General features: G+C 38.8%; 2 protein-coding genes and 1 pseudogene across 5 annotated transcripts; all 3 read left to right on the top strand.

The window, feature by feature from the left end:
* Window positions 1–15,570: 15,570 nt before the first annotated feature.
* Window positions 15,571–15,753, top strand: LOC137766059 (translation machinery-associated protein 7-like). The gene has a single exon (XM_068545764.1). The coding sequence runs from the start codon at window positions 15,571–15,573 to the stop codon at window positions 15,751–15,753; it is 183 nt and encodes a 60-aa protein (XP_068401865.1).
* Window positions 15,754–24,265: 8,512 nt separating this feature from the next.
* KLHL24 (kelch like family member 24) lies at window positions 24,266–60,434 on the top strand. Of its 4 annotated transcripts, none has more exons than XM_068546314.1 (9): window positions 24,268–24,334; window positions 29,828–29,958; window positions 32,317–32,358; window positions 36,358–37,338; window positions 48,005–48,189; window positions 49,491–49,609; window positions 52,959–53,147; window positions 54,239–54,427; window positions 59,840–60,434. In XM_068546314.1, the coding sequence occupies exons 4-9, from the start codon at window positions 36,419–36,421 to the stop codon at window positions 60,038–60,040; spliced, it is 1,803 nt and encodes a 600-aa protein (XP_068402415.1). In that variant the 5' UTR covers window positions 24,268–24,334; window positions 29,828–29,958; window positions 32,317–32,358; window positions 36,358–36,418; the 3' UTR covers window positions 60,041–60,434. The 4 variants fall into 4 exon arrangements, with proteins under 4 accessions (XP_068402416.1, XP_068402415.1, XP_068402418.1 ...); XM_068546316.1 differs by lacking the exon at window positions 24,268–24,334 and adding an exon at window positions 24,377–24,395; XM_068546315.1 differs by lacking the exon at window positions 29,828–29,958 and having other exon boundaries at window positions 24,266–24,334.
* On the top strand, window positions 30,441–31,074 carry LOC137765649 (2-iminobutanoate/2-iminopropanoate deaminase pseudogene; annotated as a pseudogene).
* Window positions 60,435–65,089: the final 4,655 nt, after the last annotated feature.

Here is a 65,089-nt window from a genome sequence, read left to right on the forward strand (position 1 = left end):
TTTAAGACTTCAGTGGAGGAAATAACTGCAGTGGTGGAAATAGCAAGAGAACTAGAATTAGAATTGGAGCCTAAAGATGTAAGTAACTGAATTGCTGCAATCTCATGATAAAACTTTTCAGTATTTTTTTCTCTCTGTGCCTCATTTTGAATTTGAATTTGAATTGCTATGGCTTCAGGTTCACTGATTTTTTTTTCTTCTGTCGTATCTTATCTGCTGTTAATCTCATCTACTACTTTTTCATTTTACATATTGTATTCTTCATCTTTAGAAGTTCCATTTGGATCCATTTTGCATCTTCCATTTCTATCTCAGGTGTTCCTTTACCTTCTTAACCATATAGAATGTATTTATAAAAGCTGATTTAACATTTTTGTTTTCTCATTCCATCATCTCTGTCATTTCTGGGTCTGTTACTATTGGTTGACTTTTCTCTTGCTTGTGGATCATATTTTCCCACTTCTTTGCATACCTGGTAATTTTTTTATTGGATGCCCGACACTGTGAATTTTATACTTGGGTGCTGGGTTTTTTTTAATATCCTCAATTAGTGTTGGATTTTGTTCTGGTGTACAGTTAAGTTACCTAGAATCAAGTTTGTTCTTTTCAAAGCTTTCTTTGAAGCCAGAGTAGCCTTTAGTCTAGGGTGAATTTAGTCTCACTACTAAGGAAATACCCTTCTGGCATCTCTAGTTGATGCCTTAGAAATTATGAGATCTTTCTACTCTGGCTGCTGGAACACAAATTATGCCCAGCTCTGTGTGAATTCCAGGAATTGTTCAATTTACTGCTTTGTGGTGATCCTTTCCATAACCTCAGTAGTTTCCTCTCACACATGTGCAGGTCACTCAGCCAAAGGCTTAAGGGAATCCCTCTGAAAATATCCAGAGCTCTTTCTTTGTGCATTTCCCTCCTCTCCAGTACTCTGCCCCCATGAGTTCTAGCTACATGAACCTCTCTGAACTCCAGTTTACATTTTTAGCTCAGAGAGTTCCTTCTCCCTGCACTGAGTCCATCCAGGCAGTACACTGAGTCAACTGTAAAACTCACCTCATTTGTTTTCCTTCTCTCAGGGGCCACAGATCTGTTCTATCTGCTGACCAAATTCCAAAAACTGTTGTTATATACTTTGTCCAGTGTTCTAGCTGTTAAAGGCTAGAAGGTAAATCCAATCCCTATTATTCAATCATGTCTGGAAGCAAAGTCAGCTCACGGAAATCAGACAGGAATCACCCCTTTTATTTAAAATACCACTAATAATTATGGCAAATACTATTAGTCAGGACAAAAAAAAAGAAAAAAGAAAAAAAATCAAGGTAACACTACTATGTATTTAGCAAATACAAACATACTACCTATATTGTGCCAAGACTATTTCTGGTCATGCGAGTCTTAATGCAGTTCTTTGAGGGTTGTAATCAAGAAGAGTAAAATGTTCCAGTCCTCAACACACAGGAGACCTTGGGGAACCTATGTACAGAAACCAGTGAGAGGATGGTCCACACTTCTCTGCCTATTTTAATCAACACTTAATCATGAAGTTACAATCATGCTGCCCTCTTATTCTTCATTTTATTACCACTAAAGATCCTATATATCATATTTTTCTTATTTTTAAGTGTATACTGTTCCTGCATGTTCACTACAGAAAAAAATCAGAACATACAGATAAACTAAAATGGGAGGAACATTCACCCAAAGTTTAGATAGAGATTACAGGAGATAACAATTAAAATACCATAAGACATTTTAAAAAACTAAAACTCCTTGGTGAAATTTAATAAACCAAAGCTACCAAAAATATGAATGACCATTTAAATAAACGTAACCATAATGATGAAATCTGTTTGATATGGAGCTAAAATTAGGAAAAAATGACAAATGAAATTGAATCAAGAGCCAAGAACCCAGAAATAGATTCAAAACACCAGACCTGAAGCACCTACTAAACAAAATAAGTAACACATATGAAACATTAAATAAATATTGGCAAATGAATTAATATTGTCTTTAACACACACTGTTCACTATTTTAAGCTGAAGGTGTATTAAAGAACTAAATATTTTAATAAAATTTTTATTTTAGTGTATCATAGATAAGTTTAAGATTATTAAAGAAAAATAAAATGCATTTCTATTATAAGAGATATATTTTATACATAGATATATATCAAAACCTCAGTGCAATGAAATGGAATAGGACCCAACCACAAATATGCAGACTGGGGAAAAGTATACAAGGCAAATGTGACTGAAAAAGCTCATAAAAATTCTGAGAATTTGAACCTTATATAAAAGAGCAGGTCTCAGCAGCCACCACAAATGTAAACATTTTTAAAGTATCATTATCGCCCAGACTTTGGAAATAAATACACCTAGGTGTCACATTTGCATTTCAAATTGGTCCAATTTTTCTTAGCACCAATTGGCAGGCTACAAAGCTGTTTATGCATTTGACCTAATTATTTCACTTCTAGGAATACAGCACCAAAGAAGTTTGCATTCTGGGCAAAAGCTTTTATGCTAGTACTGTTTTGAATAGTTTAGACAAACAAACCTTAGAAAACTGAGAAACTTCAAAAATACAGCTATAGTAAGTATTTAATCAAACTAAGACACTTTAGTTTGATGGAATACTATACAAAACCATATTAACAATTTTAACCACCTATTGAGCACTTGCTATGTGCCAAGTACTGTGCTGGGTGTTTTAAATATCCTATTTTGTATTTTCATTTAATTGCTTAATAGTCTGTATCTTAGGTACATATTCACAGATGGAGAAATTAAGGCTCAGAGAGGTTATGTAATGGGCTCTGCAATTAATAATAGCAGACAGACAAATCAGGTCTGTCTGACTCCAATACCTTTCAAAAATTCTTTCCACTTTATCATGGAGTTGCAGGATCCAAATAGGGCAAACCCCAAAATTTGTAGAAAAAGTCAGAAGACATAAACCTTTGGGACCAAAAGGATGTGGTATTCAAAATAAAATTCTCTATTACTGGCCGCCTATAGAGATCTTCTCAGGAAGATTTGTAATTTTTTTCCCCTAAATTTATCTATTTTATTTTTGGCTGTGTTGGGTCTTCTTTGCTGTGCGCAGGCTTTCTCTAGTTGAGGTGAGCGGAGGCTACTCTTCATTGCGCTGTGTGGGCTTCATTGTGGTGGCTTCTCTTGTTGTGGAGCACCGACTCTAGGCTCGTGGGCTTCAGTAGTTGTGGCACGTGGGCTCAGTAGTTGTGGCACACGGGCTTAGCTGCTCCGTGCTATGTGGGATCTTCCCGGACCAGGGATCGAACCTGTGTCCCCTGCATTGGCAGGCGGCTTCTTAACCACTGTGCCACCAGGGAAGCCCCAAGATTTGTAATTGTGATTGCTATACAAATTTTCAACACTGTACTCTTTTTTAATCACCCAAATACCAGTGTTTTTGTTGATGTAATACCATTTTTAATCAAAAGCTTCATGCACCCTATTTGGCCCTCTCTCCAAACCCTTTCTCTGTACTTTCTCTGCCTCTTTGACACGCTTGTCACAAATCCTCCCTCTTATTCAATCAATTCCTGCCAGTCGCCCCCCTCCCTGCCTCTTCCCATCACATCTACCCATCCCCCATGCCTCCCCACCAAAGCAGCAGATCTCTCTGCTGCGGAAGGGACCAAGCACATCTTTCAAGAGTTGGGGAAGAGAATTCAAAACTGCTGCGACAAGTGGTCCTGAAAGCTCACTTCTGAGAGCTGAGCAGGGCAGAAAGACACTGAAGCCGGTGGATCCGGCAACTCCAGGAGACCACTATGACCACAGCTCCCTTCTCCAGACGAGGGAACTGAAGTCCAAGGGAACAGCCACACCAGGAGCGACCAGTGGAATGTTTAAAATTTTTTTCTATGTGAAATATAATAAATATATAGTTTCAATGGTTTTATTTTATTTCACAAATTCTGAGATAAATACAGAAAGACCAATATTGCTATTATGCAATCATAACCTGTACATGCGTTGTTGATGAATGTAATTGCTTCATCAATTCCTGTGAAGGGACCCAGAATGCCTCTGATATGTCGAAGGCATGAATTTAAAATGTAACTGGTTGGGGAGGAACTGTAGATATTTAAATGATCTGAGAATCATCAGGAAAACCTTCAGATACAGATTGATAATGAAAGAAGAGAGAAAGAACCTACTCGCATTTACCTAGGACTGTCCACAGGAGAGAGACAGGACTTAATGAATTCTAATCCCTCCAAAAGTGCACCTTATAGTGGAGGAGAAATTCTCCATGCTCTGTCATAGCCAAGCTAATGCAATGTGTGCATGTGCGTGTGGGTTCACACACACACACACACACACACACACACACACACACACACACTGGGCTGAACTCAAGAGGTACAAACAGGAAATGGCTTTATTTTTCTCCTAACACTGTCCTTTAACATGCCTCACCGGATCTCTTTTTTTAGCCCCTGGACAGAATCTCGGGAAGATCTTAACGTTTTTCAGGCTCTTGTGGTTATAGGAATAGCCTCTACTGGGGACCTTAAAAAAGTCCAGTCCATAGTAAGTTAAAAAACTCACATCCAATTCAATACTTCTCTCCACCTCCCCCCCAAGGCTTGACCAGTGGCTTGGGAAGCAACACTGGGTAAAAACACATGAGTGGTCTGCAATGTCAACTCTTGTTTCACCTCATCCACCACATCTTCTGGCTCTTTCAGGATCGGGTTAGGGGAAAGGGAAGGGGAAGGGAAGGGAAAGGTCTTTTAACTCAGGCTGGTGCAGTTTGTGGTCTCTCTTGACTAACTTAGTTGGCTGAGGTTCACATACTAGGTCTTTAGAGGGGAAACAATTGTGGGTTCTTCAGAGGCCACCATGGTATCTTTGTAGTGCATGGCTCCCTGATGTGGGTGATGTCCTGTACTCTCTGGTTAATCTACTACAATCCACCCCTGCATCTCCTGACCTCTGGAGATAACCACCACTTCCTCATACTGCTGGAGTCCTGACAGATAGCCCTCTGGGACAGGACCCCAGCAAGGCAACTGAAAGCCCACTGCCCACTTCAGCTTCCATTTGGCCAGGGAACTCACCATCCTTACCCCACCAAACTGTTGCCCTCTCTCTAACTACACCATCATAGTCTTCTCCAGCCTGCCTCCTACTTTCAGAATTCTTCAGGCTAGAAGAAAACACTGGTCCCTAACCTCACTCCCAAGGTCTGTATGTCAGGCTTCCCTCAAACTCTCTTAGCCCTAAGCTCTGGTTCTCTGGTTCATGGAAGCATAGGGGCTGTAATCCCTTGTCAGTCCATCACTTAACCACATCACTCCTTCCTAGACAGACTCTCAAATGACCCCCCTTTGAAATCCTAGTCTCCTATGAGGCTGGAGGTGGGTGACAGAGGCTGATAGTCACAGGACCATCTCTGCCATCTTTTAGGAGGCCCTAAAGGTATGTCTAACAACATTGTTTAGAAGGGGGAGAGGTGTTTATCACTGGCTTTGAGAATTTAGCCAAAATTTTGAGACATCAGAAAAATCCCATTTCATACCCTTTTATAACAGCAATTCAGTTCTATTCTTGACATGGTTATTGGTTACTCAAGTGTGTTTACACTGAGAAAAATTCATTGAACTGTGTGTTTATGCTTTGTGTATTTGTCTTTTTGTAGGTTATACTTGCGTAAAAGTTTACTTACAGGAAATGATTCTGAACCCATTGTGTGCTGGATTCTGTGTCAGGCATTTTACATATCTTATCTCATTTAATCAGGCTGACTACCATTCATTAAGCACCTACCATATGTCAATACAATGTTATATTCTTTCTTTTAATTTTTATTGTGATATATAACATATACACAGAACATGTTCAGTTTAACAAATAAAGTGAACATACATGTAACCACCACCCAGATAAAAAAATACATTGCCAGCACCCCAGAAGCCTCTCATGTATCCTTTCTTGGTAACAACCCCCTGCAATATTCTTCATATGAATAATTTGACTCAATCCTTACAACAATCCTGGGAAATTATCAGTGGTTGCAAGCTGGAAGATTCCCAGAGCTCACCTAGATCTAGGATACATTTGAGTTCTGATCAGGCAGAGTGCAGAAACCCCATTGAGCACCTGGGTCATTCAGTAAAGACCCCAGAAGGGGTTTAGATCTTTCTCTGTCTGACTTATTTCATTTAACATAATGCCCTTGAGGTTCATCCATGGATCAAGCATCTTAATCAGAAATTGAGTCTTAAGTCCCTGTTCAGTTTCTATGATACTGAGTTCTGCCCTGCTCTCCATACCCAGAGGGTGGGCCAAGCTCTTGAGGTCCAGTCCCTGGACCTATAGCTCCTGCAATGTTCAGCTTATCTCCTTAGCACTGAATTTCTAGATGTGCCTGGACACTGGCCACTAGAACTTACTCCTTTACCTGCCCCACCCTCACGAGTCCCTAGGCTCTGGTTCCAATCACCCAGGGTCTGGCTCACTCATTCATTCAACAAGCATTTATTGAGCACCTACTATGTACCAGGCACTAAGCAAGGTCCTGGAGACACAGCCATGGACAGGACAGACAGAGTCACTTTCCCAAATAAGTTGTAGTCTACTGGGGGATACAGACAAGTCATAAGACAATTACAGAACATTGTCATAAGTCCTATGAGCAAGCAGCTCCAGGGAGCTTTGAAAATATAGAGGGTGGATGCTTAATTTGGACTTCAGGTTTAAGAAAGACCTTTTAGAGGTAATAAAATCAAAGCTGAAACTTGAAGGATGAGTCGGAGTCAGCCAGAAGGAGAAGAAGAGTAGTAAAATGTTCTAGGCCAGAGGTTCTCAAAATGTGTTTCCAGACCAGCATCATCATCATCAACTGAGAACTTGTTAGAAATGCAAGTTCCCAGACCTTCCCCCAGACTTACAGAATCAGAAATTCTACGTTTTGGGCCCATCAATATTTGTGATTCTAATGCATAGTATAATTTAAGAATCACTGATCTAAATTGGGGAACAAAACGTACAAAAGCTTGGAGGGAATGTGGCTTCCTTACCCTACAAATCATACCCCAGTTATGAGAACGATGATTCCAGTGCCTCATCTGAGATGGCAACTCCAGGCCATCCCTGGATAACAGAAGAACAGAATAGGAAAGGACTACCATTTGTTAAATACACCTATGCTTCACATCGTTTCTTTTATCTACTTCTCACTACATGCCTATTATCATGCCCTTTTCACAGATTTGGAAACTGAGGTTCAGAGACAGTAAGGAACTTTGCCTAACCTCGCTCAGCCAGTAAGGCCCAGAACTGGGATTTGAACCCAAAGATTTTTCTACACCAGCCTACTGCTTCCAGGGAAAAGAGCTCAAGATTGAGAGATGAGGACAAGATCAGAACATGAGTTCAGCTCTTGGGTGAACTGTACCAGATAGGGTGGGGAAAGGAAATCCAAGTCTCTCCCTGTGTTCCCTCCTCTCAAATTCCCACTCCCCAGAGAGGACATGACCAACAGGCAAGAGCAAGGAGGCCAAGCTCTTCCACTCAGGACTGAAATGGAAGTGAAGAAACCAAGCCCAGGTTTTCTCAGTTGAAAAATCCTTGTTAAAGCTTAATCAAAATCTATGTTTGAGACCGAAAGCTTTTTGGAAATAAATGGTATAATTATCTGGAAAGCAACTTGATAATATGTAGTAAGAGCCTTAAGCTTTCAGATGCTAACATAATTGTATCTGTAAACAAAACATAACCATGAGAAGAGTCGTGATATATTATTAAGAAAAAAGGTGGAATAAAATTATGTATTCAGTATGATTCCAATCATGTTTAAAATGCCAAATAAAAAGACTAGAAGTGAACACACCAAAATGTTAAGATAGTTTTCCTCCCATCTAATACTCACAAAAGAGTTTAAATTTAAGAGAATGATTTATGTACCAAGATGCTCTTTATAGTATTTTAACAGCAAACTAGAAGCAACCTAAATAGTCCACGTAATGAAAAGGGATAAATAAATTACATTTTGATTATGTGATAGAATATAAAGCAATTATCAAAAGTGACAGTTGAAAAAAGTATTTTTGTCAAGTCCTTGGCTCCTGCCTGCACTCCCCTGCCCTGGAGGCAGGGTCCAGATACCCTCCAAAATGATGGTGAGAGGCAGGGCCACAGAGGGCAAGATCAGCCACCTCTTCCGGGGCTTCCAGGAAATTTTCAGTTATGAGATAAGGTCCTCGCTTTCCTCTCTCAGAGAACTCATGCCACTGTGTTAGGTATTAAATATGGACCCAGGGAACCCCAGACTAAATGGGGCTTAAACAGATTTAAACAGAATGCAATCTGTTTAAATCTCATCTCTTGCTGGCTTAACCCCCAGCACCCTACACATCTTAGATGGCGAGTTTCCTGTAAGTAGAAACGTGACCAGTTGACCTCTGAGTCCCTGAGGAGGAGAGCATCATCATTTCCATTGTCATTCGTGGTTTTATCAGGGGCTGCCCCTTGTTCTGCACCGGGGCAGGCCAGGCATTGGACTCTCTACACCCAGAGTCATCCAGCTGCCGCCCACGACTAAATCCGACCCATCATCTGCTCTGTAGGTAGTTCTATTGGAACATACACACACAGACACACACACAGTATATTTCTGACTATGAGAATAGCCATGATATTTATTAAGGAACAAATGTGGGGAAAAAAATTATATATACAGTGTGATTCCAATTTTAAAATGCTTAATGAAAAGAATAGGAGGAAACACACCAAAATGTTAAAGTAGCTTCTCCCTCATCTAATATGACAATCCATTATAGTAATTATGCCCACTCCACAGGTGCAGAAGCAGGGTGATTGCCTCTGAAGAGTGGAATTGTGGGCGGCTTATTCCATTTCTTTACGCTGCTTTCTATATTTTCTATAATTCCACCACTTGTTCTTATCCCAAAAGGTGGGAGGCCAAGTCCTGAAGGAAAAATCCAAAGGTGATCCTTGATCCTCAAAGGAATCCCCTCTGCCCAAAGGTACAGCCTGCCATCTGCCATGGGCCTCTGGGGAAGTGAGGATGCAGGTGGGCATTGGGCTTCCCTGAGAGGTCTGGTCCCTGCAGGCCTAGAAAGACCATCCTGTGCGTGCAGCTGTTGTAAATTTTAATTAATTTTAAAATTAAATTTAAATTTAAAAACCTGAACCATCCCTGATTAATTAAACTTAATCCAATTTCTTTTTTTAGAAACCTGATCCAAGGAGGGCTGTGCCCTCCTCTCAGGGAAATTTGGAAATTTCCTGGTGCTGTCTCCAGCCCTCCAGCCTCCATTTCTGCCTCATCCACTCCTCTGGTTCAGAATCTGTTTGTAAACCAAAGAACCCAGCTTCCCTCTGATGGTTTACTGATCTGATACCTCTTTATGCCCACAGCTCCCCCGGATCCTGTCTGAGCCCATTGGTGACCCAGCCCCTGGCTTCTGCCAAGCCCCTGACTCCCTGCTCTGCCCCTGCTGGCTACCCACCCAGCCAGCACCCTCACACCAGCTCTTGATCTCGTCCTCAGCACACAGATAGACACAACATTTTGTTAGTGAAGGTAGAGATGCAGAGGAGTCAGATTTTATTTCTGATGGTGACATCAGCAGGAGTTTGTGTAGCTCCTGGCTATAGCACAGGAACTAGCTCAGACAATTCGAGTGCTCTCCATTTTTGCTCTTTCTCTTTGTCTGCACTTTCCGCTGGCTCTCTTTTCCCACCAAGCTTTGCTGTTACCGTTAGATGTTGTCTCAAAGAGAAGTTCTCTGATTCTGAATGGAGTCAGACCCATCAGCTGGACCTTGAGTCCTCCAGCTCCCAGTGGTTCTTTAATAAAGGTTAAGAACTTGTGAAATAAACAGAGGGAAAGATCTCTAGCAGCACTGGCCAGCTCCCTGCTCTGTAGGGCTTTATACATCACCTCCCTCTAGGCTGCAAATTCACTTTACACTCTAGGGCAGATTTCATTCCTGGGAAGTTTGAGGTACCTGGACCAATAATTCAGGCCTCTGTATCCTCATCTTGTGGCCAGTTCCACTTTGAACCCACTAATGGAATGGGAATGGTTTATAACCAAGCCCCTGTCTTGAAACCTCAGATGACCTTGATCCCCTTCTTGGGTTCCCAAGTCCAAGCCAGCTTGGCATCCCAGGGATATGAAGGCAGTTACCCTACAGAAGAGCTATGTCCTTCTTAAGTACTGTCTCAGGTGCCTTGACAGGTGCTGTTGTAAAGTGTTGTGAGCAGAGGTAAGAGGACCCAACCTGGGGTCTTGGCTTACCTCTGGCCTAAGGTAAATGGGATGGACCTTGGGTGGTAACCAAGGGGTGTCAGCCAGACCTCAATGGGACAGGAGCCTTAGAAACTGATCCCAAGACCACCAGCTGCTGGGGTTCTGCCCTGCCTCCTATTGGGCTCTGAGAGGGCTCCTAAATTAGGTTGGGTTTAGCCAGCAGAGGATATCTATGACCACAGTTAGGAGGGATGGGGTAAGGCAAAGTCAGAGTCCTTTCCCCTCCGTAATAGTCTGGGTTCCCCAGAGAAACAGAAGCAATGGGATTTATTATAAGGAACTGGCTCACACAATTATGGAGGCTGAGAAGCCCCAAGATCTGCAGTTGGTAAGCTGGAGAGCAAGGAGCACCAATGAATGGTATAGTTCCAGCCCAAGTGACCCAACAGCAGGAGAAGACCGATGTCCCAGCTCAAAGACATCAGGCAGAAAGAGAATTCTCTCTTACTCCACCTTTTGTTCTTTTCTGGTCTTCAACCAATTGGGTGAAGCCCACGCACATTGAGAAGGGCAATCTGCTTTATTCAGTCTACAGATTCAAACGTTAATCTCATCCAGAAACATCTTAACAGACGCACCCAGAAATAATGTTTCACCAAATGTCTGGGCACCCCATGGCCCAATCAAGTTGACACTTAAAATTAACCATCACACCCTCACTGGGCCTCAGTTTCCTCAAGTACATTGAGGAGATTGGATCTGGTGTTATTCAATCTTATTTCTGGTTCTATGAATGGGCCTAGGCCATTCTGTAATCAGACAGGATAATAATGTTATCTAAAAGGTATGTGTTGTGAGAAGCAAATTAGATAATACATAGGAAAGTGCTCTATAAAATAGTGAGATTATTATTCCTTATTGATACTATTAAAGTGCAAAGTTTATGTGATTATTATTGCTATTAATTATAATTATCATGCCCTCTCCCTGGCTTTTAACCATATACCCTGTTAGTTAATGCCACTGCTACTGTCAGTTACAACTTGCAGCCCTACTGTTCCCTTACATTGTCACAATGTTTCACCCACCATCATCTCAGTCATTGTTAACTTTAGTACCTGTTTTAAGATGTAGGTTTCATTATTATTCAAGTATAGTGAGGCCAGCACAGGAGGAGGTGACTGCCATTGAAAAGATAACTCGTTATTCAGAGTTCCCAAAAGGCGGGGGCACATCACGCCACACAGGGCCACAAGGGGAAGCACTAGTGTGGATCACGGGGCAGAGGAATCAAGGGGAAAATGTGGGCAAGACCCTTTATTACGGTTTTCACAGGAAGGAATAGGTGAGGCAGGGTAAGTAGGTTTAGGATTGTCTAGTTTGAATAATTTCAGCAGACTCTGGGGCGTTGGGGCCGTCTCTAGTTGCCAGGTACCTAACCCTGGGGCGATTAGGACAGGGGAACAGTGGCCCAAAGGTGAGAGTCCTGGGAGCACCCAATAAACCAGGTGGTTGGGGTATGATCTTGAGTTGGTTGGTTTGCGCTCCCAGGGGAATTGTGTGCTTATCTGTAGGAATTTGCTAACCCTGGGAAGACAGAACCTTCCAGTGTCAGCTAAGCTCCAAAAAGTGTCAAAAATAAAAAGACTTAACCCATCCCGATTCTTAATACACACCCTGACTAGGTATTAATCCTGACTATCACAGTTAATTCAATTGAAACTGAGAGTTCACAGTTAAGAGAGGTCTTTCTTTCTCTAACCTTCATTTCTTCACTCAACAAGCATATACTAAGCACTTACTATGTAATGAGCACTATGTTAAGCCCTGGGATACAGAGAAGAAAAACAGACAGTCCTTTTCTTGGGGGTAACAAAATAAAATAAGTTTAAATGTCTTTAATAAACATTACAATAACAGGAAGTCCGGTGTTCCATAGTAGGAGAGGCCCCAAACACAGCCTGAAAGGGACGAGATTCCATAATGCCCCAGTATCCCTACCTCCACACCTCCTCCGACTCCATAGTGTGGGGTTCAGGAACAGAGCCTGTGGCTAAAAAACTGAATAAATTTTCCTGTCTTCTCCCAACAGCTCCTCCAATAAGCTCCCTTTGAATAAAATTATTTTCTCTTTCCATTTCTGAGAACTAACCATAAGGAAATCATGCAGTAGAAGCAGAAATCTATATGCAGAAACTGATTCATTGCAGAGTTATTGAAATTGGGGGAAAAAATTTGATGCAACATAAGTATCCAAAACCAATGGAGTAGTTTAACAAAGTATAGCATATCTACCAAGGCACATTATTAAGCAAAAAGAACTGTATCATGATTCAGAAGGAGCACAGACCCCAGAGTCAGATTTTCTACGCTCCAGCCTTTGGGCAAACTAGTTAATGTTCCTGAATCTCATTTTTCCTGTTTATAAGAGCGGGGGCTGGGCTTCCCTGGTGGCGCAGTGGTTGAGAATCTGCCTGCCAATGCAGGGGACACGGGTTCAAGCCCTGGTCTGGGAAGATCCCACATGCCGCGGAGCAACTAGGCCCGTGAGCCACAATTACTGAGCCTGCGCGTCTGGAGCCTGTGCTCCGCAACAAGAGAGGCCGCGATAGTGAGAGGCCCGCGCACCGCGATGAAGAGTGGCCCGCACTTGCCGCAACTAGAGAAAGCCCTCACACAGAAACGAAGACCCAACACAGCCATAAATAAATAAGTAAATAAATAAAATTTAAAAAAAAAAAATGAGTCAAGAAAGGGGGGTTATATGAAATTGAGAAATTCTAAAAAAAAAAAAAAAAAAAAAAGAGCGGGGGCTAGCTAATAATAGTTGCCACCTCACAGTGTTGTTGTGGAGATTAAATAAGAAAATGCAGGTAAAGCACTTAATAAACACCTAGAATAGTGCTCAATAAATGTTGGCCATTACTGTTCTCATTATTAATATAAAGTCAATGAAAACAGTTAATTGGGTGGAGTTAATACACCACAGAAGATATTCCTCATAGAGTCTTAAGTTAAAATATATATATATATTTATATATAGTATGTAATCAAATTCTGAGCCTATGTGAAATGTATATGAAATGTTTAAATAGTTGTATTGGTAGCATAATGGCATTATGAGTAATATTTTAATGAAAGATTTACTTTAATCTTATTGCAAATTTCTGTTTAATAAAAAAAGAAAAGGGGGATATAAAAATAAAATTAAAAATAAAAAGCAAGGGAACACTGAAAGAAATTGTATGCTAAGAAATTCAAAAAACATCAATAAATTTGTCCTGGGATTCATCTCCGCAGAGTTGATGAACCTAAATCATCTTCACTCTGGGGACAGATATCTTTTTTTTAGCATATAAAACTCTAACTCTTCTAATATTTAGTAATAACATGCTGATGTAAGCTAGTTCCAAGCTGCAGGTCAGTGTCATTGGGACTGCCAAGAGGTGAAAGATCAAGACAGATCAGAGAGAAGGAAACAGAAAGCCACCTATTAAATGGTGATATATGAGTTTATTTTGCATGTAAGTATTAACTCAAATATGCAAAAATATGTATAAATAGCTATAGACACACTATAAATATAGATACAAAGAAATAAAAGATTGGAAATATATTGCTAACAGTAGCTCTCTTAGGGTTGGAAGATCATAGATGATATCCAATTTCTTCCTTATCCCTTCTAAAGTTTTCTACAGTTGGCATGTAATACTTTTAAATTTGGAGGAAGGGAACTTTAAAAACTATTAATTTCTTCTTTTTAAAGCAAGGGATTATTAGTGAGGAGGTAAGAGGGAGAGTGTGAGCCAGTAATGTCATAAATTCCCTAGCGCATGTGACTGTTTACTCCCAAAAGTCCCTGAGTTGGAAGTTAAAAATGGAAAGAGCTGAGGGCTGAATTTGAGGGGGTAATGAGTCCCACAAGAAGGGCTGTGAGCAGGGCAAACTGAGGTGAAGTACAGGAGTGGGGTGACTTGGAGGGAAAGGTGGTTGACTGGGGTCCTCCCCATAGGCAGGGGGTGCTGGTCCAGGGATCCAGCTTGGAAAGGCTTTGTGGAGGGTATTGCTTCAGGAGTGGGGAGAGTTGTTTTAAAGGTTCAGTAGGGAAGCCAAGTTCAGTCTGATCCCAAAGGAAGCAGCCGTGTCCTCCCCAAATCCCATTAGCCTATCAAGCAGCCTTTTCACTCCCAGAGCTGGAACCTGATTTCTGGTCATTCGTAGCCTCTTACAGCCACCCAACTCCTTCCCAAAGAATTCTATGTGCTCCCAGGAATGTCTTGATTTGGGTGCTTGCTGAACCAAAAGAACTTTTCCACTGAAGTCCTTTCAATCAAAAAAATACAAAAACTTCCTGTACCTCTAAAACTAGACAGGCCTTTAGAAATAGTTTACCCAAACACCTTCATCGTGGAAGGCACAGTGCTCCTTTTAGAGATGAGGAAACTGGGACTCAAGGAGATTAGGTGATTGGTCCAGGGTGATTGAGTAAGTTATGGCAGGGCTCCCCAAGATCCCTCTCTTTTCTATGTATTTTTTCCATTACCCCATGTTGTTCTTTGTTAAACAGGAAGAATCTTCCTTTGCTAGGATCTGTCAATGCACCATTATGTCCTGTCATAATAGTAATTATCATTGTATTTTGACAAAATAATACTTAACCATTATGTCCTGGCTGAATAATACTTAACCATTAATTGAGGTCTATGTGCTCTTTTCATAAGCAGTCATTTAATTCTCATAATAAGAAGGTATTATTAGATTTCACACAAAGAAGCTGAGCTTCAGAGCAATTAAATAAACCATCCACTGTCACCCTGACAGTGGTAGCAGAGTCAGGATCTGAGCCCAATCCATCTGAATCCAAAGCTACCTTCCTGATTCTCCATAAAGAAACACTGTTGGCTATATATACACAATGGAATATTATTCAGCCTTAAAAAAGAAGGACATCTTGCTATTTGCAACAACATGTATGAATGTGAAGGACATTATGCTAAGTGAAATAAGCCAAACACAGAATGACAAATACTGCATGATATCACTTGTGTGTGGAATCTAAAAAATGTTGACGCTGTAGAAGCAGAGAACAGAATGGTGCTAATAGGGGCTGGGGGCAGAGGGACGGAAAGATGTGGGTCAAAGGATGTAAAGTTCCAGTTATGCACGATGAATAAGTTCTAGAGATCTAATGTAGAACAACATGATTACAGTTGACAATATTCTGTTGTATACTTGAAATTTGCTAAAAGGGTAGATGTTAAGTGTTCTCACTGCATAAGAAAGGAAAAGAAGCTGGGGAAGGAGTGGCAGGCACCATGTCCAGCTGCAAAGGGGGTAAGAAGAAGCCCAAGAAGCAGGCCAAGGAGACGGATGAGGAAGATAAGGCATTCAAGCAGAAACAGAAAGAGGAGCAGAAGAAACTCGGGGAGTTAAAAGCGAAGGCCTCAGGGAAGGGTCCCCAGGTCACAGGTGGAATTAAGAAATCTGGCAAAAAGTAAGCTGTTCCTTGTGCTTGAGGCAACGATGGTCCTTAATTCCATTCCTGTTTAAACATTTGGATCCCCTGCCATAACATCTATTGCCACCTATAGCTAGAATGAAGTGTAGTCTTATTCTTTTTTTAAAAAATTAATTAATTTATTTATTTCTGGCTGCGTTGGGTCTTCATTGCTGTGTGCGTGCTTCTCGTTGCGGTGGCTTCTCTTGTTGCAGAGCACGGGCTCCAGGCGCATGGGATTCAGTAGTTGCGGCACGCAGGCTCAGTACTTGTGGCTCGCGCAGTCTCAGTAGTTGTGGCGCACGGGCTTAGTTGCTCTGGCATGTGGGATCTTCCCGGACCAGGGCTCGAATCCGTGTCCCCTGCATCAGCAGGCGGATTCTTAACCACTGCGCGACCAAGGAAGTCCCTGAAGTGTAGTCTTAGAACCTATTCTACATTTAAGAATAAACTTATGTTAAAAAAAAAAAAAGGAAAAAAGAAATCGGTAACTATCTGAGATGATAGGTATGTTAATTAGCTTGATTGTGGTAACCATTTCACAATGTATACGTATATCAAACCATCAAACTGTACAAACTGTACTGTCAAATACACCCCAGTAAATTTTTTAAAGTACAAAATAAAAATATCTTGACTGTACACATACCAAAAAATCCTCTGTTGAGGCTGATCTTTCAAGGAGCTGATTCTCCATTAAATTCAGCATTCCTTAAAATTCTCTCATTAGTGAAATTGTCTTTTCTTCAACTAAAATGGCAACATTTAAGCATCTTGACATTATATAAGAACTAAATCCCTAAACTGGATTCATCCTAAACACCTCCATAGAGTTTTTACCTTGGATTTGTTTTTATTTCACTTGAGTGTGCAAAGTATTATTATAATAATGATTTGCACACTCAAGCCAAAAAAAAAAGGAACTCAGGGTAAAATTTTTATAAGAACCGTAAAGGAGAAATCTTAGATACTCCCTTGTGTTTGTTTGTTTTATTTTCCATTCTTTGGGACTTCCCTGGTGGCACAGTGGTAAGACTCTGCCTGCCAATGCAGGGGACACGGGTTCGAGCCCTGGTCCGCAAAGATACCACATGCCGTGGAGCAACTAAGCAACTAACCGTACTGAGCCTGCGCTCTAGAGCCTGCAAGCCACAACTACTGAGCCCACGTGCCACAACTACTGAAGCCCGCACGCCTAGAGTCCGTGCTCCACACAAGAGAAGCCACCTCAATGAGAAGCCCGCGCACCGCAACGAAGAGTAGTCCCCGCTCGCCACAACTAGAAAAAGCCCACGCACAGCAACGAAGACCCAACGCAGCCAAAAATAAATAAATAAATGTATTTTTTTTAAAATGGCAATCTTCAAAAGTTTTGCATTATAAAACATCAACTCTGGCTTTTAAAATAAAATAAATAAATAAATTAAATAAATAATAAAAAGCAAGGTGCCCTCCAATTCCTTACTCGTGTTGGGGACAAAGATCACTCAGAGTTCATCCTGAAAATCATCTAAATTTAGAGATTTCCTACCGGAGCAAAACTTTCATGCACCAGTAATAGAACCAGGCAGCCTTTCCAAAGTATGTCAGGCATGTGCTTGCGATGCTGTCACAAGCAGCGTCGAGTATCTGTCCCTGTGTGCTGGTGACCTAGGAGCCCTCGCTGTTTTCTAGGCCAGTTACAGAGAGATCTGGGGCTGGAAGCAAAAGAGATTGCACAATAGTTAGCACAGGTGCTTATTTTTAATCACATTAGTCAGGCAAGGACTTTTTAAAACATTTTTTTAAATTTGAAAAGTGTATATATGTAGATAGTTTGTTTGTTTTTTTTTAATTGTCAAAAGCTTACTGAAAAAAACAAAGGTCTCAACCCCTACTCTTAGTCCCTTGGTCTGCATCTCAAAGGCAGCCATGGTTTAAGTTCAGCGATGTGGCCTTTGAGTGTGGATATTTTATGAGCAGAGGCAAACTGCTTTTCTACATCTTGTGGGCAGTCTCTCTCTCTTTTTTTTTTTTTTTTTTTCACACACACACACTGTATTTTATTTTTACAAGAGATAAATAGACTGACACCAAGCATTGTACGTGGATGACCACAACAAAAGGTCTCTCTCTCTTTTAATCTTATAAATGCCCATTGGGAAAGACAAAAGAAGTTAGAGGACAGCACCCTGGTGAGTGTTCAAAAAGTCTGGCTTTGGTTTCTAGATTTTCTAAATCACTTCATGCCTTCAGGCTTTTTTATCAAATATAGTTTACAAAGGCTATATGTTCTTTTACTCCTCCTTTCTTTCCTTCTTTACCCCTCCTAAAGCAACGGACAAAGCATAGAGGACATAGCTAGAATTGGTGGGGAAGGGGACAGTAATAATAGTAATAATTTTGGTTGTTATTGAGCACTTACTATATCCCAGGCACTACATATTTTTTTCTCACTTCATCTTCAAAACAATTCTATGAGGTAGGTGTTTTTATCCTCATTTTTACAGATGAGAAAACTGAGAAAGATTAAATAATTTACACAAGACTATATAGCTAGTAAGAAAAAAAGCTAAGTTTTGAACCTAGACTCTTCAAGTCTAAAGCCCCAGTGGAAACACTTAGATTTCAAGTCTTCATAGAGAGACAGAGAACATGACTGTCAAAGTGCTAAGCTATGTAAGGGAGTGAAAAATAACAGCACAAATTAGGGTGGTCCTGGACTACCAGTGTGTGGGAACTGCTCTGAGATCTGCATTAAAGTTTTGGGGAGGTTGCACTGTTCCCAACAGATGCTTCAGACAGAGCATCCAATGAGCAGTGAGAATTCTTGGGCTGGAGATAGGCGGACCAACCTCAACCAACACAATTTCCTAAGAAACTGGATAGAGTCTTTCAAGAACAGGAAACGTCTGCTGCAGATATTCGTGGTCAGGTCTAGCCCCTTCATACCTGCCGAAGGATTCTTGGAAGGCTGCCCATCAAGCAAAAGGGATGGACAAGGTACAAGACGGACAAGACACGTTGTCCTAAACTGCAGGCATTTGGAAGAAGAGTGCCAGAGACAGCAGAGGAAGATCAAGTTGGAATTAGTACATGCCTCTTAAATGTCACAGGGTGGCAAGAAACTGGAGATGAAGTCAAAGTCTGCTGGGACCAGCAGCAGGAATTCTATGTGGACTCACAGCCGTCTGTGGGACAGACTGCTGAGCAGCCTGTGGGATTACGGTCATTTTTTAAAACTGGCCTAAACTTGTGACCAGATGCCATGAGCAGGAGAAGACACTTTCCATGTGTGTTCATACCTGAGAGGGCTCTGCAGCAAGTCATGTGACAAGGTGCTATGAGGTGTCCCTTGGAGAATCAGGCCTACCTAGAGCAGTCAGGGCAGGAGTAACTTCCAAAACATCAGGTTTCTTCAGAGACCAGAGGGGCCACCTAAATTCTCATTACTGGGGAAGTAATCAGGAAGAAGAGAGGGAGGTGAAATCAGATGTCCTTGGGGCAGAAGAATGAAGAGAAAAACAGGGACCAGTATCACACGCAGGGAGGATGCCAGTATGCCTCAGTCCCCTGAAGTCAGAGCCCAGGGCTCACGGTGGTAACCAGTCATCCTTACCTGCATCTGGTGTGGCAAGTTTGGTCACAAACAGGATCCGAGGCACCGAGGTACCAATTCCTGGCACCTCATCGACTTCAACCTGTGAAGGATGGTTTCGAGAACAAAGCAAGCCTTGCCACCCCACGCATCCAACTCCCAAGAGAAACATTTCTTGTTTCAGAAGGAAAAGCTCGGGAGCAGGGGTAGGGAGCTCACCTTCTAGGTGGCAGAAGACTTACCTTTTTTCCCAGATCTCAAAATGGAAAATTTTCCAACTATGTCTTTCCTTGCTAAATCCTAATGCTACTGTGTTTGACTCCAAGGTTTAACTGGCCTAGTAGGGCCCATGACTGTCTGGGGTTGGGGGAGACAGCCTTCCTGGTAACTATAGAGTCAGAGAGAGTCAGACCTCTGCATCCAAAAGAGCTGCAGAGATGAGTCACATCTCTCTTCACCAGAGAAGGGAGGGAAGGGGTAGGCCTCAAGACTGGAGAGGCTCAGGTGCCATGAGCAAATAGTGTATTGTGTTCACTCTTGTCTTCACTCAGCACTCTGAGGAGTTATTGTGTAACAGCCTTGCTGAGATGTTAAATATGTCTGTGGAGGAAAACAGGGTGGGGGTGGAGTGTGCTGAGATAATTTGTTATTTATGGTATTCTCTGTCTTCTGAAGAGTGGAACTCTCTTGTTTGAAAGGTGATGAGTGTGAAAATGCAAAGTACTGAAAAAGAGATGGTGGGGGGGTGGAAGGGTAGAGGGGATTGTCTAGGGGGAAGGTGGCAGAGACATGGAAGGGGAGGAACCCCAATCTTTTTTTTTTTTTTTTTGGCTGTGTTGGGTCTTCGTTTCTGTGCGAGGGCTTCCTCTAGTTGCGGCGAGTGGGGGCCACTCTTCATCACAGTGCGTGGGCCTTTCACTGTCGCGGCCTCTCCTGTTGCGGAGCACAGGCTCCAGATGCGCAGGCTCAGTAATTGCGGCTCACGGGCCTAGTTGCTCCGCGGCATGTGGGATCTTCCCAGACCAGGGCTTGAACCCGTGTCCCCTGCATTGGCAGGCAGACTCCCAACCACTGCGCCACCAGGGAAGCCCAGGAACCCCAATCTTGTGGCTGGAGAGAGGCCCAGAGAGAGGGTGTATGGTGGGAAAAGAGGAGTAGCTGGTACCAAGGAGGAGCGGAGGTGAGGGAGCAGAGATGTTTACAGGGAATTGTTAAGGAGTTTTGCGGTGTGAGATGCTGTATAATTCTCTTTGTGAAACCTTCAGTAAAATCTCCGTCCATCAAGTGCTTTGCAGCTGGGGATTGTTGCAGGGAAGGGGCAAATGTGCCGAGCCCATAGCTGGTCAAAGGATCCAGCTGCATTCAAGGGCTGGGTATAAACACAGTGCTAGTGTCACATTATAAAGGATGTGGGAGGTGTGCACAGCTTCACAACAGCTGAGGGAGAGAGGAGAGGATCAGAACAGGTGGCACCAGAGATGGGCCTTATAGGATGACCAATATTTCTACTGGAATTTGGGACAGGGGGACTTCAAGTGCAAGAGACCTAGAGCAGAGGCAGGGAAGTCTGAAAGTGTGTGGTATGTTTAGGGAGTGATGCTTTACTATGTCCCAACTGTTGTCTGCATGGGGAAGAGGAGTAGGCTGGAGAGAAAAAAAACAATGGCTGGAGGAACTCTGGATGCTTGGCCACCTTCAGACCTTAAAGGCTGTCATGAATGCTCTGGAGAGCAAAACAAGAACTTCCATGTGGTATGTGCAAGAAGACAGAATATGGAGCAATATACTATATCCCTGAAAGGAGAGGAAATTGGCCTGAAGACCCTCTGATTCCCCTCAGTAGCTACCTACTTCAAATGATCAAACTGACCTGGATTGTAAACACTGCATAAAATACATCATGTTACAGGGGGAGGGGGGAGGGATAAATTGGGAGATTGGGACTGACATATACACACTACTATATACAAAATAAAAAACTAATAAGAACCTGCTGTATAGCACAGGGAACTCCATTCAATACGCTGTAATGGCCTATATGGGAAAAGAATCTAAAAAAAAAAAAGAGTGGATATATGTATATGTATAACTGATTCATTTTGCTGTACACCTGAAACTAACGCAACACTGTAAATCAACTATACTCCAATAAAATTTTTTTTTAATCATATTACAATGACTCAATTTCAGCAGATTGCCCCTGGACTTGACACCTCTGCTTCTGTTCCAGTCCCAGCTGAGGAAAAGGCTGCCAGGCGGCCATGCTCACTGATTTGTGGGGTAGGCATAACTCCCAGGGCCCTCTACCAATGCCAAAACCACCTCTTTTCTGGGGGCTGCCTGAGGAGCTCCCACACCCATCAATAGGCCCTTGCCTGTCTCCGGGGCTGCTGTCCTGTGAGTCCCCTCACTCCTTTCCACTCTCAGAATTGTGATTGATCACCCTGCATCCATCTGCCCCAAGAGAATCTGAGGACCTCATCATGCAGGCCAGTCCAAGTGTGTCCCAAGTGGTCTGGAGGCATTTTACTTCTCTCAAGTCCCCTTAACCTCAAGAAGTAGAGATCACTCACCGGTTAACAGATACATATTGAACATCTACTAGGTATACTGCAACACAAAATGAATAAGACATCATCCCTGACCTCAGGGATTTCAGAGGATACGCAGTTGGGAAAGGCATGTAAATATACCTGACCCTTAAACAACAAGGGTTGAATTGCAAAGGTCCACTTATATGCAGATTTTTTTTTTCAGTAGTAAATACTACAGTACTACACCATCCAGGATTGGTTGACTCTGTGGATGTGGAAGCAAGAATACAGAGGAACTGGGTATGTGGAGGACTGACTATAAACTATACACAGATTTTCAGGTGCGCAGAAGATGAGAGCCCCTAACCCCTGTGTTAGTGTGATGTCACACAATTAGTATGATAACTGCTGGGAAGGAGGTAAGGACGGGCTGCTGTGGGAAGAAGGAGGGGAGATACCTAGCCCAGAGGGCAATGAGGATGAATGGAGGGTTTCCTGGAAAGAGGACTCACAGGCTGACTCCTGGAAGGAAGAGCAGGAGCTAACCTAGTGAGTGGGGTGAAGGGGAGGAGGGGGCATAAGAGGCATAGGGAGCAGGATATGGATGGGAATGGCCTGGAGACAGACAGCAGGAGTCCTTTGGGCAAGAGTCCTGTGGGAAGTTCACTGAGGCTGGTGTTCAGGCTGCAGAGTTGGGCCCCAGGGTGCATCAGGAAGACCCTTAAATGCTCTCTCAGGGAGTTGGAACTTTATGATGGTATTGAGGACCCCCAGGTGCTTAGTTGCCTCTCTACCCAAGGAAAAATGAAAAGCCATCCAAGAAAGGAAGTTGTATACTGTTTAACTCATCATTGAGCAATAAATACATAGTCTTAATAACATAAACATTAAATAATTATTTAAGCAGAAATGTAAGATATTGGAAGGATGGGGGACAGGGGTGACAGCTCCCTTAATAAGAAATAGCCGTACATTATATGGAAAGATAAATGTAAATATCAGAATAGCTCAAATTGTTGAAAGTGGTTGCTTCTGGAGAATGAAGAATGAGGAAGGATGGGAGATGGTACTCCTGTTGTACTACTAGACTTGTAATATTTAACTTTGTAAATACACTTTTTAGATAATTATGTACCTATATTCATATATAACTATTTTTTTAAAACATGTGTCAACCCCAGCCTCAACACTTAATAACTGAGTGATGAGAGCCAAATCTTTATCCCCTATGTGGCTTAGTTCCTTCACCTGTAAAATGGGATTATAACACTATCTTGCTGGGTTATTATGAAGATTAAAGGATATACGTAAAGTGCCTAGCACTCTGTCTGGAGCTTAGTAGAAACTCAGTAAATGGTAGGTATTTTCATTTTTAATAACAGATGGAAAAGAGAACTAAAAAGCCTGTTTAAAAGGCCTGGACACAAGCCTTCTATATTATATACACCTCTGGTCACTGGAACACATCCTCTTATTTAATAAAAGCATGACTGTATTCATAAATTATGGAAGAGAGAGAAGTTATAATTTTGATATCAGAAACCAAAGACTAGTTAAATGTTTCAAAATCTGGAGGTGTACTCAACCTTGAAAAAAATATTTGCAGAAACAAAAAGATAAAATAATGTCTTTTGGTGTATATATGTCAGTCCCAATCTCCCAATTCATCACGCCCTCACCCCCGCCGCTTCCCCCACTTGGTGTCCATACGTTCCCTACATCTGTGTCTCTATTTCATATACACTAATATGTATAAAATGGATAACTAATAAGAACCTGCTGTATAAAAAAATAAATAAAATTAAATTAAAAAAAATAATACTGTCTTTTGGGGAATCAGAAAACAGGGATTTGTGAAAACTTTGTCTGATTTGCATGTACTTTTAAAATAGAAAGTTAACCCGGATGATACAGGTGACAGTAATAGATTTACAGTGAAATTTAGTTTCCCTGCGCTGTCTAGCTACTAGGGTTGTAGTCCCTTTCATGTCTCAGATCCTCAGATTTCCCGATTCTATACCAAGGGGTCAAATTAAAAGGTCTCTAAGCCTGCTCCCAAACTCTAGGGTTCTGAGAATTCTTGATTATGTGCTTTTGCCTAGGGACGTGGCAATAAACATCCGACTGAGGTTTCCCACTAGGCTCCTAACACGGATGCAGTTCCTTAACCTATCTCTACCTAAAACTGTTTCCGAGTCAATAGCCCTTGGATTGGATCTCAAGCCCCACATCCGACACCCGCCCTATAGCGGGAAATCCAAGCTGCCGGGGCGGCCACCCCCCCGGAATAGGAACTACATCTCCCAGGGTCCCCCGGGGCAGGGGGCGCCCACTCGGATTGGCCAGGGTTGCGTGACGCTCAGTGTTTTGGCCCGGGCGGTCACATGTTTCCTTTGTTGTGAGCTGCGGAGAGACTGGTGGCTCGAGGAGACGCCGGCGCAGGAGACAGCGCTGCGCCGCCGGAAGCTAAGGTACGGCGGGGGCCGCCACTGCTGACCACTGCTGCTGGCCGCTTCCAGCCTTCGCTGAGAGGTACCCGGGGATGACAGCTCCGGGACCGGCCGAAAGGCGAGGAACTGGCCAGAGCCGGGGGCGGAGGGGCGGCCCAGGTCATGACCACGGGGATGTCTGCAGGAGGGAAGCCTGCGGCGGTCGGCCTCTCGGAGCCAGAGGAGGGGTCCGAGGAGAGATTGCGGGTGGGGCTGCAGGGCCCCTGTTTGGGGCGAGGGGTCTCCGGGGCTCCTCTGGGGGTTGTCAGCCCCGGTTCCGCAACCACACTCTGAAAGGAAGGGCACCCCCAACTCCTGGCACTACCGCCCCGGAACCGCGGCGCTGCTGGCGCACCCGCCGGGGGCGGGTTGGGAGGGGCATGGCCGCCGGGGCGGGGGGTAGCAGGTGCGGGTCACCCTGGGGGACGGGGAGCAGCTGGCGGACAGGGCTGGGGAGAGAGGTCTCGCATTTTGCCGATGGGCTTCGAACGGAGCGCCGCTCTTTTTTAATCGAAGGTAGCGCTGAGAATGCGAAGGTCTGAAATCAAACCTTCCCGCTTGGTGGGGGCGACAGTTTGATCTTAACGGGGAGGACTGACGGGCCAAGTTGGGTCCCAGGGCTGCATACTAGAGACTCCCCATTAAAGCAGTTGCGAAATGTGCTCGGCGCCGTCACCTGACCGTTACCCCCGCCCCCACCTCCCGCGAGCCTTTGTTTACCACCGCTCGCCTGGGGGCCCGCTCCGGGAGCCGGGCCGTGGAAAGAAGGTCCCCCGGAAGCGGGCGCGGGCGGGGGAGCGGGCGTTCCGCCGGCGAAGTCCCCGCCTAATCTCCTCTCCTTTCCACCACTCCAGGCCTCGGTTTCTTAATTTAGTTCCTAGTGGCCCCGCCCCCAGGTTCTGGACACTCGGGGCGAAGACTGTTAACGCGGCGGGGATTGGGGCCCTGCGGGTGCTTTCGGGCGGAACGACTGGGCGAGTTCCGAGTGTTTATTGGCGGGTGTCTTGTTGCGAGGTGGACTTGACCAGGCAGTTCTTCCCCGCCCCCTTGAAGGTGATCTGGAGGACACGCGGGAGCGCGCGCTCGCTTCTTGTGCAGCTGCGACCCGAGCGGAGCCTCTGGCGGCGCGCGCTACCGAGCCGGGGGACTCGGGAGCGAGGTCCAGCTGACCCGCTATCCTTTGGTCGCCGCCGCGGCTTCTGCCTGAGCCTGTAGGCAGTTTTGGGGCCCGCGGAGGACCGGAAAATTATCCCTCTTTAACTCCTGTCGCCTTGTCTACCCAGATGGTGGGAAGAAAGCCCTCAGGCGAATTAAGTTCTTGCCTGTTCTGTAAACAAGGTTTAAATAGCTAAATAAGGACCGTAAAGCCACATTTTAGAGTGCCTCACAGTCACCCCTGAGGCAGCGACCTTTCGCTGTTAATGTTAGTGGATTTTAATGATTAATGACTTGCTCTCTTGAACAGCGCTTTTTTTTTTTTTGTAATTTATTTATTTTTTTTCACACACACACACACTGTTTTATTTTTACAAGAGATAGACTGACACCAAGCATTGTACATGGATGACCACAACAAAAGCAACAATGATTGCAATTACCAAACATGAAACACACTCATCCTATGTCATAATATTGACATTCAGTCCAGTAATCCTCCACTGTAACGGCTCCTTTACTTTGCAGTGAAAATTGATTTGTATATTCTTTGCCTCTGAGTCTTTGTGGGATTTTTTTTTTTATTTCAAACAGAAAGTCACAAAAATTATACTCATCCTCATCAGTTCACTCAGTCCCATGTAATTTTTTTTTTTCATCTTGATCTTTTGTTAGCACTTTTATGAGTTCATCAGTTTTTGTTTTTTTTTTTTAAGTTGGATACATTCTTTTTTTTTTTTTTTTAATTATTTATTTATTTATGGCTGTGTTGGGTCTTCGTCTCTGTGCGAGGGCTTTCTCCAGTTGCGGCAAGTGGGGGCCACTCTTCATCGCGGTGCGCGGGCCTCTCATTATCGCGGCCTCTCTTGTTGCGGAGCACAGGCTCCAGACGCGCAGGCTCAGTAATTGTGGCTCACGGGCCCAGTTGCTCCGTGGCATGTGGGATCTTCCCAGACCAGGGCTCGAACCCGTGTCCCCTGCATTGGCAGGCAGACTCTCAACCACTGCGCCACGAGGGAAGCCCGAGTTCATCAGTTTTTCATTAGAGTACTGAAAATGCTTATTCATTCAGTTCAGCAGTACAGTCAGTTACCAGAAACCTGTACTTGACAGAGTCTTTTCCATGAATTTCTTGAAGATGAAACCTTTTTATAGGAACATATTTGCAAAAGCATCAGAGTACACCCAGAACTGTCTGTAAATGACAAAAGACTTTAAAATGACCACGGTTAAAGATTTGATGAAAGTTGAACAGCTTTTTAAAAATCACGTCTTAGTATTCGCAGCTACAGACTGTTTATGTCCACCGGCGAGGTTGGCTTTTGTTAAGTATGTAAAATAGATGAAAAATCTGTTTGCTGTCGACTAAGATGTAAAATTAGAATTCTATTTTTTAAAAAAATAACTTGAGGATATCCTACCCCCGCCCCCCCCAAAAAAGTTAAGATTCTTCTATACCCCAGTTTAGATGAGTTGTTTCCTTGTTTGGGGGATTATAGCTCACTCTTCTATGATGACAGTAATAAAATCTAGAAGAACAATCATTTTAGCCACAGTGTGTTGAAGATGTGGTTTTCCTAATCTGTGATTTAACAGGGAACTTGGGTTTTATCAGATTTTACTTTACTATAAATCTGTAGGAATTCACCCAAGACGGTGCATTTCTGTAAGAGGTAGATTGAGCGCCCAGAGTGAAGCAGGAATTGACTATGAACAGTTCTCATTGTATGCATTCTTAATTTATTTTTAAAATTCAAGTTGAGATGACTATGCCGGAAGGAGCAGCTTCTGTGATCCTGAACTGCCTCATCTCTTGTGCATTGAAGGCATTTAACATTTCTAAATAAGTACAAGTTGCAAACCTCTAACCTTTGTAAAAAATAAAACCACCACTCATAAGCCTGCTTATCCAGACAAAGCCTGTGACTTAGTCTCTAAACAGGAAGAAGAAATAATATTCTGAGTTGGAGCTTACTATCAGCTTTAATTTAAACTTTCTTGGCTTTTGTCCAAGTTGCTAAAACCTTAATGCTTTTTCAGAAAACTTTGTTTTAGTTTCTTTGTTTTTCTGCCATTTTATTAAAACCCAAAGGTCAAGCCTGTGAAAAACAAATACTATTCATTAAATGAGGGACTGCAGTTATTTTTTGTGTATACTCCTTTTGTTTTTTTTAATATTTATTTATTTGGCTACACCAGGTCTTAGTTGCAGCACGGGGGGATCTCTTAGTTGCAGCATGCAGGATCTAGTTTCCTGACCAGGGATGGAACTCTGGCCCCCTGCATTGGGAGCGCAGAGTCTTAACCACCAGAGAAGTCCCTGTATGTACTTTTTTCTTACCTAGGAATTTGGGACATCCTTTTTCAATAAATATTTAGGTATGGAGTGTATAAAAAATGTAAATAAAATATCCTAGTATATCCTCATAAGTATATGAAATATATAAGCATATATATTTTGTATGATTCTATTTCTGTTGTGACTGAAACAAAGAGTATGTGGCCACTGGACAACTGTTGACACTTTAACACCCTTATTCTTTCTCCTATTAAAAACAATAGCTAAACTAGCTTTTTTAAATTAAAGTTTGTCACTGCCTAAATTCGTCACCCAGGGGCTACAATTTTTCAGCATTTGGCACATCTTGAAGTCTACTAAATTGATGTCTACAAGTCATTAGGCTTTGCTCTTTACTTTCTAAAACTTACTTCTGTAAATAATTTGTGTCACCACTAAGGTAAATAAAAGTCACTGTGACTTAAAAGCGCTTTTATCCATAGAGAGGTCACGTAAAGTATTGGATCTCAAACTTGTTCAAGTGGCAGAGTACTGGGTCATGTCCTTGCAGATTTAATTAATTCTAATAAGAGAACCAAAAACAATTTTTTAAAAAAAATTTATTTTGTTTTTTTTTATTTTTGGCTGCGTTGGGTCTTCGTTGCTGCACGCGGGCTTTCTCTGGTTGCGGTGCTCAGGCTTCTCATTGCGGTGGCTTCTCTTGTTGCGGAGCACAGGCTCTAGGTGTGCGGGCTTCAGTAGTTGTGGCACGTGGGCTTCAGTAGTTGTGGCTCGCGGGCTCTAGAGCACAGGCTCAGTAGTTGTGGCACATGGGCTTAGTTGCTCTGTGGCATGTGGGATCTTCCCGGACCAGGGCTCGAACCCGTGTCCCCTGCATTGGCAGGCGGATTCTTAACCACTGCATCACCAGGGAAGCCCCCAAAAACAATTTCGCTAAAAGAAAACATAACTATATATCTACAGGTCTTAAGATTTTAAAATAAAACAATGCATTAGATATCTTCTAGCAAGATAAAACCAAGGACATTAAGTTTACATGTCAAGTAGTTTCAATAGGACAGTTTTATATCAAGTATGATGCCTGATGATTAACAAATATTTTTTTCTTCCTTTGGGGGTTGGGGAATATTAGTAGCCAAAAGTTTTAAAGCAAGGAAGAGAAACAGTGAATGGAGAAGTTCAATTTTTTTGTTCTGTGATTTGGGAGAAGACAGTATTCTTTTTCAATTATAGAACCATAATTGTTTAGTCTGACACATTGTTTAAGAACTCCTAAATTTTTCATCATCAGATACCTCTTATTTCTCTTTCTCTCATTAATCAAAGTAATAATGTATTGACTATTTCAGATTCATGTCAGCAAGGGATAATCACTTGCTATAATTCTAGACAAAGAAATTTAAGGGTTTTTTTCGTTTCTGATATCTTATGGTGAGTAAGTATGTTATTGTTGGTTTCATTAAGAAAATTAGAAATGTTGAAAATAACAGCTTGAAGACTGGACTTTAAGTGTTGCATTTGTAAAATTTGGTTCAGGAACCACTACTCCAAGAGTAAAGGTTTAAATTGAAGAGTATAAATTTACAACTTTTAAAAAGTGGTCATTAAATAGAATGGTTCAAATAAATTAGCGTTTGAGAAAATGCGGTGAAAAAAACTGCTTGGTTTCAGATAGTTCCATGTTAAATATAATTTCCTAGTTATTTTTAAATAATGGATTTACTATGTTACAGTGTTTTCTGACTTTCCTTCTGTTGCGTTACTGTGTATCTTTAAAGATAAAACTCTTATTCTTTAGTAATTTTGCTGTTTCTGCTATGTTGTTCTTCACTCAAAGTTCAACTTGAGCATATGGAGTAGTGTGGCGCATAGCATGTAGCAATTCATTACTGCAAGTTGCAGGGACCATTTTAGTCAAAATGTTGTTGGTTTCCTTTGCCATCTGGTATTTATTAGTCTTTGTAAGCCCCTCACTAATCCATGCTATCTTAAGGCTAATAGTAACTTGTTTCTTTGTATAGGGGTCCTGCATTCTAAAGGAAAAATAAGCTTGATTGCAGTTCTACACTCTAAAGTCAATTCTGATACTATATAACGCCTTTGGACTTCTTACACTGACCTCCTCTGTCCCTAGCCCTTACTGATTAGGTTGGTAAGTATTACCTAAAAAACCTGCAGAAAATGCCCAGGTGAATTGCCTTGCTCTTCTACTCCTTAAGGTATAATTCTAGACTAGATCAGTCATGAGAGAATCTATTCCCATTTGCACTCTAGCAGAGAAACAATTTGTGTTTTCTGCTAGAGAAACACTGAGAATTTGAATCTATTTTCGTATCAATCTTTGAGTTGTCTGATTCTAATCTTAGCCAACCCCACAGCATCTAAAATTGGATCTGAATCCGATATTCACCACCCCAGTGGCAGACAGGGGGTAGGCTGTCTAGAATTGTTTCTTGAATTGACTCGAATTCCTACATTGGCTCAGGATCTTATTGTCTTATTGGGGGAAAAACTTACTTAGCTAGGACTAACAATCCCCTAATTTGACCAAGTTGAAATATTCTTTACCAAGGTATACACAAGTTAGATTGACTTATGCAAATAAGGAAACAAGCAAGATAACATTCACTTCACGATCAAACAATAATCATGTTTTAGACCCGTGAGATGCGAGTAGGAGCGCATATGGGGTAATTGTCTCCGAGGGGCGGCAAAGGAAAAGGATTAGCCATGTCGTCTTTGATCAGAAGGGTGATCAGCACCGCGAAAGCCCCAGCGGCCATTGGTCCCTACAGGCTCTTACAAACATGGGTGAAATTCTGAAAGCAGCAAGCTGTGACTTCACGAATGTGGTAAAAACAGCTGTTTTGCTGGCTGACATAAACGACTTCAATACTGTCAATGACATCTACAAACAATATTTCCAGAGTAATTTTCCTGCAAGAGCTGCTTACCAGGTTGCTGCTTTGCCCAAAGGAGGCTGTGTTGAGATTGAAGCAGTAGCTGTCCAAGGACCTCTCGTGACAGCATCACTCTAAGTGGGCCCAGTGTTATTTAGCCTGGAATTTTAATAATGTTTTTAAATTAACGTCTTAATTTTTACAGTATTTGTTGGAAAGTGTAAGGTTGACTGAAATATCTGAAGTTATTATGGAAATACCATATAATAAGGGGAATTGAACATGAGTTGAAGATTAATGATGAATCTAGTTACTGATGTTATAAATTACACTTCTGTAGCACTCATATTACTGGATGTGGGAAAAGAGACACACATTACATAGTTACTCAGGAAAATAAAAGTAAAGGGAAATAGCATGTAGGAAAGATGAGTTACTATTCCTGAGAAATAATAAAGAGCACACCTAATTCAATTAAACTATTAATTTAATGATGTGAACTATTTAGTTCTCATGTCAGATACATGATTCTGCTTTTACTTGAGTAAAATTAAAGCATTTAAGTTTGAATGGTAGAGGTAAAGGAGAAGAAACTGGACCAAATTTTATATGGATAATATTTTTCTAATTGAAATAAAATAGCATGCAGATTTAAAAAAACAAAAAACAAAAAAAACAATAATCAGGGTACAGAGATGTGTGTTTGTATATACATGTAGAAAAAAATCAGTAGTCCATATCTTGGTTTTCTAGATCCACTTTCGAATTTGCCAAAACTTGTTAAGAATTTATGATTTCTATTTATAGATATCTAGGCCAGAAACCAGAATCACTTGTGCTTAAATACTATTGGTATTCTGTGTACAGTTCAAGGTTCCAGTATTCTCTCTTAAGCATGCCTCTCTTCCCCTTCCAACAACAACAACAAAAAATTGTGCTGAATTGGTTGGTTTCTACAGGTACTAAAGTCTATAAGGATCAAAAAAGCAGAAGAAATATGCATTTATATACTAAAAGATTTAAGATAATTGCTTGATAAGCATGGTGATTCTATATGGATAATCTAGATAACTAAGAATTTAAAACTGAAATTTTTTTCCTGAATTACCCAGAATACTTGAGATTTTGTCATTGCTTTCATAGTTATATAAAATATATAATGACTAAACTGTTTGCTTTGGGTAGTATTGATAGACCAACTCAGAATTATTTAATGACCCCAAACTCAGATGAAACATTAGTTACCAGACATTCTTCAAAAATCCAATGCAGAGTTATCATAGGATATGTTTCCTCATCTCAATTCCACCGTTAGCTTGATGTTGACATGAATATTTGTTTACTCATCTTTCACTCAAGAAACCTTACTGCAGGATAAAATTGTCAAGTAAGGAAGTTGATAAATAAGGAAACTATTTTAGATATAACATAAAGTTATTTATTTGCTTTAAGGATTATTATTCAGGATTGGTTTTCCTATGCAGAAGTAAACTACCAGTCACAAACGGAAATCTACTAAAACCTTCTTTCAACATATTAGTAAATAATGCCAATTATACATAAAGTGATTACTATCTGATTTATGTGTTGCTGTTTTCCATTTATTTTAGGTGTGGAAAAACTGGGGCTTTGATCAAGCAAATGCTAAAAAGGTATTATATTTATAATGTTTATAAACTCTCTAAGCATTGTTATTAGAAAACGTAAATCATTTTCCTTCAACCAGGGGTCACTTAGACCATCAGAATAACAGGGAACAATTCTATCCTCAAGATCAGATAGGAAGGCAGCATCACAGACTATTCTGTTACCAAATAAACTTCTTTTTTTTTGTTTTAATAAATTTATTTTTGGATGCGTTGGGTCTTCGTTGCTGCACGCGGGCTTTCTCTAGTTGAGAGCGCAGGCTCAGTGGTTGTGGCTCACGGGCTTAGTTGCTCCGCGGCATGAGGGATCTTCCCGGACCAGGGCTCAAACCCGTGTCCCCTGCATTGGCAGGCGGCTTCTTAACCACTACGCCACCAGGGAAGCCCCCAAATAAACTGTTTACACGCTCCTTTCTACTTCTTCCGAATATTCTCAGTCCCTATTCTACCGTTTTGCCAGTCCAAAAGACACTAAAATAAGTTATCTCCCTTCATTTTGCTGGGACATAGGCCAAAAACAGGTAATTTTTAAATCTACCTAGCAATCTGAAACTAGGTCTACAACATTTATGAGTTCTGTAGTTGGAAATAAACTCTAGAGTACTCTTAATCAGAAGAATCTTTCTCTTAAAAATCTTCCTTTCAAGTGAGAGTGTAGCTCCAAGAATAAAGCTCCTGAAGGAAATGAGGGAGAGAAAGAAAGGGATACTATCTTTTCTAGACAAATTATGTGTCTTTGGCAGTCAGTCATTGAGAGTCCAGTCACCCTTGCATCCACTAACTTATGTAGGTGTTATTTTCAGTCATTATATTTCTTTGGAACAAACATTGTCCTCGTGTTTTGCCTATTTATTTGCTACTTTTTCCTGATGGGAATAATGATGCTTTGATATTTGCTAAATTTTTAGAAGAATTCAGTCTGATTTTAAAGTCTACTGAATTACATCTGGAAGCTCAGAGGATACACTCTGAAATGCATCTCATATTCCTAAGACACAATTGTGTAAATCATTTAGTCTGTCATCAATACAAAGAGTTTATATTCGTGCTGTTGTGGACTAGTTCATGGAAGAGTTCTCAGAAAGTCCAGAGAAAGTGAGGCTGTCCAAAAAGCCACACAAAAGCTTCTTGGAAGGAAATAGCCCAGATCTATGAGATAGTCTCTTTTACGTACAAAGCAGTATCTTGTTGCTGTTGAATGCATTTAATACCAGGTGATTTTATAGCTGTTCTAATTCGGGATTTTCTGGTAAAGCAGTGGAAGACCTCTTGGCAGTCAACAATCAAAGAAAATAGCCATGAGAATTAAGGGGCAGAAAATAGCATATAAAGACCTTTAACTCATATAAAATTTTAATCAGCCTTATATTAATCCAACTCACTCAATATGCTATCCCCAAATTTATCAGATACAGATACAATAAGATACCAGATAACGAATACCAGATAGAGTAAAATTATTGGATACAGAAAGCAGAGTATCTTTTCATTTATGTTTTCTTACTTGTCCCTTTTAGCCAAAGGGAAATTCTTAGTATTTGCAGTATGTTATTTTGTTTTGCATTCTGAACACATTTTCATTTAAACTTTGAGAAAGCAAAAATGTATGGGAGCTTTCCTGGGGCACAATGGTTAAGAATCCGCCTGCCAATGCAGGGGACACGGGTTCAAGCCCTGGTCCGGGAAGATCCCACATGCCACGGAGCAACTAAGCCCGTGTGCCACAACTACTGAGCCTGCGCTCTAGAGCCCGTGAGCCACAACTGCTGAGCCCACACACCACAACTACTGAAGCCCATGTGCCTAGAGCCCGTGTTCCTCAACAAGAGAAGCCACCGCAATGAGAAGCCTGCACACTGCAACAAAGAGTAACCCCCGCTCGCCACGACTAGAGAAAGCCCGCGCACAGCAATGAAGACCCAATGCAGCCAAAATTAAAAAATAAATTTATTAAAAAAATAATGTAGGGAGGTAGAAGCCAATTACAAATACACTCTGGATCACATATCAACTTACAGAGATGTGAAAAGAGAGTAGGAGTAGAAGAACCACCTTAAAAATCAAAATTTAAGAGAATTGGTACCTATAGTCCAGTGCCTCAATCCATCAGTTACCTATTCAGAGCCGTTTCTGAGGGAGATTTGAGGATGTTTCTTACTACATAATTATAGTGCAGATTTTGGGTAAAATAGAGGAAGACAGAAGATAAATAAATACTTATCATTTGACATACGTGCCTCCTTTTTTCTATGCCTAGATGCAGTGATACTTAAATTTTTCTATTTTCTTTGCATATTTTTAAAAATATTTATTTATTTGGCTGCGGCAGGTGGGCTCCTTAGTTGTGGCACATGGGTTTCTTAGTTGCAGCTCACCAGCTTCTTAGTTGCAGCATGTGGGCTCCTTAGTTGCGGCACGCATATGGGATCTAGTTCCCTGACCAGGGATCGAACCCAGGACCCCTGTATTGGGAGTGCAGAGTCTTATCCACTGCACCCCTCTTTGCATATGTTTTTTGTTTGTATGTTTTTTGTGTTTTTTTTTCCTTTTCCAGCAGTAAAAACATTTATACAAACATACATCTGTACTATAATGTGTGCCTACGTAGTATACAGATAGCTACATAAGTCTCCCAGCTGCTTTAGATAAAAATTCTTAGAGACCTACCTAGAATGGGGAGAATCTGAGAAAAATTCTTATCAGATACCCCTAGTCCAGCTCTAACTCTTGCTTCAATTTTTTTTTTAACATATTTATTGGAGTATAATTGCTTTACAATGGTGTGTTAATTTCTGCTATATGACAAAGTGAATCAGCTATACTTATGCATATATCCCCATATCTCCTCCCTCTTGTGTCTCCCTCCCACCCTCCCTATCCCACCCCTCTAGGTGGTCACAAAGCACCGAGCTGATCTCCCTGTGCTATGCGGCTGCTCCCCACTAGCTATCTATTTTACATTTGGTAGTGTATTTGTGTCCATTTGCATATGTTTTGATATCTGCTTTTTACTTACTATCTGGTTAATGCTTCCCCATGTCATTAAATAGTCTGTATAATTTTTAATGGCAGGGACTGTGTTCCATCCTTAATATGTACTATGGTTTAACTAATCCCCTATTGTAGGGTACTTAGGTTGTTTTAAGTATTTTCTATTAATACAGCATTGAACACCTGTAGATAAATCTTTCCATATAATCCTGATTATTTCCTTAGGATAGATTGCTAGAAAGGGACTTACTGGTCAGACAACGTACGTTTTTTTTTTTTTTTAATTTTATTTATTTATTTATTTTTATATTTATGGCTGTGTTGGGTCTTTGTCTCTGTGCAAGGGCTTTCTCTAGTTGCGGTAAGCGGGGGCCACTCTTCATCACGGTGCGCGGGCCTTTCACTGTCGCGGCCTCTCTTGTTGAGGAGCACAAGCTCCAGACGCGCAGGCTCAGTAGCTGTGGCTCACGGGCCTAGTTGCTCCGCGGCATGTGGGATCTTCCCAGACCAGGGCTCGAACCCGTGTCCGCTGCCTTGGCAGGCAGATTCTCAACCACTGCGCCACCAGGGAAGCCCCAACATACATATTTTTAAAGGCCATTGATAGATATAGCTGAATTCTTCTTAGCAGCGCTATGTTAAAATAATAAACATTTATATTAGGGTTTGAATGTACTCAAGTTCTGTGTCTTACAGCATTCTGACTTAACTCTACATTCAGTAACTGAAACCCAGTTGTGTAAAAGGGGAACAGAAGGTTATTAGTAATTCACAACGTACATAGCATCCTTTCAACTGGGGGGGTTTAAGGAGTACTATTGCAAATTAGCCCTAATGTTCAAATTGTATAAATTTTTATTTATCAGTTTTTATTAAAATGAGATATAGTGCTCTAAAGCCTGTATGAAATATATTGATTGTGTAATTTTATTGTAGTGTTTACATCAAAATAAAATGTCAGTTGAGTACTGAACTTTCTACATATTGAAATGGTTTAATTTTTTTTACTTTTAGCCACATAAGGAATATCCTTAACAGTTATTTCTCAACAATTATATAGTCAACTGATGTAACAATGGTACTAATATTGGGACGAAGACTAAACAGAGAGGATCTCGGAGTGCGTGATTCACCAGCAACAAAGCGTAAAGTTTTTGAAATGGACCCTAAATCTCTGACAGGCCGTGAGTTTTTTGACTTCTCTTCAGGATCATCCCATGCTGAAAACATACTCCAGATATTTAATGAGTTCCGAGATAGTCGTTTGTTCACAGATGTTATCATTTGTGTGGAAGGAAAAGAATTTCCTTGCCATAGAGCTGTTCTCTCAGCCTGTAGTAGCTACTTCAGAGCTATGTTTTGTAATGACCACAGGGAAAGCCGAGAAATGTTGGTTGAGATCAATGGTATTTTAGCTGAAGCTATGGAATGTTTTTTGCAGTATGTTTATACTGGAAAAGTGAAGATCACTACAGAGAATGTACAGTATCTCTTTGAAACATCAAGCCTTTTTCAGATTAGTGTTCTCCGTGATGCATGTGCCAAGTTCTTGGAGGAGCAACTTGATCCTTGCAATTGCTTAGGAATCCAGCGCTTTGCTGATACCCATTCCCTCAAAACACTCTTCACAAAATGCAAGAATTTTGCATTACAGACTTTCGAGGATGTGTCCCAGCATGAAGAATTTCTTGAGCTTGACAAAGATGAACTTATTGATTATATTTGTAGTGATGAACTTGTTATTGGCAAAGAGGAGATGGTTTTTGAAGCCGTCATGCGTTGGGTCTATCGTGCTGTTGATCTGAGAAGACCACTGTTACATGAGCTCCTGACACATGTGAGACTCCCTCTGTTGCATCCCAACTACTTTGTTCAAACAGTTGAGGTGGACCAACTGATCCAGAATTCTCCTGAGTGTTATCAGTTGTTGCATGAAGCAAGACGGTACCACATACTTGGGAATGAAATGATGTCCCCAAGGACAAGGCCACGCAGGTAAGAAGACTGTTTACATATTAACTACAACATAATTAACAAAAATTTTTGTTTTTAAAATATTTTAAAACTTCCTAAGTGTAATCTTAGTGTAGTCATTTATATGTATCATCTGCATGTTGCTTTATATAATTTGAGATTTGTTTTGGATTACAAATCATTAGAATTTCTCTCCCAGTGAAGACTAGATTCAACAATAGCATTTTTCGTTACTGTTATTCTGAGCTATGAGATGGCATTGCAGAGGGTCTTTGCAGCTATGCATGTTTCAACATATTTCTTTAATTTCTCTTAACCTTTGTAGGGTACCAAATTTATTCCACTTTTTTTTCCCCTAAAGATCTTTGGATGTAAGGTAGCTAAAGACTTTGTTAGACTCTGTTGGACTGCCTCTACTTATAAAAAACAATTTGTATATTCACAGACTAACCTTTTTCCTAACAGACAGCATGAAATATAGAGGTGAAGTAAGTAAGCTGATATAGATTGAGGGGGTTCTCAGATGTAAAACCAAGGCTTCAGATCTTTTCTCATTGCCACAGTTACTAGATTTAGAACACCTATAGATTTTAATTCATAAACTGTAGAAAAATAATCTCTGTGCCTTAATAATGGAAGTAATAGTATTAAACGTGTTTTACTGTGAATAAGCAAAAATTGGCTATTGTGAGAAATATTATAGTGAAGAATCTTTTTTTTTTTTTAAAGGGCTTTTTTTTTAAGTTTATTTATGGCTGTGTTTGGTCTTCGTTTCTGTGCGAGGGCCTCCTCTAATTGCGGCAAGCGGGGGCCACTCTTCATCGCGGTGCGCGGGCCTCTCACTATCGTGGCCTCTCTTGTTGCGGAACACAGGCTCCAGACGCGCAGGCTCAGTAATTGTGGCTCACGGGCCTAGTTGCTCCGCGGCATGTGGGATCCTCCCAGACCAGGGCTCGAACCCGTGTTGTCCCCTGCATTAGCAGGCAGATTCTCAACCACTGCGCCACCAGGGAAGCCCCAAGAATCTTTTAAATATTTTTCTAACAAAGCTAACTTTTTTGGTGTGTATGGTAAAAAAACGTAACATAAAATTTACCATCCTAACCATTTTTAAGTGTACTGTTTAATAGTGTTAAATATATTCACATTGTGTGAAACTGATGTTTATTTTCCCACACCATCTCCACTTTTTCTATAAATTTACTATAGCGTAGCTCTCAAGCCACATTTTTGGCATTGATTTTGATTATCACTGTTTTGGAATGTGATTAAAATCAGCATATTGTGAGATAGCATGTTTTTAATTAAAATTCAGCGTATTGTGAGATAACATGTCTTTAAAATCTACACTAGTTTGGATATAGCAATATTTAATCTGTTTCTTCATACGTAAAATGAAAATTATGATAAATGGTGCTTACTTCACAGGTTTTGCCATTGAAACTATTAAATGCAGTAATCCTTAAGCTTCTCAGCATAGAAAGTGGTACATAGGAAGTGCTTTAAAAATTATTGGCCATTATTATTTATATAGTGTAGTGTTGGTCTGACCCACTTTAAGAAAACTCCCAGTACTTGACAGTCTGAACTTTTTTATAAATTGGATACAATATTGAGTAACTATTATTACAAAAATTAATGTAATATTTCTTCGTATTAGGGTTAGAGTGCATTTTCTCTTCAAAGTCAGGCGACTTTAGTTAAAAGTAATAGTTTTATAAGAAAGAAATATAAGGACTTCCCTAGTGGTGCAGTGGTTAAGAATCCGCCTGCCAATGCAGGGGACACGGGTTTGACCCCTGGTCTGGGAAGAACCCACATGCTGCGGAGCGACTAAGCCCACGAGCCACAACTACTGAGCCCGTGCACCACAACTACTGAAGCCTGCGCGCCTAGAGCCTGTGCTCCGCAACGAAGAGTAGCCCCCGTTTGCCGCAACTAGAGAAAGCCCACACGCAGCAACGAAGACCCAACGCAGCCAAAAAAATTTTTAAAAATTAAAAAAAAAGAAATATAAAATACTCTACTCCTGGTCTTTTAACAAAGAACAAAAACTACAGTTTTATTCTATAAAATACACTGATGATTTCTTTTAAGTTCTTCCTTTTAGGACTGTTAAGAGACTTCGGCTGAGCCTAAGAATGTGAAAGACCAAGGTTCTTAAATGTATTAATTAAGAAAGCTAAACAGCTTTGGGTCTGTTCCAGAACTTTTCTGAGCAAACAGTGTCTTTCCAAGGGGAGAATCGTATATTTTTACAAACAGAATCCCCTGTGGTAGACAGAGTGGCTTTGGGTCAAATAGAGTTAATAATATCTATCCCCCATATCTCCCATCTGCATAGGATTAGAATAGGGACCAAGGAATATATGTTGTAGAATCAAAAGTCATTTATATTAAAATTATTTGTTTATAAAGATATGACTGGAATGAAATTAGAGTGCAGCCTAAAGGTAATTAGGCTTACATTATAACTAGAGAATTTTCTGATTTTCTTAGTTATTTGATTTACAAAAATATAATTTTACATCCAATTTTTAAGGGAACCAATCCATTTCATACAGTGAAACACATCTATATAAGATTATGATATATCATTTTTCTTTAGGAGGCCAGTAGAAAAAAAATCAAACTATAGTTTTATTGAATTTGCAGACTATTGTAAATATAATAGCAGATATTTATTTTATGTAAATTTTATATTTTATGTATTACGTGAGGAATCTGGAGGAATCCTTCATTTTACAACTCTGCCATCACCTTCTATCCTTTATATTCTGTCTTCCAGTTATCTGTTACTGCATGTTAGAACTAATCACTAGGAATTTCCTTATCTGAACAATATGTATTATTTATACAGGTTCTCATCTTTCTGAGAAGCTACAAACTTTGTAAGAGGAGTGATGTCTCCACTTCTTCAACTGCAGCTCACTCCTCTGACTTCTGCTCCAGTCAGTCTACTGAAACTCCTCTCAATCAGGTCATCAGTGACCTTCTATTTGTTATTTGTTAGCCTCTTTTCAGTCTTTATTCACCTTGATCTCTGTTTAGGATCTGACATTTTTAACTGAAGCAATCTGTCTTGAAACTCTCTTCCATTAGCTTCAGGAGTACCCTTTCCCTCATGGTCCTCTTCTCCAGCTACTCATTTTCAATTTGATAGCTCTTTTTCTAGTGTTTAAAATGTTGATATTCCCTTGGTTAACCTCTCTTCGTCTTGCCTTGATACTTTCCTAGATGATCTCATCTATTCTCATGGTTTTGATTACCATGCTTGCTATTGACTATCAAAACTATATATCCAGCCCAGACTTTTTCATTTGTTCAATCATTCAGCCAATGTTTTTTTTAAAAAATTATATACATATAGTTATACATATACAAAATATATATATTTACTTGAAGATGCATCTTTAAAACAATAACATAGGCAAAATTAACCTCAGAGTTAAGAATAATTCTTTCTATTATTTAATATCCATTCCATATTCATATTTCCCCAGTCTTTTCCAAACTGTCCTTTAATAAACCTGGATCCAGTCCAGGACTACTCATTGCATCTGGTTATTTCCATGAAGTCTTTTATTTCAAAACAGTTTCTTTTTCATGATTCTGACTTGTCCATGGTCAAGTTGTACAGAAAAATATTCCACCTTCTGTATTAGTCTGATTGCTTCCTTATGGTGTCGTTTAGCTGCATTTAGCTGTTTCCTGGAAACTGGAAGTTAGCTTCAGCTCGATGGAGACAAGTTAAATATTTTTGATTAGAATTCATCCAAGGTAATGTATATATCACATTGCATCACATTGGGAGATACAGCGTATCTGGTGGTTACACCGTTAGTGATGGCAAAGATCAGCTCTGGATTAGGGCAGTGACAGTCCCATCCCACCACTGTGCAGTTAGGTTATACTCTTCACATCATCCAATATTTCTTTAGTGTTTATTGTGTGCCAAGTATTTTCCAGAGCTCAAGCCATACTCGATAGTCTACCTATATATACCCATGTGTCTCTTAAATGACAGAAAAAACCCCAAGATACATTATATTAGAAATGGAGTGTGATGGCAGGTTTCTAGGAAGAGGATATAGAACATAAGACCATGAAAACTTTGATAATCGGTACTGCCAGTTGTAAACCTCGGGTATATAAAGAAGAAATAGTGGAGACCAATCACAGAAGGAGTAAAGCTTAGGAATCGTTGTTTTTACTAATATATGTTATACAACTTTAAATTTCTGTACTAATGTATAATACTGTTTTTAATAAACACATAGTGCAAGGCTCACGATGTGTCAAGAGTACTGGCTTCAGAATCAGATAGACCTGGACGAGAACCTAGCTCTAATAACTAGTTAATTCTGTGATGCTGGGCAAAGCACTTTAACTTCTCTATGTGTCAGTTTCCTCATCTGTAAAATAAGCATAATACCATCTACCTTGTAAGATTGTTGTGAGGACTAGAACTGTCATATGAAAAATGCATAACCTAGTATTTGACACAAAAATGCTTAATAAAAATTATTGCTGGTTTCATGAATAATCAAAATACATTTTAAATTTGCACTATACTTTTATAGAATAGGAAATGTGGTTTGAGGGACAGAAATGCTTGCTATCAAATGGTTTATTTTAAGTATAAATTGTTCATACCTATGGAAAAATATCTGCGACACTCCATTAAACAATAGAGATAGCTAAGATTTAATAAGTTCATCACTTTGAGTTTGGAATTGGTTAATTAAGTACTTGTCTCTTCTAATACTTTCTACTACCTCTTGTCTGATAATCAGTTACTATATAATGAAAATAGGAACCTGATTGCCATAATGAGGACAAGGTTCAAGTTCTTATTGAATAAATCAGTGAGAAGACTAAGGTTAAGATTTTTTTTTAAGAAATAATATTTTAGAACTCAGTGTTCTGAATTTTTGTTCCAGTCCCTCTTAAGAGTGATAATCTACTATATCATCGGATGCATGGTTTACCATTTTTATACGTGTTAGTTCATTGTTATTTTGAATTCATTTTTACATAAAAGTACTGTATACATGCCTAAGTCTCCCTCTACCTGACCCTTGATATATCAGTTCTCATCCCAAAGGATATCTCCCTGTTACCAGTTTTTTTTAACTTTTTAGAAATATTCTTTGCATATAGAAGTGTGTGTGTGTGTGTATATGTACACATACGTCTCTACTGTTTTTTATACAGACGGTGGTGTACTTCTCTCACAGTTCCTGCACCTTGTTTTTATCACTTAAAAATATCTTGGAGGTTGTTCTATATTAGCACTTATAGGTCTTCATTCTTTTTTTTTTTTTTTTTTTTACTCTTCCTTATGGAAAATTTCAAATTCATTCTTTTTAAAGAGATGTATAGTATCACATTTATGGATAGCATAATTTATTTAATCCATCTCTTGGTGATGGACATTTAGGTTGTTTCTAAATTTTTTTCATCGCAAACAGTGCTCAGTGAATATTCTTATACATATGTCCGATAATTTATAGCATAAATTACTAGGGGTGGAATTGCTCAGTCAGAGGATATGTGCATTTTAAATTTTGGTAGATACTGTAAAAATTGACTTCCAATTTATACTTCATCTAAAAATATGAAAGTCTCTATTTCTTCAGTCCTTCCCCAGCACAGTGTAGTATTAGTTTTTGTAAATCTTTGCTACTCTGGAAAGTGAAAATTTACATCCCATAATTTTGATTTGCATTTCTTTAATGTGGAAGATTGAGCATCTTTTCCTGAGTTTGAAAACCATTTGTAGGTTGTTTTTTTTCTGCAGTTCATTGAACTCTAGTGGATCAGAATTCTGATTGCAGGTAATTGAAACCAGCTCACCAGCATAAGCATAGAAGGCAGATAGATGTATTAAAAGGGTGCAGGAAGTCATTATCTTGTAGAACCTAAGGGCAGAAATTCAACAGGACTTCCAAGAAGACTAGAACAGGCTACGGAAAAGCCATCAGAAACCAAGCTGTGCCCTCTTAACGCTTGCCTCTGCTTTTCTCTGCACGTCTGCATCATTCTCTCTCACTAGTCTGGTTGAATGTGACCACTCATGGGGTTTGGTTTCTATATCACAAGTTCAGTCACTCAGAGAGACTGAATCTCTCCATCTCATGTGGAGAGAGAATCTCTGAACAGTTACCTGTGGCCTTGGGAGCAGGATCATGTAGCAGAAAAGTGATAGCAGAAATGCTTGTCCCATATGTAGGAGCAGGCAACCCAGGAGTGGCTATTAATAATAAGGTATGGGTTTTCTCCTTTGTTCTTTATGAACTTGAGTCAAAAAGAGGGGGTGGAGTAATTTATGTTAATTGGAGATAACAAAAAATAATACCCATATTCCCATCTCCGAGAGGTAATAACACTGTGGCACTTGGCTTTATTCTTCCCTTTTATTCTCTAAGAATTTATTATTTCTTTTACAAAGTTGTAATCTATTTCATAGTCTGCTGTTATTATTTAATATATGGTAAACATGTTTTCATGACATGAAATCTACAGTGAACCATAGCCATCCCACCCACATCTGAACTCTTCCTGATTTTTTACCAGTAAGTGAGATGAACGTCTTTGTGGCTATATAAGCACATCTGTGATCAGCTCCTGATAATAAATTCTTATATAATTGCTTATTTTTAAGAGTAAACATTTTGAATCTTTCACTCAGTACAACCATTTCTTTATAGAACCCGTTCTGTCTATTCCAGTTTCAGGTGGAAAGCCTTACCACACAAGCTGAAACTGTCCTTACTTAGTTTAGAAAGCCATAAGGTTTATGGCTGGCATAAGCCTCTTAAGGGGTCATTTATATTCGTTTATATTGATGAACCATAATCCAGTGATTCCTCTAGGCTTAGAAACTTTTTTTTTTTTTTTTTTTTTTGATACAGTAAGATCAGACTGTTAGGGGCAGACTTAATGTTAATTATGAGAGACTGATGAACTCATTTATCTTTTAGTTTATATACATGTATTTGCAATAAGAAGTGGAACTGTCAAACAGACTAGATATTTTAAGTCAACCTTTCCAGCATATTCTCTTACTATGCGCAGGTTACCAGTTGGGAAGCCAAAGTTTTCAAAAAGGTTGTTTAGAATCCAAACAAAGGGATCTAGTAGATCTTTAGAACCAGAGTCTTCTCAGCTAGTATGGCTTGAGAAAGTCTCACCCACCATAAAATATTCTTACCAAAAACCCAGTAATGTTCTAGTTAGCTTAGCTAAGGTTTCTCTTTTCCTTTAGACAGTAACTTGAATGGGCACAGAAAATGTTTGCCTCTGTGATTATTATTTACTCTTTCATTCATTTGTTCATTCATTTACTTATTGCTCCTAGGGCGGACCAATCCCCTCTTTTGATATATAGTTAATATATTAAGTTTAGTAACTGTCATATCCTGCAGACTAGAGAGCCATTAGCTCTCTTTATGGCTTAAAGTATCATATCTCTATTTAAGTTCATTTTTTGGTGTGATGGCTTGGTTTTCAGGTATTTTTGAGTCTTGGAATGGTAAATAGACTATGTCACTAACACCTCCCCCTTCTCCCTTCCAACTTCCCACTATATGGAAACATTTCCTTTTGAGTTTTTTAAATATATTGTTATTTTTCTTATTAGCCAGGATCACCTTTTGACCCCTTTTTGTTGATGAAAGTTAGTTTGGCAGTTCATCTGTCTCTGGCATGTTTGCGTTGATAATAAGTAGGTCTGTTATTTCAGCCAGCAAGTCCTTTATTTCGCCTTTTGAGATTTTTAACTGAACCTGGTAATTACTATCGATTTTACTGATTTGGTTTAGAATATTCTGTGGATTTATAATTATTTTATCTTTCACATAAATCAAAGAATGTGATCTTTTAATTTGATCTTTTCTCAAGTTTATGATAAAAGAGTGTGATGACTTTTTAAAAAATATTTATCAATGTAGAAAAAAGATAATTTGCTTGTCACACTTTCCTAGGAACAAATGGTGAGATGTAATACTAAAGCAGCAAATATTTGTTGGTTTGTCACAGCAGAAAATCAGAATTTTCATTTTAAAGGGTTACTAAAGTAACATTCACTCTAAAAAATAGATTGCATGGGTATCCAGAATTTTATTCATCCTGTACTATCATCTTGGCCGCTTTTTTATTCTAGTCACCGTTATCAGCTGCAGCAACTCATTTCCTTTAAGGCAATCATCTTCCTGCCTGAGATAAGTATTTTTCTGAGCTCAAGAAATAAAAATAACTATTTTATTGAGTCAACAGTCTCTAATGAGAACACCAGACTTGCCTCTAATTAAGTTAAATGCCATTTGGTTGCAAATAAGACCTTCAGTCAGGCAAAACTACTAGTTTGCTGATCCTTTCAGATAATTACACATAGACACTAAAATAATCCCTTATTTAGTGAGACTAAATGTTTTAGCCATTAGCTTTTTGTGCTGTTTTCTCTTCTTGTTCCAAGGTACAAAACAGACAATATATGTTTACTGGGCTAAGAAGTCTTGAAAAAGCAAGCAAGTTCAAGCAAAGGGAAAGTATAAAACAAGTAAAATGCTATAAGGAAAGTATAAAACAAAATTCTGTCAGAATTCTATGTAATAATTAACTTGATTTTGTATTAAAACTATTAGGAGTGACTGAACCCCAGTGACAGTATTTAGCAATTTTTGTTTTGCTCAATCAGTAAATAAGACTTTGAGGAGTATCACGTGGGTTTGTCTTAGCAGTATTTTAAGTAAGATTTTAGGAAATAATACTTCCATGGAAAGAAGGATAAATTAGTCAATAGTTATTCTACTAAGTGTCTAGTGCTATCCACTATTTACTTTTAATATTTTCATTTGGGAATTATTTGGAAAATAGCAAATATTATTGATAGTATTTGAGTCCTTCTGATAATATTTTACTATATTCTAGGTTAGGGTAATAGAATTTGCTGGGTTCCTAAAAGTAATTTTTATTGCATCTGTGAGCAAAATTCTTTTCTACAATATATATTTCTGGTTTTACAATGGAAAAAGTATGCCTGGCATGGACTAGGTGAATGACTGTTAGTTGAAATAGCTGTGAGTAACTGTAGCTAGAATAGAGCAGCTCTGTTAAAGGGACATACCAATGTTGCTTTACTTTGTTTTTTTCTAGTGTAATTGTAAAACATCACTCTAAAACTACAAATAAGTGTTCTGATGTTGTCTTTTTTCCCTCCACATTTAAGTAAGAGAAGACGCATTGTTAGCATTTTTCTCTGTGAGACTTAATATCATAGCAGTCATAAAATGCAATTACAAGACTTTTTCATTTCCATGAGTCTTCTGAACAAAAAGAAAAGGCTTGGATAAGCTTTTAGTTTTTCCTGTCAGTATCTTTTTAAACTACAAAGTAAAAGAAGCCAGTAATTAACGTGAACTTTGGATTCCCTTAGTGCTTTTTTTTTTTTTTTTAATAAATTTATTTATTTGTTTATTTTTGCTGTGTTGGGTCTTCGTTTCTGTGCGAGGGTTTTCTCTAGTTGCAGCAAGCGGGGGCCACTCTTCATCGCGGCGCGCGGGCCTCTCACTATCGCGGCCTCTCTTGTTGCGGAGCACAGGCTCCAGACACGCAGGCTCAGTAGTTGTGGCTCACGGGCCCAGTTGCTCCGCTGCATGTGGGATCTTCCCAGACCAGGGCTCGAACCCATGTCCCCTGCATTGGCAGGCAGATTCTCAACCACCGCGCCACCAGGGAAGCCCTCCCTTAGTGCTCTTAAAAGTTGTCTTTTCCACTCTAAAAGTAGCCCATGCTCATTATTGTTTTGAAAATTTGTGTTGATATAAAGGAGGAAGCCACACAATCCAGAGAAAACCATCATTAGCACTTTGGTATGCTCTCTCCAGACACATTATTTACATAGTATTGATCAGACCTTCTGTACAGTTTTTCATCTTGCTTTTTTCCTTTAGCATTCTTTGTTATAAACTCTGTTAACATCTTTAGTGACAACCCAACACTTTGAATTGGATTACCTTAATTTACTTAACTTTAGAAAAATTACTTTTAGGGAATTCCCTGGCGGTCCAGTGGTTAGGACTCTGCGCTTTCACTGCCTAGGGCCCAGGTTCAATCCCTCGTCGGGAAACTAAGATCCCGCAAGCCATGAGGCACAGCCAAAAAAAAAAGTTTATTTTTAAAAATAGTGTCTGAACAAGTACATATACTTCTCTAAAGGGTACTTAGATTGTACTGTGAATTTGTTTTTTTAGAACTAACAATCTGATGAAAAAGCTCCATTTTCCTACACTTAGAAAAAGTGCATTATCTTACCTTGTGTGGTTATGCATATCTGAATTGCTGCAAGACTGCGTTTGAAAGTCATCCTTGATATTACCAGGGTTCCAATTGAATTAGGTAGGATCTTTGGACCATTTTATAACTTTTAAGGTAAAACTCATAGAAAAAAAATACCCATAGAAATTTTCTGTGGAAAGATGATATCACTAAATCCCTTGTAAATGTTCTCAAAGTAAGTAATTAGCAGGCTGTATTAGTTGGCATATACTGAGAGAATAAACTTAACAATGTACTCTATATAGTGTTCTACTTTCTTTATGACAATGGTATGCTTTTAGGGTTTTAAACAATCTTGAGGGTATTTTAATTTATTATTTTTGCATTCTTATAATAATTATTTTAGGTCAACTGGCTATTCTGAGGTGATAGTTGTCGTTGGAGGCTGTGAACGAGTTGGAGGATTTAATCTTCCATACACTGAGTGCTATGATCCTGTGACAGGAGAGTGGAAGTCTTTGGCTAAGCTTCCAGAATTTACCAAATCAGAGTATGCGGTCTGTGCTCTAAGGAATGACATTCTTGTTTCAGGTAAATAAAGAATTATTACAGTAGCTACTTTTAACTTAATCACAGCTTGGCCGTTTTAAACCATAACAGTGTCTCAAAAGAAAACAGTGAAAGTAGATATGCCCGCTTTAGGCAGATCATATTATACAACAAATAAAACTGAAAATGACTTTTTGCTCTTAAAGACAGGCACAAGATGATGCAGAATGATTTACAAAAGATTCTCCAGAAAAGGCCTTCAACTATATCATATTTTTAAAATTTATTTTATTGATTTACAATGTTGTGTTAATATCTACTGTATAACGGAGTGATTCAGTTATCATATATAAATTCTTTTTCATAGTCTTTTCCATTTTGGTTTATCACAGGATATTGACTATGTTCCCTGCACTAAACGATAGGCCTTATCATATTTTAAATGCTCTCAAATGCATATAGAATATGGTACAATTTTTAAAACTTTTACCTGTTTACTTTGTTTTAAGGAACACAGTAAAGTATGCAAAATGAAAAGTACTCAGTTAATCATCTCTAACCCACCCATGTTTTCTGAAATTCTCCCCAAAGTTTATGAAATAGGATTTTCCTTAAAATTCTTAACTTGAACTTTTATTATAATATGTGATATGTTACCTCTAAAATCAAACAGACAATAAAGTGACAGACTTATATACAAAGTATAACTACAGAATCTATAATCTGAAGTTTAATTAAGTTTGTTAATTAATGTGTTAGTTAAATAATTTTACCACCTTTGCAGGTTACTGTATTACTACATGTTGAACAATATAACAACGCATACTTTATTTTGCACAATGGTACGCTTTTTAAAAAACTGGTGATTTTTTTTTTTTTTTGACTCGTGAATTTGTTTTTATTTTTATTGGGCTATAGGGGATCGGTTGGGAAATATCTCTGTAAGTTATGCCCTACTAGGGAAATGTCCATTCTAATTTTCCTGGGATAGCTAAAACACTGGTGATTTTTAAAAATCTTTCTAGAATAATTCTTTTGTCCGGGTGCTTCTGTTGTCTGACTCTTAAATGAACAGTCTTACACATTTGGTAAGTTCATACTCTACATTTTATTATTTGGGGCATATAGTTATTATTTCTCAGGATAAGAACTGACAAAGTTAAATCTGCTCTGTAGAACCATTTCCATTTTAAGTTTTAAGAGGGTCCTTGTTTCATTTATTGAACTGAATCCTCAAATTCTCGGACTGGGTGAATAACTCAGTGTTTTCATTATCTATGCCTTTGGCAAAGATCCCTTGGTGATATACATGTTAGTGTGTGCACATTGTTTTGCATTTAAAGGTGGAAGAATCAATGGCCGTGATGTCTGGATTTATAACTCACAGTTAAATATTTGGATCAGAGTTGCTTCTCTAAATAAAGGCAGATGGCGTCACAAAATGGCTGTCCTCCTTGGTAAAGTAAGAGAAACCACTTTTTATTATTATTGCTGTTACATTTCCAGAATAAATACCACAGATGAATCCTTGATTTTACTCACCCTCTGGGTATTTTGGACTCAGATTGTGTTTCCTTCCATTTCTAACCTCAATACATAAACGGAAGATATAAACAATTTGACACTGTACTTTTGAATGGATATTTTGTTCTCCCAACTAGGAATTTGTAGCAGTGCAGCACATTTCTCTTCTCAGGCACCAATGCAGTCTAAATGACTGAGAAGCATTGGAAAATAAAGGAGTTACATCAAGTACGAAAACAGGCCAATGTCTAACCCAAGCATTCTTTTTCCTTTTACTGACTTTGGCATTCAGGCCAAGATATATTTATGTAGAGTAATACTATTTTATCTTTTTTATTTGTACAAGTAGGGACAAAACAAATAAGTGTTAAGATAAACTCACCAACATATTTTAAAGCAAACTTATTATTGGCTGCAGCTAATAAATATGAAAAACATATAATTTGATTCTGGACCATTCACTGTTCTTAGGAACTTGAGAATCACTTGTAGACTAGTGATTTTTGAATCACTAGTAGACTAGTAACTTTTTTGAAGTTAAATCTAATATAAAAAGCTATTACATAAAGCAGATAAAAATACAGCTGTGTATCAAGGGCTAACTTGGACTCTTTAGCCCTTCCCTGCCTCTGTCTCTATCAGCTCCTCCAAAGCCACTTCAAATTAATGAGCGATCTAAATAAAAGCAGCATACTTGCTCGCACATTTTTTTTTGAAGTATAGATGATTTACAATATTGTGTTCAAGTGTACAGCATAGTGATTCATGTTTCAGGGGTGTTTGTTTGCAGCTTATATTCCATTATAGGTTATCATAAGATATTGAATATATTGCACATATATTTTTGTCTGGTCCCCTAGTACTCTCTTTTAAAAAGATTGCTGCCTCTTAAGCCCTCTCTTGAAGACATTTTAGAGCCACCATTGAGAAAGCAGAACTGCTCTAGTTGGAACAGAGATAATGCCAGGAACCCTCCCTACTCAGCCACCCATCGGTTCTCATTCCCTCCCCCTATCTCCCCACAGAAGCGTCTTGAAATCTCTATACTATAGAATACTAGAGCTTCTCAAAGCTTCTCAAAGTGCAGTTTGAAAGTTAATTCCTAAGGGTATTGATCTAGTGTGTTGCTGCTGTCTATAAGACCAGTGAAATAATGAGGACTTTGAGCTAGATGTAATGGAAATAAAATACTAATAGAGTATTTTCTAAAACCACTGGTTTGTTAGTACTTACTATATTATATACAGTTTTGGTAGCTATACCTCAAGGATGACAAAATACTACTGGAAAGGGGCAGCTAAAATAAGGGGTTGAAAAGAGGTGAGGTCTGACTAAAAACATTATAATTATTTAGTCTGAACATACAGAGGCATATGCAAAAGATGTCTCAAATATCATATATGGATTGATGAACACAAATTTATTTGACAAATATTAGTATATTTGACTTGAAGGTGCCCAAAACTTGGAAGCACTAAATCAAGAAATAAAGGAATCCTTCCTACTTTATACAGCAAGTACTCAATTCATGGAAAGCAGTTATCCCAAAAATTACAATATAGGCTGAATTCAAACATAGAAAGTTATTTAAAGTTGTAAATGCACTCTGTTAAGGAAACCTAGGATGATTTGGAATATAGAATCTTAGAGCAAGAAGGCATCTTAGAATATTTAATGTAACTTCTTTAGTTTACAAAGAAACTGAATCCAGAGAGATCGAGTCATTTGCCCAAGGTTGCACAGAAAGTGATAAAGCAGGGGCAAAAGCTCAGATTTTCCTAATCTAGAGGCCTTTTATCTTAAGGCTCACAGCATATATTTTTAGTTTATGCATGTAGGGGAATAGTAATAAAGTTTAATCTTCAAAATTATATTATGTGATAGGTACTATTATTGTCTACATTTTTAAATTGAGGAAATTAAGATGGAGTCTCAGAGAGGATAGGTAAGCTGCCCAAGCAAGGTCTTACTTGCAGTGGCAGAGCTAAATATGGACCTCCCTCTCCTGATTTCAAAGCCTGTACCTTTAAGTACTACATTGTGCCACAGTTTCCATACCCCTTCTAGCTGCATGACCTTGAATAAGTTACTTAACCTCTCTGGGCTGCGTGGTGTTGGGAGAACAAACCCACCAACAGATAATTTTAACATAATGTGAGAAATGCAAGATTGAAATAGCATTGGCTGCTTAGGAAATTTGGAAGAGTACAGAAAGATAGATTTGTGGACACGCTTGAATGACAATGTATAGAGTTTGGCCTTGACCCTTAGGCATTCATTGTTAAACTAGTAAAAGGAGTTGATGAGGTGTTTTAGGAAGATTAATCTGTGGTTTAGAGAGTACAAGAGTGGAGACCAGTAGATTGAGAGGTATGAAATGATATGGACCCCGAGGATGGTGGCAGTGGGAAACAAATGGAAGGGACAGATGTGAGAGATGCTGTGAAAGAATGATCGGTAGAACTTAATAGTTAATTAGATATGGATGCAGAAAAGAGTTGATGATGACTGTTCATTAAAAGAATTATAGATGTTAAACAGGAGAGTTTTTTTTTTTTTTTTTTAGGAGAGCTTCTATAAGTAGGTTAAAAGTTTCTTGTATATCTTGTGATGCTTAATGGATTATTCTGCATGTAACTGATTTAATTAATGGCTTGTTGATTAGTTCATCTGCCCTACCTTCCTCACATTTGTGAAAAGAAAATGTACATGAAAGCCCTTTGAAATACACATTCTAGAGTTCATAATGTATCAGGTACTTTTCTAGGTACTGCAGGGACTAAATTAAAGAACAAGATAGGCCCTGCCTTCAAAGATCTCACAGTCTAGTAATCCTTACTTAATACTTTAGTTTCATAGCTTTTATTACTTTATAATACTCAAATATTTTCACCATCCATGAGTATGAGCATTTATGCTAAATCCTGTAACTCTCAATGCAAGCAATATTGCTCCTAAGGGGATGAAGGTTGGTTCTTGGGCTGGTGAAAAAAATCATACTGTTTTGTGTATAAAGCACAGATACAATATATAAACAGATATGCAATATATCTGTGGTATTAAAAATTTCATTGGAGGGGGCTACTATGAAAAAAATGTCTAAAAAGGCTCCTTGGTGGTGGTGAGAGAATGATAATTTTTTTTAAAGGTCCAGAAACTGAGCTAAATATATTGCAATTACAGTTACCAAGGGCTTTTAAAGGGGAGAGATCCCTTAATTCTTTAGCCAACTAGTTAAAAATTCAAACTTTTGATAATTAAGATTTCTCCATGTATTTTACGTATAGGTATATGTTGTTGGAGGCTATGATGGGCAAAACAGACTTAGCAGCGTAGAATGTTATGATTCCTTTTCAAATCGATGGACTGAAGTTGCCCCCCTTAAGGAAGCAGTGAGTTCTCCTGCCGTGACTAGCTGTATAGGCAAATTGTTTGTGATTGGTGGAGGACCTGATGATAATACTTGTTCTGATAAGGTAAGCCATGCTCTCTCTTTTTTTTTTTTTTTTTAATAGAAATTACCAATGATACACACAAGAAGAGAAATATGGAAGGCCTATCAAGTAGGTAGTTCGGTCCCTTAGTGTGAGGGGGCTTTTAAAAATTGTCTGGTACTTTATACTTTGGGAGGAAAACATTGAGTTTCAAGTTACTAAAGTGAGATCATAATATATCCAACAATTTTCTGTTAAAAGTGTGATCCAGTCTTTTTGAGATGAGACTGATCTCAGCGTTATACTATAAACCATTTTAAAACTTTTTACTGGTATAGTTTACAAAATCAAAAAATTATTCACATAAAACAATTGGGAGGTGAATTAGCAAAGGGTAAGACACTATACTGCTTCCAGCTGGGTCATTTTCTGCATACTTTGAAAATATTCTTTAGAACAAAGAAAAGAAAAGAAAAACTCTCTAATGTAAATATAGGATGGCTCAAAGCTGCTGCAGTTCATTGAATTCCTGAGATAGAAGAACAGGTGCCATCCTGACATCTGAGAAAATACCCTGTTTATTCTGCAAACAAGTGTCTAATGCCTAATTCATTTAGCAATAGTTTACTGAACTTTGTCAATCAATAAATTCTTTTTCTAAATTAAATTTTAATATAATGTCAAATGTTACATATTTAGAATTCATTAATTCAGAATTTGTGATAATTCAAAGTATACTGAATTGAGGTTCGCTGGTGTTCTTCTGAAGAAAGGACTCCCTAAACATGTAAAGAAATTATATTCAAATTGAGGCATACTTATCCTATATAACAGAATTCTGTTAAAATCTAAGACTGTTAGTTTTAATGGAAAAAAAAGCAAACCTGCTAGCCATTCATCTTGGAAACGGTCTGTGTTTGTTTGTTACTCTATTCTGCTTGATAGTAATAAATTTGTATTTCTTTTGAGAATTTCATAATTGAGATATTTTACTCTCAAGCCAACCTCCCTTAATTCTGTGAATTAATGGGATTTTATTTTTAATCATGTTTCTGTATATTGGCAGACTTTTTATTATGTAAATTGGCATTTTTGTTGAGAAATTTTAATTAAGTACTTCTATATATTATTAGGTTCAATCTTATGATCCAGAAACCAATTCTTGGCTACTTCGTGCAGCTATCCCAATTGCCAAGAGGTGTATAACAGCCGTATCCTTAAACAACCTGATATATGTTGCTGGTGGACTGACCAAGGCAATATACTGTTACGATCCAGTTGAAGATTACTGGATGCATGTACAGAATACATTCAGCCGACAGGTAATAACATAAAACAATCCAAAAGAAAAATCAATGTAGGAGAGACCAAGTACAGGACCAGTATGAATATACAGTAACTTCACTATTTATGTTTCATGTATGCTCAGATTATTTCCAAAAAAAAAAAATTTTTTTTTTTAAATAAATAAATTTATTTATTTATTTATTTATTTATTTTTGCCTGCGTCGGGTCTTCGTTGCTGCCCACGGGCTTTCTCTAGTGCGGAGAGCGGGGGTACTCTTCGTTGCAGTGCGCGGGCTTCTCATTGCGGTGGCTTCTCTTGTTGTGGAGCACGGGCTCTAGGCGCGCAGGCTTTAGTAGTCGTGTCTCGCGGGCTCTAGAGTGCAGGCTTAGTAGTTGTGGCACATGGGCTTAGTTGCTCTGCGTCACGTGCGATCTTCCTGGACCAGGGCTCAAACCCATGTCCCCTGCATTGGCAGATGGTTTCTTAACCACTGAGCCACCAGGGAAGTCCCTCAAAAATTGTTTATACTCTACATAAAGCATATGGTATTCTTGTTTTGAACTCCTTCCAGGGAATTTATTGAAATAACTTACTTTTGTTTTTAATTTTTAAATTAATTTTTATTGGAGTATGGTTAGTTTACAATGTTGTGTTAGCCTCCACTGCACAACAGAATGAATCAGCCATACACATACAGGTATCACCTCCCTTTTGGACTTCCTGCCCTGAAATAACTTACTTTTTACCATCCCATGGTAAAGTAGGTATTGCTCCTTGGGCTGTTGGGTTTTTTTCCCCTTGACCTTTTTGAGACTCCTACTCCAGTTCTTATCCCTCTCTCTAGCACATTTCAGAAGAGAAGAAATTCTCTCAAACTGGTTTCTTTCCTTCTGCAGTTAGAAACGAGGTAATTTGTTGTTTTTGTTATAAAGAAAATGGCTGTACTTGGGTCTCTTTCATCCACACTGCACTTGTACCCTTGTACGGCCTCTACCCCTGCCCCATAAAGGCCTTCCCTTGGCCTTTTGTTTCATGGCTCTACCCTCTTTCCTTCCACCGTCAAAATGCTTGATGGCTCTGATGCTGGAAATCTGGCTCTACCTATACCACTCTAGAGATACTGTACTCCCAAAGGTCATTACTAATAATCTCCTGAGTCTCATTCATGTTCTCTTGTTTTTTTCTACCCAACCCTTAAATATGGGTATTCCTTGAGCCTCTTTTCCCTGCCCTTTTTCCAGTTTATACTCCGTTCCTGAGTGATCACACTTACTGCTCAGTACTGATGACTTCAAATCTTATTCTCCATTAAAGCCTCTCTCCTGTGCTCCAGACTCAAATTTCCGACTGCCTATTTGATGTTTTCCATGGCGTTCCAAGACTTCAGACTTAAAACAATTCACCTTCTTCCCCAAGTTTACTTTTTCTGTTTCCAAACAACCTAGTGAATGGAAAAACTCTTTCTCCCTGACAACACTTTTGACACCACATATGTGGGTTTATTCCCACACCAACCAATCTCTGTCTTCAGCTGGTGTCTTACAATTCAATTCAGTTTTGACATGACCTGAAATTTGCTTCAGGTTCCACAGGTTAAGGACTCAGTCCCACAAGACTGCCACCACTTCACATGCCAGTCACAAGTCTCAGGTTTTCACCAGTACTTCTGACAAATCAGCTATAAATCAAGGCTTCCACAGCCCCCTCCTTGGGTTCAGTAATTTGCTCAGGAAAACACTTCTGTTTACAGGTTTGTTATACAATAAAGTATATTACAAAGGACATAGATGAACAGCCAGATAAAGAAGTACCTAAGGTCAGGTCTGGAAGGGTCCTAAGCAGAGAAACTTCTGTCCTCATGGATTTGAGGTGCACCACCCTCCTGGGACATGGATGTGTTTACCAACTTAGAAGCTCTCCAAATCCTATACTTTGGGGATTTTTATGGAGGCTTTATCATGTAGACATGATCAGTTATAATTCAGTTTCCAGCCCTGCTCCCCTCTCCAGAGAAGGGAGGGTGGGGTGAAACTTAAGCTTCTAATTATGGCTTGGTTTCTCTGGTGACCAACCCCCATCTAGGAGCCCAGCAGCAGTCCCTCCTTAGAACAAAAGACACTCCCATCAACCAGGAAAATTGCAAGGGATTTAGGAGCTCTGTGTCAGGAACTGGGGTCAGAGGCCAATATGTATTTTCTATTATTTCACACCTAGAAACTTAATTTTTAAATTTTTTCTTGCTTTCTCTTAAATTGAATCAATCCATCATATCAGTTCTGTGTCCTCAAGAGTTTCTCCTATTCTTTTCCATTCCTGTGGTTCCTGCTTTTGTTCAGGTTCTCATCAGTTCTTACCTAAACTAAAACAGTATTTTCTAAGTAGTGTTCCTTTCTCTAATGTCTTGCTTTTCTAACCCATTTTACCACCAGTTATTTTCCAGCAAATCTAATTATGTCTCTTCTCTGGAAATGTACTGAATAAAATCTAAAAGTTTTCCCACTTCATTCTAGGTCTTCTGTTGTCTGACCTCTGCTTGCCTTTTCAGCTTCACTTTCTTCACCTTTACCCAAATTACATTAAGTATCTGTTGCTTGCATTTGCTATCCAGATAGTATGTGTTCTTGCCTTGATTCATGTTGTCCTCTTAGCCTTTAATGCCTTTTCTACCTTCTCTATTTGTAATTCTACTCATCTTTCAAGAACCACTTCACAGTTACAACAAACTGAGGTTGCCCTGTTCAGAATTAATCTCTTGTTTTTCTGATCTGTCACTACACTTACCACCTCTATTATGCAAGTGATAAATTTCCTTATAGTTATAAATGTTCATTTCTATACTGGAATTCAGTCTTCTTAAAGATACTGTGTTTTCTAATTCATCTCATGTATCTTGCATTGATTGCTGCTCGGTAATTTTTTTTTTTTTTTTAATTTTTTTTTTGGCTGCATTGGGTCTTCATTGCTGTACTCGGGCTTTCTCTAGTTGCAGAGAGCAGGGACCAGTCGTCGTTGCGGTGTGCGGGCTTCTCATTGTGGTGGCTTCTCCTGTTGCAGAGCACAGGCTCTAGGCACGCGGGCTTCAGTAGTTGTGGCATGCGGGCTCAGTAGTTGTGGCTCACAGGCTCTAGAGCACAGGCTCAGTAGTTGTGGCGCACAGGCTTAGTTGCTCCCCGGCACGTGGGATCTTCCCGGACCGGGGCTTGAACCCGTGTCCCCTGCTTGGGCAGGCGGATTCTTAACCACTGTGCCACCAGGGAAGTCCTGCCTACCCTTTTTTTTAAAACTTTGGGTTTATTTATTTATTTATTTATGGCTGTGTTGGGTCTTCGCTTCTGTGCGAGGGCTTTCTCCAGTTGCGGCAAGAGGGGGCCACTCTTCATCGCGGTGCGCGGGCCTCTCATCATCGCGGCCTCTCTTGTTGCGGAGCACAGGCTCCAGACGCGCAGGCTCAGTAATTGTGGCTCACGGGCCTAGTTGCTCCGCGGCATGTGGGATCTTCCCAGACCAGGGCTCGAACCCGTGTCCCCTGCATTGGCAGGCAGACTCTCAACCACTGCGCCACCAGGGAAGCCCCTGCCTACCCTTTTAATACTAATCAAATGAAAAACGATAAATCAACTGTAATTTCATGGTAGACAGCTATTTGAGTCAAAGGTTGTGGATTTTTTAAATGCTTAGAATGTTGAATGACAAAAAAAGAACTGAAAAAATGAGCTCTTTTTTTCCAGTCCTAATGGACCCAGCCTTTTTCTCTGTTTTTACCTCGCCATTTCCATGCCTTTTGACTTCGCATAATTCCTAAATTCCACAACTTGCTATTTTAAACATATTTTGCTTTTTAACTTTCATCAGGAACATTTTTTTTTTTTTACTGACCGGTGAAGATTTTTTTTTTACCCTTCTTCAGCGGACTAGGTATTTAAAATGTCGTTAAAGTTTAGAATAATGATTGAAAAGAAATCTGATTCTTTTTCTTTATTGTTGGCATTTTAACATTTAAGCATTAAGCATTATAAAAAATAATAATTAAGGAGAGGGGTATATCTTACAATATTAAGATTGTGTTTCATTTAAGTCATGAAAAATAACATTAAAACTTCATGTATTAATGAATTATTTTTCTTACTAGCTGCCATTACTCTTGAGTCTCTCATAGAGTGAAATATAAACTATGCAAGTAATTTCCTGATATGAATGAATATCTGTTCTGAAGGTTGCTTGCTTCATTTAATTCTGAGCACTATTTATGAAATGATGTTAATAACAAGATCCTATAATAATATAGTTTAAGAATCATCATCAAAGTGACTGTAAAGTTCAGTAGTGCAAGCCAGCTTGTACTTGAAAACTAAGGATGTTGTTTTTTATTGTGTTCAGAACTTTCAGAATTTATAGAAAGAGCTCATTGTGCTTTGGATGGAAAATGTTATAGTCTGGCACATAATTGGTACAGTTCATGGGTGGTATTCTACATAAAAGTTTGTCATTCACTGATGATAATGGGCCCCAAGTCAATATGGGTGTATATAAACTCTAATGTAGGCATTTAAAATACTCACTAATTCTTCTAGACCCAAAGATACTATCCTCTATTATAGAAATCCGCCAAGATTTAATTTTTTCTACAAGAGTGAAATTTATGTATAGCAAATCCGATCAAGTAAAAATGTTTATTGTACTCACTGGTAGAACCCATCTCATTGTTGGTTATGTGGAAACAGGATAATAATATGCAATAACTTTCTGAATTAAAGTGAAATTTAAATGGAAGAATAATTGACCTGCAGCATAACCAGATTCATGCAATAGTGAGACAATTTTAGTGTAATTTCTTTCTTTGAAGAATCACTCTTACCCTTGCCAAGAGTATTTGTTTTATATAGTAATTGTATTATTGACAGAGAAGAGTAAAATTTAGCTAAGAGTCTCATTGCATGGAAAGTTAACTATAAAATGTTATCTGGGGAGTTTCTGTGCCCCATCCAAGGCCCCTAATAACAGTGCTTCTTTAATTTGGTTATAACTCTCATTCATTCATTCAACTTGTGGGTAATCCCATATAATGAATAATGTTCCTACCCCTTGATCATGTAATAGCCACTTTCTATAATGAAGGACCTTCCTGTAATAGGAGAAGCAACTCTTCAAGGATGTTTTTGTTCAACTACCATTAAGTTAACTAAAACCCTTCTCTCAGTCTACCACCCCCACTTCACCACCCATATCTTGACCCCAATTAGTGACATATATTCTATCTTAACACTCCCTTCACCCGTGCAAATTTACCTAGTATTCACACATAGAGCAGGAGTTGGGCAAAAGGGAGCTTATTATTTCATGTCTCCTTTTTTGACTGTGTTAAAGCATGTCTTATTTTACTTTTCAGTTTGCTACCAAATCCCTTACCGTCAACAGTTAATTTTTTTTTTTTAATTTGGTTGAACAGGAAAACTGTGGTATGTCTGTATGTAATGGTAAAATATATATCCTGGGTGGAAGACGGGAAAATGGAGAAGCCACAGACACTATTCTCTGTTATGATCCTGCAACAAGTATCATCACAGGGGTAGCTGCAATGCCCAGGCCAGTGTCCTATCATGGATGTGTGACTATTCATAGATACAATGAGAAATGCTTTAAGCTCTAAAACCAGGATACCTCACCCAAGAAGCCACAGCAATCCAAGATGAGAGGTTTTAAAAACTCCAGAGTGGGAACTTGACATATCTCCTTTTTGCAATATGCACAGAAAAGTAAAAATAATAATTGTCGTGCCTTTCTCCCCAAAATATCAATCTTTCAAACTGTAATAAAGCCTTTTCTGTAATTGGGAAAAAAAAATTTGTTGTTGTTGAAGGTAATAGTGGTCTTTGCTTGGGCTTTGAGAGTGTACCTTTGTATTTGTAAGAAACCTATGTGGAGTAGGAAATAATGTCTGCCTGCATACCTTTTAGGAATTTGTGAATGGTCTCTTCATTTATGTATGTTTATCTGCAAGACTGTATATTCCTTATTTTGTCACATATATGTATGTGTGTATGTGTGTGTGTGTATATATATATATATACACACACACACATACACACATACATATATATATATAAAATTGCATGGCAAGTTTTCATTTAGTTTGACTCATATAATGCTTAGAATACTTAGAATCATTCTAAGGTGGAAAAACCAGTTTTAAAAATCTTTGTCACTAAAAAATACATCCAAATTGATTAATTTTATTGTGGGTTTTTTTCTGTAATTGATAAAAATGTAGTGACAACAATCTGAGTATCATAAAATACTGAGTTATTATGACTTCATTCTTAGAATTATTTTCTTATATTAAAGGTATTTTGGGGGGAGGAGATACAAAAGCAAGTGCCCCTAAAATGGAGATTAAAATTACATGTTAGTTCCTAAGAAAAAATCATCTAAGACCGTTGAAGGGAAAATGACCCACTGTGGCTCTCAAAAGTATTTATATATCATCTCTAAATCCTCTAAGGGATGCGCCTTTTCTTGAACATGGCAGAAGAGTTGAAATCCACTTTGCAATATTATCTTGTGAAAAACAGGGACAGATTTTCTCCCTAGCCCAGTAGGGTTTGACCTCATTACTATGGTGCTTTGGGTGAGGACCTCTTCCTGGTTATCCTACTTCCTTGTGAACAGCTAAAAATCCTGGGAGTCTCTACTGTTAAGCTGCCCTTAAAGGATAAAGCAGGGACCACCTGTCTCAGTGGGTCCATATTTCTTTTAAAATTAGCTATTTGAAGAAACTAACAGCAGTAGTTGCAGTCCTCTAAGATAAATCTTTCATTTGGTACCCATTGTGTAAAATATTGATCAATATTCTTAAGCTTCTCTACATCAAATTGCCTTTGTCTAGATGTTTCAACTCCAGTTTATAAAGCTTACTGGTTTTCAGAGAAGAGTGTAAAACTTTTTCTAAGGCAAATGGAATGGCAGGAACTATAGCGTAAGTGATTATTGATATTCCTGGGTGGACAGATATAATTTAAAACATTTTAGGGATGTTCAGGTAGCCTGCTGTATTTCCACTTCCCCAGGCACTATTGTTGTCTCACATCATAATTATATACTCCTTGCCATAGGAGAAATAATGCAAATATGTGATTATAGTGTCACCAGATTTCTGATAAAACCAAGGTAGTAATCAAAAACCTAACATTGATAAACTACTCTTTCTTTCTCATTTTAGAATGATGCAAAGATTTCAAATAACCCTATACAGCATCAACTTTTAATGCCTAGCTGGAATCTGAATTCTGAGGAAAACTCTAAAAAACTTAACAAATCTTTAAGGAATTTTTATTTTTCAGATCATAATTTGAAATGATGTATACCTTTTTGTGATAATTATCAAAGCAATTCAGAAACCAGTTTTCTACCATTTTAGTTGAAAGACAATAGTAGATACAATTGGGATACTTGTTTTAATTTTAGAGTAAACTTCTACTTCTGCATCATACCTTTTGTAGATAATGGAACCTATGTAGTTCAGAAATTCTTTGGGGTATATGAGAAAAGTGTTTTGTAAATGCTGAGAATTATACAAATGATACTTGTTATTTTCATGTGTATTTGTAAGATCATGCCCATCCATAGACACTTCACACAAAGAAGACTTTCTCAACATAACCTGTATTTTAGTACTTTTGTCTATTATAAAAGTATTAACTATTTACTTGTATTTTGTTATACATTTATTTTTAATGTTCAGGTGTCTGTTGTAGTAAATTTGAAATGAAATCCTATAAAACAGAATTTGGTTAAACATGGACCTCATGCCAATATTGTTTAATTTTTTTCTCTACATAATTTAAAACTACATAAATTAAGTAGGCCACCAAGAACTTAGCTTGAATCCTATGAAATTAAAGTAACAATTTTTAAAGTTACCCAACTGATACTTTAATCTTCTTTAATTATTTATCTTCCTTTACTGATTTTTGATAAATAATGATGTTAGCATTGATAAAGTAATAAAGAATTTTAGGGTATAATTCGTATATCAAAAGGGATTTATCGACCAGAATGGTGTCAGATTATATTCATACTGTCATCACATAGTTGACAGATTTTCTTTTGGTGGGTGATGCTCGTATAAGCCTTTGGGTTAGTATGTATGTATATTTTCAATGCATGTGTGTATATATGTAGATAGATGGTATGCTCATCTACACACATACATACAGACGTCAAGAATTTTATCGGTTTCTGATGATCAGAAAAAGGTACATAAAGTAAAAATTAGTTGACCTTGTTAAATTAGTTGACCTTATTCAATTCCAGAAGTATATTTTTTTAATTTGGGCATTTCTAGAATACTTTGTTACATATGAAAGTACATGATGAATATTAGTATGATGTCTCATATACAGTCAGAATCTATGTAATGCATACAGTTTTACAAGATCAGAAAACAAATTGATGGGAGATACAAGTTTGCTAAACCTAGCCATTGATATACCTCAGTGGGTAAGGAATTCAAAAGTATTTTTTGTGGGTCAACAGAAATGTACAGTTTTTTCTCCATGAACTTTTAATCATTTTTCATGTGTTCCTATATGTGAGTGAGCTATAAAGTGGTCTAATTTTTACAACAAAAAGGCCTTCTTCCTTTTCTACTCTAATCTTCCCACTGACTTTACTGCACAGGTATGAAATGGTAGCCTCTTGTATCTTCAGTAACCTTTTTTTTCCCTAGATGACTGAAATATAGGTATTTACTCCATTTAAACCAGGTGTTAAGAAAAAAAATGATGTAAATACTCAGGGAGGGTATTAACTTGTCATTTTTGCCTAATGGGAGTGTTTAAAGTGCCATATCTAAGTAACTTTCAGTTCATGATTCTAGAGTAAATTCAGTTTGGTAAAGGGGCTTCACACATGGCGGTGGTTAAACATTCATTTTTTTATATTTAGAAAGATGAAAATGTTTTGTGGACTGATAACATTTTCTCTTAGTGAATATGAATTATGTATCTCTACTGTCATACCCTTTTTGAAATGAAACTCAGGAAAAGACAAAGGTTCAATTATACTACTTTTGTCAGTGTACAAACCAGGTGCGTTTTGTTTTTTTTTTTTCCTGTTGTCTGGATATGGCAATAGATTTTTAAAAAAGAAATGCTGTGAGAACCCATACATGAAAAGAGAGGGTTGAATCGTCAGTGTGTGCCTTTTGTTTCTTGAGATTTATATGTGGAAAAGACATCTTCTACTCCAGACTGTATTTTCAAAGAGAAGAGATTGCTGTTTATGTGGTGCCAAGTGATAAGATAACGTCTCTTAAAGGCTTCCTGTGGACTGCCTTTATTTTCCTAAACTCAAGACACCAGTTAACCTCAACATAATTTTGGCCTTTCTTAGAATTTCTTGTGCATTATATTGAAAACCAGGTTTACATAACCTCACCCCATTATTCCTTTTAGTTAAATAAATTCACCATACCAAGAAACCAGAATGGGGCAATTTGGTTGGCCTTTAAGGCAGTAGGTTTGACTAGCTAGCTATACTTACTGTCACATCTAATGCTAGTCATCAGAAATCGCTTGAGCCAGGAGTGTGAATTGATAATTCCAGAGACAGTTTCAACATACTTCAGACTTTTTAAAAATGTTTTTTATGAATGTTTTACATTTGTGTGATTGCCTTAGATATTAAATTTTTGTAGTGCTAAAGATCATCATTAAAAAATGTTTTGAATACCAGTAGTTATAATTTATTTTATATATTGTCCCAAAGAAAAGAATTTGTTTTAATGTTTTCAAAATAACTGCATCTGAATTTATGTGCCTTAAGTTCTCTAGTGCTATTTCAACTTTTTTTTTCAATCTAAATAAAGCTTACCTTAGATAAGTTTCATACTTGTTTCCTGTAGAGTAAATTTCCCTTCTTGAATTTTTTAATGAGCACCAGCTTTGTGGTTGCTTGGCAGAAAGAAAATGTTAAGAAAGGTTGTTGGGTGTTTGGAGTTTTATTATATTGGGGGACTTCTTTTGTTTGATGCCAAGGTGCTTTTTAAAATATTAAGAGAAATATATCTTACGTCGATTAAACCCTTGTAAACATCATTTGCAATATCTGCATCTAAAGTCAAAAAAGTAAATCTACTTATTTTTGTTTCATTCTTATGTACTGTTTTTTTTGTTTGTTTGTTTGTTTTGTTTTTTCCTCTACAGGCTCTTTCATTTATCTTTCCTGAAAAAGTTCTTAGTCTTTCCTTCCCCAACACCCCTCCCCATGGTTTCTTAATTTAAATCTTGTTGAGAGTTTCTGGAGCTATCTAAGACAACACAATTATAGAGTTGAACAAAAGCATAATGTGCTTTACAGCTTGTACAGACCTGTGGCAGCCAAGTGTCTTTTGCTTTCAGATGCTCCAGAGTCTTCAACAGTGGGGGGGGGGGGGGGGGAAGCTTTGTATTTCTTTGTTTTCAATTTAGTTGCAGCACACTAATACTTATATGTCTTGTTTAAATATACTTTGTGCATAGTTGTCTTTAATTTTTAAAAAGTTGTATCTAATAAAAAATGTCTTTTAACCATTATTACTTGACTATGGTTGTATTAAATTTTATTTACCAAAAACTCGTTGTTTTGTCTTACGTTAAATATACTCAAGTGGTTGTTTGAAAAAGGAGTGGGGGAAATTACAAATTAATATACGTATTTA

The sequence above is a fragment of the Eschrichtius robustus genome, chromosome 6, assembly GCF_028021215.1.
Source record: "Eschrichtius robustus isolate mEscRob2 chromosome 6, mEscRob2.pri, whole genome shotgun sequence".
Classification (NCBI taxonomy): domain Eukaryota; kingdom Metazoa; phylum Chordata; class Mammalia; order Artiodactyla; family Eschrichtiidae; genus Eschrichtius; species Eschrichtius robustus.

Excerpts from the sequence above, each read along its gene's own strand:
- LOC137766059 (XM_068545764.1), top strand. The coding sequence starts at position 15,571 with ATGTCCAGCTGCAAAGGGGGTAAGAAGAAGCCCAAGAAGCAGGCCAAG.
- KLHL24 (XM_068546315.1), top strand. The coding sequence starts at position 36,419 with ATGGTACTAATATTGGGACGAAGACTAAACAGAGAGGATCTCGGAGTG. Across the intron at positions 48,190-49,490 it reads GAATGACATTCTTGTTTCAG|GTGGAAGAATCAATGGCCGT; the intron begins GTAAATAAAGAA and ends TTGCATTTAAAG. Across the intron at positions 54,428-59,839 it reads AGAATACATTCAGCCGACAG|GAAAACTGTGGTATGTCTGT; the intron begins GTAATAACATAA and ends TTGGTTGAACAG.